Genomic DNA, 72089 nt, shown 5'->3' with positions numbered 1-72089 from the left:
CAGACAGAGGCCCTCAGGACAAATGAGGGAAAGTTGAAATAAAAAATGCTTTGTTGTTTTCAGCAGGTAGTTTCTGTCCTCCTTTGCACTTCATGAGATGAACCGCTAGAGTACAACTGCAGAACGACACCAGAAAACCAGGCTCACAGTCTAACCTAAAATGCCACCTTGAATATCCAGGTGGTCATCAGTCAGGTGTTGGCACATGCAGGGACCTATATTTCTTGCAGACAAAGCTTTAGTTATTCAGAAGAGGGACATAAGGAACCTATGCAAAGTTGGGATTAGATCACAGTGTCATTCTTACTCATTGCATCAAGGGCAGAAATTTCTCATTGATACAACAGCAGGACATCATGATCATGTTTGAGGTAGATGGCAAAAAGATCAGGAATTAAACACTTTCAAATTTCATCAAATGTTAATTAAGATAAAGGATATGAAGGTCTTGTCTTCAAAACTATACATGCCAAGAAATAAACCCCCTGAAAATTATGAAAACAACACACCCCTGCATGATATAGCATTGTTAACTCAAACTCCACAGAGGGAAAGGGACTGTCTAAGTACTGTCTAGGTACTAAGCAGCAATGGGGACACAGAAGATGTATTTTATTTAATAGTGTTGATAAATGAAACCAAATGCAGCTTCTTACCACTGGCACTGGGATGAGTCATTCTGAAACACAATATCTTAACAACTTCAAGTCAAACCTTAAGGAATCCAACAATGCTTTTAAACAATGGTCTGTTTATATCCCCATTTAGTTAGTCATTTTGTTCTGACTTACTCATGGACAGTGTGGTACACGAAGTCTGGATAGAGTCCTATGAAAACACTATATTTTTGCTATAAAGGAAATTGAAGAATGTATAGATTTGTAAGGTCGTCTCTGTCAATACCATGTTTCTCTCAAGTGGTTCTATGCTGGCTCCTATTATCTGTGAAGGCTAAAATAGTTACTGAAGTCAAGTGCTTGCATTTGAATATGTTGAAGCAAGAATATAATTGTGCACTGAAGTCATGCACAATGGCCAACATGTTACATAATCTCCATCTTCTCCACTTTTATTCTTAAAGAAAATAATTAAAAAAATAAAATAGGACAATGTGGAAATTTTTTTCCCCTAATAAAATGGGTGTAACATGATTCTCTCAAATGAAAACAAGATGATTTCACAAAAAATAAAAAGACCATTTGTTTGCTCATAGATTGTTACAAATTAATGTCTTCCCCATCCTATATAGTTTTGAGTTTTTCCATTGTGTGAACACTACTGGTCACATCGGCTGGATTATTCCTTCCAGAGTAATGCTGAAATTTTGCCAAAATTGCCTTCATATTCTTATGAAGCTGACAAGATTTGGTTTTTGTTTGTTCATACAAAGTCTGTTCATCAGGGTCCAATCCATTAATGATATTGGTTCATCGTCAAGGAATAACAGCTTTTCCTCAGAGATTATACACCTTCCTTTCTGGAGTGTCATCAGCAATTTCTTATAGGCCATAACAATTTGTTAGGAAAACAAAATACAAAAATACAAAAGCAAAATTAATCTTTCTCATTGGATAAAGGCTTTAGGTATTCATAATATAACCACCATATAGGTCTTCGAAAGTACAAACCAATACAGATTTGTTAGCCTTTCACTGGGTAATTTTAAAAGGAATGAAGAGAATGACAAACCTACAGTTTTCAAGGATTTTGCTGATTTTGCTGATTCTACCTGACAAATATATAAAAATAAACTACTGTTTATTAGTAAAGCAGATGAATGATATGCTGATATGATCTTAGGAAAAAGTAGTAGTTTGTGATGTCAAAATCTCAATAATAAAAGGAAGAATGCTGGGTTTCCTCTATGAACTATTAAATTAAGTAAAAATTACAGAGAAGCAACACATATCCCTCCTGGGTTTGGTAAATTATTAAAGACTTAATTTAAAATGTGGAACCTGTAGATGGTAGAAATTATTTGCAAAAGTTATTTTCATTACAGAGGGGTGGCAAAGGATTGCAGTTGCTGATGTCATGTCTGACCCTCTCTATGGAGGTTCCTGGATGTTTACTTGTATTTACAGCAAAGTATCAGTGACTTAGATTTTGCTCTTAGCCTAGGAAAATGTCTTTGTCACAGGTAAAGACAATACATTTAAACAGAGATTGTACAATATGATGGAATAAATGCCTTTTATTTTTATTTTTTTAAGAGGAGGATATTTAACAAATATACCCCAGCTGAAAAAGAGCACGTTACATGTTGGATTTCACTTTTGCTAAAAAAAAGATAGATCTCTGAAATCTTCCTTTGTTCTCAGTCTATAGTTTCCTTAGTCTATTTATTTTAATGCCTTTTATGGCACAGTTAAAAACATATTTTTTTATTTGAAGGAAAAATTAATTTCTGCATGTCCTGGGTTACATGTATTTACCGTAATCCATTATCACATTTACATCCCACAATATTGTAGACAATCAATCACCAAATATCTCCAACTCTTCAAGCAGTAGAATCTCAGATACATATGAGGGATGTCTTCTCATCAAGGCACTGGTCTTAATAATGAAAACATGACACGACAAGGAAAGGAGTGGAAATGAAAAGACAGATGCTGATGGGGAGATTTTGTCACACAGTCATATTATAATTCTAACTATTCAGTATAAAACAGACAACAAGGATGATTGCTATTGTTTAACTGATTAGCCATTCTCTCCCTTTTATTCCCAAAAGGCACCCTGCCCAGCTCTACTTAGTAAATATTGACACCTGTAAACCAAGCTGGCTGATGCCTTCGGCTCTTCATCTCTCTTCCCATCTGTTGCCTGGGAATTTTAAGTGAAGTATTTTGGGACACTTGCTGTCTTTTTGCTGAAAACTGTTAAAAAAAAAAAAAATCACTACCCAAAAGCTAATCCTAGAGCCACATGGCACTAGAGAGGCCTGTAGCAACTAAAGGGAAAACATAACATATGTAAAATGCATATCCCACTGGCCTCTTCTGACTACTCTTCTTTAGTTAACAGCATGCCAGGGTAATCTGCTTAGTTACCAAGTGGAGCTTTCTTCCCTTTTCCCCATGAGATCACCCTGACCACGATCAAAGTCCAAACACATTCTCGGCTAACTCTATTGTTCCCAAGAGTGGGATTAATGACTAATTATGTCAGGTCACTCATCCAGATGGCCTCTCAGATGTTCCTTTGTCATTGCCTGACCTTCCATATGCCCCTTTGACCTTGAGGTTTATTTCCATGGCAACATGAAGCCTCAGTTTCCTTGCTGAGATTGCCAAAAAGTGGCCAAAAGGGGGAATATGGAATAATCTACTCACACTTTGTATTCTGCTTCCATCTCATGCCTTGTTAAATCCAATGAATAGATAAAAAATGCTATCTGATCCCAGCTGAGTGATGACCATGGTCATGATTCTATGTTACATGCTATGTTTTTTAAATTAGCAGACAGCTTTATACATGGAAACGTGCATTTAATTTGAAGAACATCAATCGCCATAATGTGATCTTTTTATCTCATTAATGTTAAGCAAGGGTAATAGAATGGAATTACAAAATATCACTGTGAAAGGAATACAATTCAGAGAATTATAGATATCCCCCATTAAAGCCCTAGAGATGTTTAGATAAGTCTACTTGTTCAGTCTCGTAAATTAAAGATTCTTTTACCTTTTCTGAGGTTTAAAATTTAGCCTTGGATGTTGATCTTATTCTGAAGAAGGATTTTAATGTGGTTAATGCAGTGAAGAATTTTTCTAAAACAACCAAATAACTAAGTAAAAATATAAAAGGCCAGTGGCTGATGAACTCAAATAAAAATGTTGAATGGTGGTTCCAGGAGTAGAACTGTATTTTCTTTTTAGCATTTAAAAATTAATATTCAACAAGATATGATTTACTACGCTGTGCTGTCTAATGTAGCAAAATTGGTTCACTCTCTTACTAACCAGCCATGGAATGAAATTATAATCTTCTCCTTTATTCTAATCTCCTTAAATGTTGTTCATTAATTGGTTAAAAACAATTGTATGTGGAAGAATGAACGTGAGGTTTCCCGCTTACTGTCCTAAAACAGCATCTTAAGGGAACAGTGTCACTATTATGTCATATCCCTAATTTTCATCTCAGATTCTGTTTTGGTTTTGTTGGCTTTTTTTAAAAAGAGCCACTTATGTGAAATAAATGGGACATGGAATACAGCAGTCAATTTGAAGATTCATACCAGCCATATTTTTTTCCTAGTTTTGAAGGGTGTCAATGCATGTTACTTTATAAATTGCTTTGCAAACGCATTCTAAAGACATTGGTTCATCTCAGTGCAAAGTCTTTTAAGACTCAGAAACACCTACAAAGCTAAACAGAACATAATACAGTGCCCTCAAACTGCTTATTTGCTCTTCATTTTTAGTCTTCTACAACACGCACCGAAAGTATCTCAGGGAAAGTTTCTTCATGTGTGTGTGTCTATATAAAAATCTATAAAGACTAGACTGAAATAATAGTATGGCTTTTAAAGATAAATACAGACAGTTCAAAAACAAAGGTGACATTTTAATGCCCCTAGCTCTGCCCTCTGTATACATGTGTTATCAGCCAGCCTTCATGCAGGTTATAATTTAAGTTTTATAGTGGTGTGACTCCAGTGTAGGGCCACAGTTCTCCACTTTCCAACCTTAGCATTCTAACTGTTTTTAACTGAGTTTCTAAATGTTTCTAAGGAGAAATAAGAAAAAATTTCCATGAAAGAAATTGCATTATATGCTACAATTCTCTAAGTATCAGTAGCATTCTCTGTTCAGAAAAAAAAACAACTTTAGTGAAGCACAGAGGTATAGTTCATTCAGTAGGCAAGAAGCCTATTCTTAAAATTCATAATACTATGAATAATTTACCTCAGGGTAATGTTCCACAAATACAGATTAGAAATGAAATACTACTTGATTGTTGTATTTACAAATACACAGACCCTCTAAAAACACTAAAGCTTGTTCATTGACATGCTTATACATAAATAAGGCAGGTAGCACAGTGATAGTACATTGTACAATACAAAGAATAAGTTTTCAGAAAAGAACTTTTTTAAATACTACAAACACTACTAAATCAATGCACATATTTACATACCTTGAAAGGCATTGGATAAGCAAATAAGTAAATACAGTCATACATTTTAAAAAGACAGTAACATGGGATTGTTTTGAAGGCACTTCATAGTCCTGCCTAGGTGTTCTCAGAAGACAACTTTGACTTGAGAAGGAAAAAAACCCCGTGTTTTCTAAAATAGCCTTTCATCATGAGTATGAAAGCTATTTTCACATCCAAGCGAGTTTTGATTTGTACACATTGTATTGATTTTTCACAAAAGGGACAGGGTGTTGAAAGGCCCGTAAAAATGATTAGTGTATAAAACTTTTGTTCGTACAAATGCAGGCTCCACCAAGGACCACTGGAAAGTTTGCAAGATGACTAATATGTTCGAAAAAATTATTCAATCAATTCATCTACTGGGAATAATGAGAACAGTTCAATGATTGTATACAGTGGTATTCAATATTTTGAAACAAAGAGTTAACATGAATGAAATGTTAGAAAGAAAGCAACTGATTGTTTATTATTCAGAAACAAATTCTTTAGAAGGGACATGCTTAGAGAAACGCCTTAGAAAAGATATGCGGGCACAATACAGAGAGAAATCCATATGACAGACGGGAGGGACAATTCCATCTTTATAACATAATTAGTTACTTAAAAAGTAATGGTAGTGGTCAGTCATTAATGCTTTGAAAGTGTCTATTTCATCAAAGTTTAATGGTGAGTGTTTTATCATGCTCCAAGAAGTGATTAAGTAGAATTCAATATGTCTTTTTTAGGTCTGGCAGGATTGTCATGTGGTTAAGGATAGATCTGGATATTCTTCATTGCTTTTCCATTTAGCTGAGGTAAGTCTTTGAAAAAATTTCACAGATGTTCAGTGTCTGTTTTCCTGCATAAGAAATTGAGCTATTAGATGTGAAGTAAGATGACTTTAAGTAGTGACTCTAAGGTACACTGAAAAATAGTGTTTTATTGCAATTTTAATATTGTAATTTTCCTAAGACATTCTAATATTCCTATGAATTAAGGACATTTTGGGGTGTGCAATGACTGTAGGACTTTGCTTTCCATTATTAAACAACTATTGCTTTCACAATCATAACTAGTTTTGAAGTATGCACCATGCCATGTAGAAAGAAAGAAATAGAGGTCTGAATGAAAGGCTTATGTATGCAACTGCACATCTAGGTTCATCAAGAAAACCTTGACATAATGTTCACCAAAATGGAGGGTAACCACATCACCAACAAAATACTTTCTAAATGTTAAGTGGGAAAACATTTCCTATAAATTTGCAAAGCAACCAAACTTTTGCCTTAGCACAATGTAATGCCAACAGAAAAAAAGTCAAAGGAAAGTTGTTTTTTCTCAAAAAATCTGTATGTGATTTTGAACATTAACTATGCATTAGAATGACCAAAGCATGATTATTCCAGACTGTCAATGCATTAAGGCATATTTTCCAGGTATTTGATCAAAGGGAAGCAGGAGTTTAAGTGAGCTGTTTTGAAGTGTATAGAGTTGGTAAATCTCTGCAATGTTTTTTCTGCAGTTAACAGCATTGGAAAGCTGTTTGGCATGTTGATATATGTGCAAGAATATTCTGCACACTTTGATGTTTACTAATTCCATTAAATTTATTTTTTAATGAAGTACTAATAAGAGTAAGGAATACCACTGACTCTCAGAAATACCCATGCTATAGTACTTGTACTTTTGCAGATGTGCATCCCTTAGACTTTGTATATAGAATAATAGAATAATTTAAAGACTTTTAAGATCATCAAGTCTAACTGTTAACCCAGCACTGCCAAGTCTACCTCTGTATCACATCCCTGAATGCCACACTTACACATCTTTTGCACATTTCCAGGAATGGTGATTTCAGTAAAGAAATATTCCCTAATATCTAATCTAAACCTCCCCTGATACAATTTGAAGCCCTTTCCTCTCATCCTGTTGCTTGCTACTTGGAAGCAGAGACTGACCTCCACCACACTACAACCTCCTATCAGGTAGTTGTAAAGAGCAATAAGGTCCCATGGAGCCTCCTTTCTCCAGGCTAGACAAACTCAGCTCCCTCAGCTGCTTGCCCAGCTCTATTTGCCCTTCTCTGGACATGCTCCCATGCCTCAATGTCTTTCTTTAAGTGAGGGGTCCAAAACTGAACAGAGGATTTGAGGTGCAGCCTCATCAGTGCTGAGTACAGAGAGACAATCACTCCCTGCTCCTGCTGGCCATATTATTTCTATTACAAATAGGATGCCATTGGCTTTCTTCACCATCTGGGCATACTGCTGGCTCATGTTCAGCACCCCCATATCCTTTTCCTCTGGGCAGCTTTCAAACCACTCTTCCCCAAGCCTGTAGTGCTGCATGGGGTTGTTGGTTCCCAAGGGCAGGACCTGACACTTCACCTTGTTAAGCCTCAAATAATTGATATCAGCCCATTGATCCACTCTGTTCACAGCCCTCTGCAGAGCCTTCCTACTCTGAAGTAGATCAACAATCCCACCCAACTTGTTGTCACCTGAAAACTGACTGAGGGAGTACTTGATCTCCTTTCCCCAATAAGTGATAAAGATATTAAACAGAACTGGCCCCAGTACTGAATCCTGGGGAACACCACATCTGCCAACTGGATGTATCTCCATTTCATTTCTTTGGGCTCAGCCATCCAGCCAGTTTTTTACCCAGTGAACATTACATCCATCCAAGCCATGAGCAGCCAGTTTCTCCAGAAGATTGTTGTAGGAAACAATGTCAAAGACTTGACTAAAGTGTAGATAGACAACATACAAAGCCTTTCCCTCATCCACTCAGTGGGTCACCTTGTCGTGGAAGGAGATCAGGTCAGTCAAGCAGGACCTGCCTTTAATAAACCCATGCTGGCTGGGCACAGATACCTTCATTGAAGTGTTTTGTGATGAGCGAGGGAGAAAAGAAAGACTGTTCTGTTCAACATGTTCATAAAGGACTTGGAGGCAGGACTGGAAGGGATACTAAGCAAGTTTGCAGATGACACAGAACTGTGAGGAGCTGTTGACTCCCTTGAAGGCAAGAAGGCCCTGCAGAGAGACCTCAACAAGTTAGAGGACTGGGCAATCACCAACCACATGAAGTTCAACAAGAGAAAGCGCCGGATTGTGCACCTGGGATGGGGCAACCCTGGATGTTTGTACAGACTGGGAATGAGATACTGGAAAGCAGTGCCATGGAAAGAGGCCTGGGGGTCCTGGTTCAACAACAAGCAAGTTGAAGATGAGTCAGCAGTGCCCTGGCAGCCAGGAGGGCTAACTGTGTCCTGGGGGGCATCAGGCAAAGCATCACCAGCCAGTCAAGGGAGGGGATTGTCCCGCTCTTCTCTGCACTGGTGCAGCCTCACCTTGAATATTGTGTGCAGTTTTGGGCACCACAATATAAGAAAGATATTAAGCTGTTAGAGAGTGTCCAAAGGCGGGCAATGAAGATGGTGAAGGACCTTGAGGGGAAGTTGTATAAGGAGCAGCTGAAGTCACTTGGTCTGTTCAGCCTGGAGGAGATTGAGGGGAGACCTCACTGCAGTCTATGACTTCCTCATGAGGGAAAGCAGAGGGACAGGTGTCAATCTCCTCTCTCTGGTGACCAGTGACAAGACTCAAGAGAATGGCCTGAAGTTGTGTCAGATTTAGGTTGGCTATTAGAAAAAGGTTTTTCACCCAAGGAATGGTTGGGCACTGGAACATGCTTCTCAGAGAAGTGGTCACAGCATCAAGCCTGACAGAGTTCAAGAAGCTTTGGATGATACTCTCAGGCACATGGTGTGTATCTTGGGTCCTGTGCAGGGGCAGGAGCTGGATTCGATGATCCTTGTGGGTCCATTCTAACTCAGCACATTCTGTGATTCTGTGAAAAATGCCAGCTCATCACTGCTGCACACAGAATACCATTTCTCTAACTCTGGGTATGTATATAGTCAGTTTTACAAGTGTTTTTGGAAGTTGCACACATAATATTATAGAGAGTAAAGAAAATAAATAAAACATGTTCTATGCTAACAGCTATTTATTTTTTCCCTTTTCCTACCCACAACATATGCAAAATATTTTTATAGAAGTATTTTTAATATTGTATAGCTATGACTAATTATTTGGGTAATATAACAACAATACAATAATTATCTTTACAACTCGAGGTCCTGACCCAAAAAGATGTTTTAGTGTATAGGAAAAGATTGTAAACCATTTTGATTGGAGACACTGAAAAATATCGAGAGGACCTATGCTGTGAGCTGGGACTGAGAAGAACAATGTTCCAGATCCTGCAGTGGTGAAATCATGTTTTTATTTAGGATGAAAGAAAACAGAATGTATCTTGACAACAATAGCACCTAGAGTACTCACCTGGGCTATGAGAGTCTCAGGTGGTTCTTTCCTGTGAGCTGGACCACTGGTAAGTTAGAAATCCCTGAGCAAGAGCTCTAACCAAAGCTACAGGAAAGGCAATACAATAAAAGATTGTCTTAATAGCTCAAATGATTCACAAAGGGGTCAATCACATGAGAAATGTATTTGCCAAAAACCATTTGGATTTTTTTACTGAAAAAAACCCCCACACATAGAAGTCCAATCCCAGTTGCCCATTCAAACCCCTTAGCCTGGTTAACTTCATCCTTTTGTCTTGTAGAGGGGTTTCCTTTTTTCTGAGGGTCCTCTGTAGGGAAGGACCCAAGCAACAGGGGTGCCCCTCCTCCTTACATAGTTTGTCAGGGAAAACTGGATGCTGCTGTTGAAGCTGCTCCTCCAAGCCTACCTGTTTGAACTATGCTGTTGAGCAAGGAAGGGTCCCAGGCAGAGCATACCTCTCAAAACAGCAGTTAGCATACTGCCAGATCAGATATACCTTGTCTGCAGAGAAGCCTGTGTTGCTTTCATGTGGGAAGGAAAAGGTGTGGAAATGGACTCTGTCACATGACTCTGTCATGTCCCTTTTTCAGGAAGTAAATATATCAACCACACAAGTAAGCTACCAACTTGTAAATGAACTACCCATTCTTCTTCAGTCTCAGCATTGCTGAGTCTCAGTGCCAACAGTTAACTTTTCTAAGTGTAAATCAATCCTTAATGTGAATGAAACGATGAAATGGTCTCATCAAAGAACCAGGATAAAACAGTTATAAAACTAGGCTTAGGAATAGGTCTGATTAAAGCATAGGTACTTTATGCCTAGCCTACAGATTAAATTCCTGATTTCATATGGTTATAGCTCAATCTCAATTTTTATTTCAAAAGAAATTTCACTCCATGCGTTTTTAAAGGAAGGGTTGAAATTCAAGCCATCTATAACCAACTCAGGGATGCCTGTCTGGGTTTTGAAGCAATCCTAGGAAAAAATTCCATGAGAAGCAAACTATCTCCTGCAGCTCAGTAAGATTTTACTCTCAAGACTGCTTTCTTCTGTAGCCTAGAAAGTAATACCATTTCAGTGAGGAATGACATGATGTCAGGTGAAGAAAAGAAGAAGGCTGTGAACCTTGTCATCTAAGATGTTGAGAGAAACATGAACCTTTTCTTTCCCATCAGAAGAGGACAGAACTGCTTCTACAGTTTCCCAGGACACAATAGCTGTTTCTGCTCTTAGAATGAAGAAGATATGCCCATCTTGAGACAAGCATTTATTATCATTCTAGATACAGACCAAGGCCATGATGCTAGAGTGAAGTTATGAGCTTGAAAAGCATGTGCTTGGAACTCTATGGTTTTATCTGTCCAGTTGTCTCAGGCATAATAGATCATGCTTCAAAGGCTGTCACTGTGAAAGTAAATGTATAAACCAGTCACAAGGTTTCAATTCAATTTCTCTTTTAACTTATCCATTTAGTGGCATCAGTGAAATAGCCTAGCAGTATTTTACTAATCTTCCCAGCCTCTCAAACTCTGCTCTCAGCCTGGCCTACAGTTAAGAAATTGTCAAACTTATTTTTTTCTCTCTCTCCCTCTCTTTCTCACATAACAGCTCTCCCCTCTCAGACTCACCAACCAGCATGGAATAGGGGGTAATACTTTTTCACTAAAGATTTCATCAGATGACTCTCACTAGAGAAGTTGGGGTTATTCTAGGAAGAAATATCTCCAGCAGTTGTTCCTAGCAGTATTAACTTACAGCTTCACAAGAGCAGCTAATAGTTTTATGGAACTTTGCTAAGACATAGAATTTTCTTTAACGGCTCAATTTAAGCATTTGATGAACCTGTGGATGAGTTACAAAAACTTAGGTATTAAATGGGATTTTATTGTTTAGTAAAGAAGCATTATTCTCCACTGAAGACATAATGATTAACTACACTTTATGGCTTTGTTTTATATTGCAGTTTGTGACATAACTGTATTGGTCTACAGTTGGCAATGATTTATAAGTCGTTAAAAATGCTCTCAATCCACTCTTGGCAAACCTTATCTCAGTCAGGAGCTACAATTTTTCTTTCCCCTGTTATTGTTTGAAGAGAACCTGTTGCCTGTGAAAACTAGGAGAGAGAATTTTCTAGAGAGAAAAAAAGGTTAATATTTCTTTTGAGATGCTAGGATATGTTTCAAGCTGCATAAAGTGAACAGCATTACCAACTCTCAGACTTCTTAATCTTTAATAACCTGTGGAAAACTCAAAATCTGAGAAGTAATTTGCTTAATCAAGTGTAGTAATCAGGAAGACTGATTACAGACACACACACACAGAGTAATTTAAAGGCTATATAGTTCTTTCCTAACAAAAATACTTTGAAGGTGTTTTAGACCCTAAATTTAGGTTAGAAGATAGATAAACTACAAGCTAGATGTTACCACTTTCCTTCCTCATACCATAGGTGATAACAATATGTATATCTTTTTTGACCTAAGGAACAAAAACCAAATGATGTTAAAATGACAGATGGTTTAGTGTCTTAATACTGTTTTGAAATTATGGTTTATTACTAAATTAACTTCTTTGCTACCCTCAGCTTCCAACTGGGGTCCAAAATTGTAGAGCAAAATTTTGGATGTACTTGGTTAGGGATGTGGATAACAAAATCTCTCCTTTGAGTAATATCTTTATCGAGACATAACATAATATATGTGCTGAAATTATGCTAAGTGACCTGATAACCCAAAGACCCATTAACTGAGATGTTCTGTCACAGACAATTTTATTGTATTGTCTTTGGTCTATACATTTTCAAGGTAAATAAGTAAGACCAGTAGCTGAAATAAGATGTATCTAATTTTTAATTCCCCCAAACCTGCTTTAAAATAATGACTATAGATATTTTTTTCAAATCCCAACATGTCTCTTCGAAAAAGAAATGGATGACTTTGAAGTTGTTTGTAAAGTTGCTGGTTGCTGTGAAAACATTCACTTTCAGATGGTCAGTTTGGAATTCTAAAATGGGAAAGAAAAGAAAGAAGTGAAATGAATTGCACATGGTTCGAACCCATTATTTTCAGAGACCTGTTTCATCATCTGACATCTACGGGAAGCTCCTTCTGTAAAATCAAAGTAACAAAAACATAAGACACAGAGTGAAGTAAAATAGACAAATACCCTCCTTTTATCTGCATGTGCAGAACCACAAAGAATCAGTCCACACTGATGCTGCAGGTAGCTGGCTTGGCTGCATCCACTAGCCTGGGAAGTCAGAAACAACTGACAAGTACCCATCAAAACCCCGAGCTGCTCCATCGGCGATCATGTTTCCCATTGTATGTGTGTGTGCATTGATTGACAGCGCTTCCTCTTCCAACAAGCAGGACCCTGAGGGTAGCAGCCTGGCAGCTTGTTTTGTCAGCTGTGGCTGGCTGCTGTCAGCCTGGGCAGGGACCCTGTCACCTGCAGGGAGCCTGGGCCAGGGCTTGCCCCTCGCTGGAGGCTGTGGCTGGTGTGCCCCTTGGCCCCTGAGCCCTGGTAGAGCCCCTCAACCCCCCCCCAATAATATCTCGCTGCCATCATTTCAGCCTCCCCTTGGAAGGGAGGAAAGGTAGAGGGAAGGGAAAGGGCAACTGCAAAGCCTTGGAGATCTGAATTTGCAGCTAAAACGCTTGTTCAGATAAAGATGAAATCTAGGATTCAAAACTGCTTATTTCTTTGAAACCTTGTGTGCTTACCTGGCTTACTCCTGCTATGTGTCAGGGATAATGCCTATAAAGAACAGATATTAAAACACAGTTGGTGTTTTGCACTACAAAATGGAAAGAGGAGAATTGACTAGAAAGTCAAAGGAAATGTTTGTGAGGGTTACAATTATTTTTCTTAATTTTCCATTTAACTATGAGGACTAAATTCAGAAAACAAGGTTATTCCCTTGTTTCAAAACCCACAGTGATCTTGATTTTAAATATACTTATCTGCTCTTTACAGAAATCTAAAAGGTACAGTGCGTGTGCTAAAAACCCAAGCAATGTAACTTCAAGCAACAGATGCTTTATTCCAGTCTCATGGCAGATAAATGTAATCAACACAGAGTCTTCAAAAAGCATGAGAGTTCTGTTTTTACGATATCTTATATATTACTTCTAAATTTCATACAGAATTTTCAGATTTAGATTTAAGTATTTACACAGTCCTATCTGCAACTTAGGTGTCTTTAAGCAATTCCTTCAGCGGCACGGCACAGATTTGTAAGGCTCTGCTGGCCCCCAGGAGCCACCTTTCTGCTCACTCTCCTCTCTACTACTTCCCAGCTCTCTTATCCCATAATTGCCACCCTTAATTGCCCACTGAAATGCTGACATTCATTCTCCTGCTTCCTTCTCAGTGACAGGGTTAAAACGGTCTGAAAATTTTGGAAGAATGCAAAATACCTGTGTGCCTATTTTAAGCACATTGATTGAATGCTAGCTAATGGAGGGAAAGATTTTCTTTCTGAAATAATGCAGCATCACTCAAACTACTTTTCGGCCTTTTACTGTATAAATAACCTTTTGCACTTCAAGGGTCATTAGATCACGATAGTTTGTAATACAATTACAGTCAGCACTCTGCTCTTATGGGCTGCCTGGTAATTTGCTTGTTAATATATTAGCACAAAGCATTGATCAAGTAGCTAATCCAATCACACGCTTGTTATTGATCTCTTATTGAGCGTCCTGCCAGTGATCACTTTTTGCTCAGGCCTGGTCAATAGCAAATGCCAAATAGGCTCTCCCACACCTAATGAGCTTATGAAATAAACCAAACATTTTCCTTTGCCCTTAAGGCTAGGATCAATTGTGAGCTTTTAGACCAGAATTCAGATGATTTTTTCATCAGCTTTTCCCTTTTCGTTCTGCAAGCATGCAGGTTTGCATTAAGACCTCTATCTAAGACTTTCATTCTAATTTGAGGACATCTGAAAAGCAGCTGCCATGTCTGAAATACTCGAACAGCTGTAAACAATAAATCACGCGGGTGAGGAATTCTGGGCTGCATGTTGGCATGTGGTCTGTCAAGTCAAAAAAATAGAGACATACAAAAGATCAAGAGGTTAGAGGTACCTGAAGTCTACAATAAAATGAACTTATCCCATATTTCATCCCAGAGAGTTGTATTCTGGTAGAAGGCCTATCCAGCATTCTTTTACAGAACCATCATAACTTCATATGTCAGGATGATGGGAGCCTTGAGGGTACTGCAATGAATTAGATGTGAGCCTTTTTATAGTGCTGCTATTGCATTAGGCAATTCCAGTATCAACTAATGGAATTTCACACTACAAACACAGATTCTTGCTGGTGAAAAGCACACCCAAATTATGCAGGAAGAAACAATATTTCAGTTACATGCATAAGTGCCAAATACTAGTTCTTTAACTTGTAACAGTTCCCAATTTCTTACCATGCAGTACACAAATGTGACTGTAATGGATTTACAGTTACTCAGGAAAGAAAAGAGTGAGAGAGAAGGGAGGAAAGAGATTTTTTGGAAGAGTTAACGTTGACTTATCATTAGAATTCTGTAACTTTAATCAGATGTCTTTTCAGCTAAAACAGCTTATTAAGTCTCTGAGGAAAGTTCTTTGGAAAGAACATTTTCCATTTACTCAGAGGTCTTAAAGCAAAACAATAGTGTTGTAATAGTAGATTCTATTAGATCATAAAAAAAGAATGCAAGATCCTTAGATCTTAAATATCCTTGCTTCAGCTATTACTATTAGCACTATTTTATATAGCTAGGTTGCATTTTCACTTTAATCACTTTTATTCCGTGATCTTGTTTTCATTATTTTGCTTAATATTTTCCTCATTACTGTACCAGATTTAAATTACAGAGAGATACAATCTGAATATAAACCAGGTACAGATTTAAAATATTTAAAAGCATTTGTAACATATAAGCATGCAATTTAAAACCATTACCAATCTGATTACTTGCCTGGGGGAAAAAAATAGGTCAGCTAGAAACATTGACAATATATTTTCAGATTTTTTTCCTTTAAATTACTCATAATTATGCATTACAAAAATATTTGTTCAGCAGACTTTTTTGATGTCAAATGAAAATTAGTGCATCTTTTGACTCTGTACTTTGCAAGTTTCCATTACTTTTTCCTGTGCAATCCTCTTAAAAAACAGCTGTACAAACCTCTGCTGATGAGGCTGGACCTTAAGTGAGAGGACTTTCCTTTACATGATAAGATCTTGCTCTTGCCATTAGTAAGTCTTACATGGTCAGACAACACTGACAAATACTTTACTTTTGTGGTTTGCTTCTATTTTTCACCCTCTTGTTGTCTCACTGTCTAAACTTAGTCTCAGGCTTTCTTTTGGAGTGATCCAGATAATTCCTCCAGAATCAAGCTTCAGATGGTTCCTGGGATGATTTAACCCTGACATAATTTCTGAAAAGACTGTGAGAAGACGGAACTGAGTATGGGCAGCATCCACATTCAACCCGGATAAGGCTTACCTTCTCAAACACTTTCCTGAGACTTTATGATGCAAAAAACCCCATAGGTCTTGTCTTTCTTATGGTATTTTTGTCAAAAAAGTCACACATCCCCAAAATAACCATGGTAGCACTGCAGTACACTTAGAGTACAGTGTTGACCATGTGCTTGGTATGTTATCCACTCTGCTCAAGAAAAGAGTAGCTAAGCACAGATAGGAGTCACCTTACATCTTTTGGTTTGGAGGCAAGAGATTCTTCCCTGGGTCTGGAAAGAAGGGATTCCTCTTGTAGTGGATGTCCTTGGCTGCACAGGCAGTGTTATCCAACTGATTTACATCTTTCTTATGCAACCTTAAACTAAGCGAAACTCCCATAAGTCAATTGACTTAGAGCAGTATATGTGCTTTTTGAACTGCGTGTAAGAATTATTTGGATGAATCTAGTCAGTAGCCTGCAAAACTGAGGATTTAAGTCTTTATGACAAAGTTCCTAAACATATCACATTTGTGAACAAACGCAAATTGCAACTCTTCCTTCAGCTAAATCACTTAATGATCAGCTGCCTGCACAACTGATTACATGTATACAGATACTTAGATTTTGCTAGAAGCTAGAGGTAGCTGTGAAAGGCAGAGAGATATGACAAAAACTGTGAGCATACATCCTATTAATGTACTCAAATACATCCAGAGGAGGGCAACAAAGCTGGTGACAGAGCTGGAAAGTGTGTGAGGAGCAGCTGAGGACTTCAGGTTGTTCTGGTTTGGAGAAAAGGAGGCTGATCTCCATGGCTTCCTGAGAAGGGGAAGTGGAGAGGGAGGTGCTGAGCTCTTCTCCCTGGGATTCAGTGATAGGATGTGCAGGAATGGTTCAAAGTTGTGCTAAGGAAGGTTTAGGTTGGACATTAGGAAGCATTTCTGTACCAGGAGGGTGGTAAAATGCTGGAACAGGCTTCCTAGAGAGGTGGTCAATGTCCTGATCCTGTCAGTATTTAAGAGGCATTTTGACAATGCCCTTTAACAATATGCTTTGACATATTTAGCCCCAAATTGCTCTGACAGTTGAACTACATGATTGCTGTAGGTGCCTTCCAACTGAAACATTCTATTCTATTCTATTCTACTTAAAAATTAATTGAAAAAATGGTCTCTGATATACGGTTGGACTACTTGGTTAGTTGTTTAAATGGTCATTTCAACTTTTTTTGAAATGTAAACTTTTACTTTTTTTTTTTTAATAATTTAATATACCTCTGAAAGAAAGAGGCAATGCCCAAATCCTGTATGACATCATGTCCTTGCATTATTGTACTCTCAAATCTGTAAGTATTTATGTTTTCAGAACATTTATTCTTTAGATAACTTTGTGGTGTAATCAGAGCTTTTGACCTGCAAAAAAAGATTCCACTTCCCTTGAAATGTCATGGTTTAGGAACAGTATTCTCCAATTTAGTATTCCTGTTAAAACCATGCCACTGCTTATTCCCCCTCCCCCTCCAATTGGAGGCACAAAAGGCAAAGATCACAGGTTGAGAGAACAATTTACTGGAAACAGCAATAAGACAAGAAAAAAAACCAGTAACAGCAACAGTATTAATAACAAAAATGTAAGACACTTTTTATTTATATGGACACTATGTAAGATACTATTTATTTACATGGAAAGCCCACAACAACAAACAAACACTGATCAACTCTCCCCCACCACATTTTCTTGGTCAGAACCCCTTTGCCCCAGAAGAGAGAGAGTCCCTTCCCCCTGCCCCTAGAAATGACGTGAGGTGGTGTGGAATAACATCCAGGCCTTAGCTGCGCCCTCTCTTGACTTCTGCAAAAGATTAAACCTGTCCTGGTCAAAACCAGGGCAGGGGAAAATGGGAGGAATTTCATAGTCTGGAGATAGGAGAGTTTCTATGTCCTAATTCCAGGTCTTTCTCAAAATCTTAAAAGAAATATTTCTTTCCAAGTTTTCCTTTTCTCCAAAACTTTGCTGATTGACCACAAGAATATCTTGATCAACAACTATCAATTTCTTACACCACATTTTCCTGCTTTACAGCTCTCTGAAAGAAGGATCAAAAAGTGGGATATGACCATTAATATTTTTCACTTTGAGATTAAGGTCTAGTAGGCATCTGGCAAAAATACTGTGAATTAACTGTCAGAATGTACATATGGCAGTAGTAGCACTCCGTCTTTTCCTCTTTACTCAGACAGTCGTGTCCTAAAGAGTTACTGGAACAAGTCATATGAAATCCTTGCTAAGGCATTGGGAAAGAAAAATTTCATTGTTTTTCTTTTTTTTTTTTCCAAATTATGTTTTGTAACTCCATGCTTAGCAGTGTAGTTTGGGGAGTGTTTTATGCTCTCATGAGCTCTTCTCTGCCTCTTGGGGAAAGAATTTTATAGATGCATACATTTCATACTGCAACTCTTTATGGAAACTATACAGGCATGTATAACAAATAACAGCCAGCTTCCTGAAACTGGGGAAAAAACCAAAAATTGGTTTGGTTTTGTCTTGTTTTGACCTATGCTGAACAACTACTTTGCTCTCTAGCTAGGTCTGTACATTTAGGTGCACTTCACTAAGCCGTACATGATGTGTAATTACACATTTTAAGTTAGAGAAGATGAATAATCTCCAAGAAAGAGACTGAATTGATAGAAGTAAAGTTCCAACATTTGAGGATGGTGTTTTGCCTATGGATTTACCAAATGCACTCCTTTAACATTTCCTGTCTGGGAGGCACCATCTCCTTCAAAGTACTGAAAGCTTTTTAGGGAAAATAAGAGTCATTCTAAGATAACTGAAATAAATGTTTAGCATAATATATTTAATATATTATCATGATTTGAATTTGCATTTTTCTTGGTTATTTCTTCAGCATTGATGCAAGAAAGTACCTTACCTCTAGGAATGCAGAGGCCAATTGGCTACACATTACAAGGCAAAGCATTGTGAAAAAATGCAGATAATCAGTATGTTAGCATTTTCACAGTGGAATGACACTGGTAATGAGACTGGAATGACAAATTTAATTAAATAATATAAATATTATGTTAGAAGCATAAGCATAAGTAGAAATATTTATTTTTCTCATTCATCCATGAAAATTGACAACAATGTTAAGCTTGGTCAAACATAAAAAGGCATGCATGTGTAGCAAGAAGCTATGAAAATGTCCTTTTTCCACAAACCATTTAGATGAGTGTTTTTCTAAAGCAGTGTATAAGAAAGAAATTCTCAGCTTTGATTTGAGTAACCACCAACATTTGGTATAGAATTCTGCATGCAATCACTGTCTAGTTCTTTATAGTGTTTCAAGAACAAAAAAAAAAATCACAAAACCATACTCAGCTCTGTTCTCTTGTGAAACAAAGGCATTAAACAGACTATCAGACTTGTACTCCAGGGAAAACTGATGTCTCTAGAATATCAAGGAGTTTCAGAGAAACGATGATTCCAAACACAAAGTCTTCCTTTCATGTGATCTGGTAGTAGTAAAAATTAATTACGCAAACATGTTAATATGAAACACTGTAATATTGTTTTACACTTTCTGCTTTTGAAATGCATATTTAAAAACATTTTGTGTAAAAAAGAACTTCCTAAAAACAATTCTATGTACTAACAGTTTAAAATGACCATTTAAATAGCTAAGAAAATCCCTATCCTTTTAATAACATGAAAGAAATCAGTAAAATGTGTAGAACTACTCTACTGTGTTTCTTATTCACTATATTTTAAAAGCATTAATGTCCTTCAAAATAACTTCTAAATATTATCTTGAAAGTACAGATATCAGAAAGTTTACAAAATAGCATGCTGTTTTAAAACTATCATTCAAACACACTAAAGCAGATACCAGAGCTCTTTAATTAATGGAGTCAGCAGAATGCAGAGAATGAGTGGGATACCTTCAGAAAACAGATTAACTACATTTCACTAAAAAAATCCAAAATATCCACATTAGACACTCAACTTAGATTTTAAGGCATAGAAAAAGATGGGCTTCAGACTTGCTAGGATGACTTAGCTGCTAGTGTGGTGCTTAGTCCAAGAAAAAAAGCTCAAGAAAGCCTGAAGGTGTATAAAGCAATTTCACCACTTTCTTAATAGCTGTGATGCAGAAGACGTCTTAAAGAACCTCTGATGTGCCTTCCTTCACCTTTGCTTCTGGACCTCTGCAGAAGTACTCTGCTCTCAAAATCTAGACCTATATTTTTTATATGGAACTAATTTTAGCTTAAGTGGAATTTATATTTTATTCAATTACTCCCCACAGAAACAGTACTCAACACACAAGCCAGGACTTCTGGCTATTCTGAATATCCTAAACATACCACCAATAGCTACAAATCTTGTCCCTCCTGCCTTGTTCTGCTTCTAACTCCATGACTTATGCACTCCATAGTGGCCAGTATCAATCAGATGAGGGGAAGGTATCTCTGAACTACTGTCTGGATTGAGTGCCACACATACAAGTGTAAAAAATTTTTATATTCTCAGGCTATGAAAGGAACCAACACTTGGTTTCTCTCTTCCTAGGCAGTTACTCAAACCACTAGGTCATTATACAAAAACAGAGCTACACTTTAACGCTCTCCTTTTCTTGTTTAACCGTGTTCCCTTTGCTTTTAGCCTTTTGTAACTAATGGAGTTTGTGCTCTCTGTGCTAGACTCGGTGTTAATAGCACAGAATCTAACATTTCTCAGGGCTAAGGTATTCATGTGATCTGCTTTCCAGGTGGATCATGATGAAATTGAGGGGAATTTGGTCACCCAGTTGTTCAAGTCAAAGCATTTATGCACACATATGAGACGTGAACTTAAGACATCTAGCAAACTTTCAAGACCACCAGCAAGATATCTAGAAGGCTATATGTGCCTCTGGAGGTATATAATGCTGGGAATAATCTCTCTAAGTCACTTCAATGGTTCAGATGCCAACACTACACAAAAGCCCCAGTCTAAGTTGATTTTGCAAGTTCTATCTCACTTTTTAGGTGTGTTTAAAGCCTGATCTGCAAGTTTTTATTTGGATCAGAAGATATCATCTTTTTTCATGTTGAAAAATTGTTGATTCTGTAACTAAATCTATTCTCATCAGCGAAGTTAGCCTTGGAGAAAGCTGACATCTGACATCCATTAAAAGGGTGAATGGCTGCCTCTATCCAAAGGGTTTTGTTCACTCCTAATCAGGCAAACTCCCATAAAAGTCAATGGGAGCAACCAAGCCAAAACTTCAGAATTCATTCTGCACTAAACTGTAATTTTTTAAAATATTTTTATTTTATTAAAAAAAGAAGAAAATAAAAACAAGCGTGGCTCTAATGTGACCTCAAATTTTCCTATAGATTTTATAAAACAATCCCTTATTTCTACTTGCAGATTCATCTGACATACCAACCATTAGATTATTGCAATACAAGGGCTAAATACATTTCAAGTTGCTGCTTCTCTTTAAGTGAAATATGTAAACATGCATATCTTTTTGATGACTTTGAGTTACAACTTGAAAGATGTCAGACTTAAACTGTAGTAAAGCATTAATAAGCCATCTGAAAAATTAATTTCAGAATTATAGGTGTGCATATTCTGTCTCCATAATATAGATCTTCTATATAGTAAAGTGTGTATTTTCTAAATTAAAACCACTTGTGATTATATATACAAGGGAGGTTGTAATCACACACTGCCGCATAAATTTATGCCTCTACTTGATTAAGATTAATAACAACTTAAGAAGTAGAAGGAGCATCAGAAAAGCTCTGTCAGTCATTGGCACAGGAGAGCTATTATGTTTCTTTGGATATCTACTTATTATTCTAAAATTAGGATACAGATACAGAAGCTGGCCACCTGGAATACCAGAAGACATTTAACTGCAGTACCATACATCTCTCTCTGGAGCTAATGTTGCTGGTATTTCCCATGTCTCAGCTTCATGGTCATCTCATACAGGGCAGTCCCATGGGTTTTCTTCCTCTTATGCATGCCCATATTTATTCCGTCTTGGGAAAATATGCAGTATATTAAATAAATCACAGTTACAGTGAAAAATAGACCTCTCTTCCCCTAATATAGCAGCAAAACAATAATTCCTGCCAAAAAGAAAAGGATGCAGGGGAATCCCCAAACAATCTCTTTGGTCATTAGTCCTACTTAAGAACGACTAATCAGAAAACCCAGAGACTTTAAACCATGTTCATTTTATGCACTGAACCACTCAGAAATCGAAATTCCAGAGTCAAACCTTCCACTGAAACAGCCTTGCATTAAAATTCCTTTCCAAGTTCTACCAACACAGCATCATCTGAATCAAAATCTGTCAGGATCTGGAAATACAGAGAACAAAATGTATATTTTCCAAAGTAAATTCATGACTGATAAAGGCTACAAATCTCTGCTCTAATGTGCTCATTGAAAGAATTTCTGTTTAGGGAATTCTCACCACAGTCTGCAGCACTTGAATGTCTAGTCACCCATGAAGCAGAAACTCCAGAATTGCACGTTAGTGTAGGTTTGTCTCATAGAGTTCTCTGCACGAAGATTAATATCTAATATTTTCAAAGATGTCTTGGCAGGAACAGATGTGCATTAAGATTCCAGCAACATTTTCTGAATGTGGTTCCAGATGGCAGAAAAGCAGAGCTTCTTCTGCACACTGATATGTTAGCAGCTCCACAGACAGCATCCACTGTATTGATTGCCTTTGACACACTCACAGTGAATCTTTTATTTGAGAAGCAGATATTCTTCAGTGAATCCCTGAAATAAGCAATAACAAATACTGCATGTTCTTGGTTTCCTGCTGGAGTGGTAATGGGCACAAACTCAGTGTGTTATTGTTGCCATATGTCTCCACAGTCATATTGATTTAATTGGTTGTCATAAAAAATCTGACAAGAAGGAAGCTAGTTCATAGCTGGGTATGGGCCAGAGAGTATTAGTGAATGGACTACTGAGATCTCTCAAGAGCCTCTTTGTCTTCTACCAATGTCATTGAACTGGTTTTCTTGTTCATAATCTAGAAACAATCCATTTTATGGATGGAAATGCAGGCCATTTACTTTCAGATCCAATTTGTCTCACAGAATGTCAGAAAATCTTATATAGTAAGGAAACTATCTGTATAAAAGTACATAAATTCCCTGAAACAGAAGATGTTTTCACTGAGGGCAGCAGATGGACTGCCTCATCATTTGTCTCCATATCACCCATCCATAAATCTGTGCTGTATTTAAACTACTTCAGTCTTTCCCTAACATCAAAAGACAACCACAAGCAAGAACATCCATATTACATAATAGAATACTTAGCACTTGCATGAGAAATATCATACAGGAAGCTAAGTGCGCTCTTACATATCTGTGGTTTACTGCAGGGTAGCATTACTACCCACATTTTATGCAAAGGGAAGGAAAACAGAGATGCTTGAGAGATGATGTGCCTTGACTATGGTGTGAAGTAAAATCAGGAGTGGATCACAGGGCTCAACTTTCGAGCTATGGGCCTTACTAAGAAAACTGCCTCTTAGCACTTTTTCCAGCACCCTCAGATCTGAAGTGTTTTGAAAATGTGTTCCCTGTTTGGAAGAAGGAAAATAAATTACAGTTACCTCCCCTCCATTTGAAAATACAACAGCAAATGCACTTATTTGCATGTTCATCCATGAGGAAGTTAAGCGCCCAACCCCTGTGAACCACCTGAGCTGCCTCTGTGTTCAGTGTCTTTTCTAGCAGTTCTTTTCACTATAAGATAAATATATTTAATAAGAAGAAAGAATCATCCTTATGCATTGAGAAGAATATATAAGCATCACCTAAAAATGGAGTTTGAATAATCTTGAAGAAGTCCGGTGTATCAACTTAATAAACTACAGTTTTATGAATGCTTTCCCATGCACCAGAAATGCAGTACATTCAAAGCAGTCTTGTTTTAGTGAAAATACAACTTTAAAGTTTCAAAAGGCAATATTATATTTAACAGATTACATTAACCTATAAAAAGGAGGGACATGAAATTAAAGACAAAGGTCTCCTTAATTTTCATTATCAAAGTTCCCTAATGATTATTTATTTCGAAACTGAACATAAAAGTGATGTAAAAATGCTACACTAAAGAATATGCTGTGGTGTTTGTTTTTTCCTATAGTAAAGGCTTCACCATCAAGACTCACTACCCAAAATATTTACTGACTTTCTTTTTTCTCAGAGGTCTATCGGTGTAGAAAATTTGTAAATCTAGACATTTTTGCCCACAAAATGATACTATGCAATAATCAGCTTTGACAAGCTCATCAGAAAGAAATCAATTCTTAATTTTCATGGCCTAGTAACCAGTCAGCTAGTTATAAATTTATTTAAATATAAAAATGAGCATCAGCATACTCCTGAGAGATGGTTACTGAAAACAGCATAGCACCATGGCAAGAACTATGTAGCAATGGAACATTTCCCTGCTGCAATTAAGTTGATACCCATTAGCTAAGGACAACGTGTCCAAGCCATGAAATTGATTGAACAGATTCTGACAGTAACTGACTCCTATTTCAAAATGCTCAAGTGAACAATCCTATGTTCAAATACAACATTATTAAGTTGAAGAGACTAGCTGATTTTGGCTATTATGGCATAAACCTTGAGAAGAATCCATGCCCCTAATAAATTTAGTCAGTTTTCACCATCAAACTTGAGATTAAGTGACTTGCTCTAAGGACCATGTTTGATGTGATATAGGAAAAGCAAGGCAGTTGGATCACACTCTGGTGAATTACACCTGTGCAATCCTACTTACTGCTGTTGGTTTGTTTCAGATGAAAGCTGGTACAAAGCTGTGTGTGGAACATTTGCATGTTAAATGCCTGATGGGTTTTAAATTCTTAAGACCTCACCACGCTCTAACACAAAAATCAATTGCATTAAAGCAATACTAAGCAGTTTATTGCCACCACAAAAACCAATTTCAGATAAGCCTTTCACAAGGGAAAATCAGGTTCTTCAATAAATTATTTTTCATGAATCCAGATAAAGAACTTCAGACCCCAGCTATTTTATCCAATAATCAACATAGTGCATGCAACTTTTGTGGCCTCTGCAGAAACAGAATATCTCAATATTTGTTAAAGTTAAAATAGAAATTTGAGACATTCAAGCAGGAAAAATCTAAAATGTTGTCTCACCTTGAAGATAACACATGAAATGCTGGGATTGGACATGCACAAGTACAGAGCACCTCCAAAGAAGTAATTATTTACTTTCAACCAAGTGGATAATAGCAGATTCTGGTCTTTCCTCTTCTCTATAGATGTTTACCTATATGATCTCATACGCACTCAATCAGACTTTTCTGATTTACCTGCTATTAAACATGTGAAGTTCAGGACCTACAGGAAACTTTAGGGATTCAAGTCCTTTACTGAATAACAGCGAGATGATAAAAAATCAGCAAATAGCCACTTCCTAATGCACCCCATGCCTAAAGTACCTTGTATGATCCATTTAAAAATTTGAGCTGATCAGAATTTTCCTTTTGAAACCCAGTAAACATTCAACATACCAAGGCACTTGGGGAATTTAGCATCCTTTAAGCTCACATGTATTACAGGGGGATGATTCAAATCTGACTGTGCCTGGTGCTTAGTGGTAGAGGGTAGTACAAGAATAAGGTCCCAAACTTAGTGGGAGATAAGCAATCTTATGGGATACTATTGGCTATAACACGTCTAAGGCAGTGGCTGCCAGTGACTGCTAACCTTATGAATAAAGATTAATGTCAGTTATTTCCAGACTCATGAGTGATCTCAGATCCTGCTGAGTTCCTCTAAGCCTTGGGATGTCCCATGCAAGGCAGGAGTTGCCTCATTAGAGATTTTTCTGTGTTTTCCCTCTATGACTCAGTTTCTTATTAGTTATGCCCACTACTGAGCTGAAGAACTATGAAGTTCAGAGCTGGCCAGCTGTAGTTAAAACTCTTCCATACTAAAAAAAAGCCAACTCAATTAATGTGTTACATGAACACAAACAGAAGATGAACTAAAGTTAATTATTTAAACAGATACGACCAAATAAAATATTACCTTTTCAATATCACCACATTTCTTTTACAGCTTATATTTTATCCTTTCCATAAACAAAGGAAATTCATATGGCCAGAAAAAAGGAAAAAAAAATTAGCATTTAGCCTTACAGAGAAAAGCAATTAACCCTCTACAGGACTTAGTTTGCTCCAGTGGAGTAATCTTTCAGTTGTGTTCTCTAATTTTCCTTTTCAGCAGTGTTGCTTTGTACTGACCAGACTGACAGTACTGCTCATCTGCACTGCTTTTTGCATTGCTGTTCTGCAAAATAACACCAGAAACTGTGCTCATTTAAAGAAATATATGCATACTTAAATTCTTAATATATTTTGTCTCTCTCAGATTTTGCTCCGGTTCCTACATTTTCCTTTACTTTTCTCCTTTAAAAGAGGAGAAATCATGCCAGCAATCAAGTAAAATGCCCAGAAGTCATATTTTGCATTGTGGAGGTAAATCCAAAAGGACACAATAAAGAATTTTTGCAGTGTCTGGATTGGTTTCAAAACAATCTTTGTGAAAGGAAGAAGTGACTGACAAATGTCAAGGGCCTTTACAATTTACCAGGACTCGTTATTTGATTTTGATTAATACTCCACAATTTTCCCAGCATTTCATTAGCATTAAATCTTACAAAAGTAGGTAAGTGCCATATCCAGCTTCACAATGCATAAGTAATTAGTAGTGCACAGCAAGAAAGCATACCACTCTAAGAGAAGAAGCTACGTGGGGTATCATCACTCTATATCAGAAACAATCAGCACTCTTTGCAGTCTCACACCAATGCACCCGTAGTGCCAGCAGCCACAGAGATAGGAGAGCTAAGAAAAAGTTTTGGAAAGTGGTCCATAGGCAAAAGATCACAGTTGCTCTCTGAAGATTTCACTGTTTCTCTGCCTAGAGAGAATCTCACCTCTGGTCAGGGTGAGCCAGAGCAGGACTAGGCAGAAGCCTTGCCAGGCTTGTTTACCCACATAACCAGGAGTCCAGAGTATATGGTCTCCACTTTCCATTTTACAGGTAGCATGCAGTCTGGAAGCCTCACTTCAGTAGAGAAAGATACATCTGACTAAAAGCCATGAAAGGTCACTTCTGCTTCCTATATTATAACCATTTTGAGAATTTAATTTGGAAAAATGCAAGCCCTTTAAAAATACAATGGTCAGGATTGTATATGTTCAGAAAGTGCTACAGGGCTCTTTAGTTAGCATCAGTGGTTAGTTCTTTATTTCAACTGGAAGATGGCAGCTCCAACAGTAAAGGGCTCACTCACTTAATGATGAACCATTGATTCAGTGAGATACAAAGCTTAAGTGCCACCTGCTGAACGACTAGAATCACTTCCTGATCCTCCTACACCCTTCTCTTTTGTCCAGCATCCAGCCATTGATCCTGTTTACTGCTAATTAGGAATCAAATTCAAGAGCCATAAAATACATCAGTCCAGAGAGTTAAGTTAGAATTAAGTTAAAGAACTTAAAATTTATTTGATTTGGTCTATTGGTTTTGGGTTTTTTTTCAACATTCACATACTTCTTTCTTCCAAGTATCACAAATACATACTTCAAATCGTCCCACAGATAAGAACTTATATCTCTGGTACACAAAAAGGATTCCTATTTTAACTCTTTGTGCCAATGTTAGTCTGCAGGTACACTGAAATTTAGATATATTGTCTGCAATTGTCAAATTCAGAAGTAATTAGCAAATATCTCAAGTATTTTGACAAATGAGTCAGACAAATGTAAGTAAGGGGCAACAGTGGACAAAGAAAGTAGAAGTTGTGCTTGTCAGCATGAGGGATTTCACTGCAGGAGAGCTACTGTGGCTTTCATTATTTCAATGGTCAATGGAGGTTGCTATAGAAACTACATAGTTAGCAAGCCATGTAAGCAAAAGAAATATGATAAAAACAAAACTAAACCAGTAAAAGGTTAAAAAACCCAAGGATCTGTCCAACAGCTTAAAATAATTTGTTGGTTTTATCTTACAGTGATATCACGGTTGACAAGATTCCTATAACGATATCATATACTTACATATCACTTTTATAGAAGTCCAATCATGTATCATAACACAACATAATAAAAACCAGCATCAAACAAAAACCCTTTCAATATCAATTTAAAAATGAAACAACATTTCAATATATAAAAAATAGTATTTGGCTTCACAATATATTTACCCTTCATAATACTAATAGGTAATTATAATGTCTTGTATGACATATTTTTTTTGCTTACATGAGAAATAATATTTTAATATTTAAAGTAGCTTTTATATGTACCAGGAAGTACTTGCAAATAGTTAACTACATGAAGTATGCATGTGTTCATCATCACCTGTGTAACAGGTTGGCTCCTATTCATTCAGTTCGTGTCACAGTTTATATGAAAGTATGTGTATGACAGGATCATATATCATTCTGAGATTATACAGAATCCATGGGCAGTATTCTGTGAATATATGTTTTGTTGATTTTTCCACAGCCACATTGTCCTTTAAATTGATTTCTGTTGTATACCCTTTCATTAATAATACAACATGATTTTTTCCTTTTAGAAGTAAATACAATAAATATAAACAGAAAAAGAACCAACAAATCCTCTTATTTCATTTCCTAGTCCTGTGATCAGGGTTGAGTGGCAGAACCCTGAGCTTTTAATTCCAACTGCTGCCTGGCTGGGTTTTGGGTTTTTTTTAATAGAAGAGTCCACACCGTTAATCACCAAAAGAGATGCATTAAATAGGCAAAAACCAAGACAATGAGAAAATCTGATACATCAAAATGAGAATTGTGCCAAGTAACCAAAAACAACACAAGCATTGGTGTCTTCAGACAAAGAAAAGCAACTTGAGGGACATAGCAAAACCACAAAACATTTGCCCTCTATTCAACTGCAGCTTGTTCATCTAGCCATCACAAATAAATCTTTCATTATCACATTGCTTTCCAGGTCTATGGAGAAAAAAATGCCAACATACAGAAATGATTGCTTGCATGTCCACTGAAAGCTTTGGCACTTTTAACTCCAAAGTCTCTTGAGAAATATTGATAGGCTCTTTCCACTAGGTCACATTAGAAAAAAAAGAATACCAAGTATTTCGTGAATGTTTGCACAGGCACTGTACGAAAACACACAAGGATGATTAAACTGAAAGAGAGCATTTAAAACTTTTTTTTATTAGAGAAAGTAAAAAAACCAGGAAATAACAATTTAAATAGGACACTTCTGGTTTGCATTTGTCCATGATTTGGTCTGTTTGGTCACTTTAGCTGGACTATTAAAAGTAATTCTTGGACAAGGCACTGAATCTTCAAGGGTCTCATTCCCTTATCATCCCAGAAGGCTTAGATTAATGTCTGCTGTGGGACTGTGACAGGAACATGGTCTTTTCTTGTTAGTGCTGCTCCTGGAAAAAAGAGAACTCTTCACATACTTTCCCCTTGTCGTGTCTCTCAACCCTGTCACACAATTTGAAAGGATATTAGAGCAGACAGAGAGTGCAGAGTTGAAATCAAACATAAGTCCTCATTCCACGAAAGCTTTGCATATCACAGCTTCTGTGTTATGAAATGGTCAACTGTTTGCCCCTGAGTCCTCATCCATTACATACACATAAAAAAGACCATCTTACAGTCAGAGCTGTGCAAACTGTTGGATGCTGCCTCAATCTGGCAGGAGGGAAGAAGTTCACTGCCCAAGCCCACTAGCTTAATATACTCCAGGGACCCAGGCTCAGCCAAGGCAGCTGAAGGACGGACATAAACCAATTTGTTCCTTTGCAGAAGAAAACACCCGAGGCTGTTGTTGGTTGTGCCTAAACTTTGGATTAGGCATCTCTCAGGTAGAGAGAGCTTAGAGATATACCTGTGGTTGGGGTAGAGGATACTGCTGTGGATGGTGATGAACATCGCTTGTCAAGACAGAAGTTCCTTAGGAATAGAGTGGATATGACAGTATTTCTGTAAATAGAAATTATCTGTATGTTTTTTAAGAACCTTTTCTTGGTGTTAAAACTTTTTTACAGATAAACAACCTAAGGCACAAATATCTGGATCCATCCTACTCAGTTCATATTCTTCAGTGAGGACCCTCACTCAGGATTGCAGAGTAGCCACTAGAGGAATAGGATCATCCTGGAGACAGTTGGCACATTTCACATCTAGATCATGTGGGGACATTCTGGCAAAATAGCTTAATTCAGTAGCCCAAAGCCTCCCACCAAGTTAATGTCAAACCACAGAGCAGAACACTGTCCTTAACTGTTGGTGGTGGTGTCAGTCAGCCATGAGGACAAGCAGTTTCAAAATATAGAGCATTCAAGAGTGAACAGGGAAAAAAAAATAAGGGAGAAGTGAAGCTAATTTTATGTGACCACATTGTCTGCCTCTGTCCCAGTAGACTTACTCAGAGCTGGAATATTCTATATTATTTAATTTTGACTGTTTTTGTTGGCACAGCTTTAGCCAGTGCCCCATAGGTGCAAGCAATCCCCTGGCACATTCAGGAAGAGACACAAGCTGTGGCCTGCACCCAAGAGACTGAACAGGGATTTTTGGGCTGTGTGGTGTAGACGAGGTTAGCTTTGTGGACATGAGTTTGTTCCACATTCCATATAAAGGAAGTTCATTGTCAGGCAATCTTTTCCTCATAGTTTTATTGACCTTCAGGGGTTTTTTTATCATAATTTCCTAAGGCATGATTTTTTATTTTCTTCTAGACCACAACAGAAAATGGGCACATATCAATTATGAACGGGATCTGACAGGACCTAACTAGACTTTTTGCCCCATTTTGATGCAGATCAGTTTAATTTCTTTCATATGGGTTCCATGGTATTTTTTATCAAATTATTTTAACCAGAACATAATGTGGTACTGAGTCCTTACATTGTAATGATGTCAATACATTTAACTGCATCAGCCAACATTGATTATGTCAACGTGTTTTAATTTGTTATTTGACTATGCTTAATATAAGGTTTTCCATGCCTTGAACAGAAGACTAGCCAGCTTGAATACTCAAAATGCACTGTTTATCTTTTTTCTTATTGGGACAAAATATCTATGTTTCTTACAAATCAAAAGTAGTGACCGAGAAATTAATGAGTCAACTTTCATTTATGGCAGAGGTAGATTTTCCAGTCTTGTTGATTCAAATTGTCTTATTATATTAGATTTGGTTTAACATTCTTGCAAATTGATAGTAGATCCTCCATTGTATTTTATACCTGTTCTACCCTTATCCCTTACTGGAACTGTGTGAACAGCAGGATTTTCTTTTTTCTCTGTTACTTTGTGAGTATTAATTCTTAAATATCTGATAGTTTCCCTTGCCTATTATCATTCACTGATGACATTTATTGTGGATGAAACATTCATATATCCTTATATGCATAAACATGTTTCTATGGCTTGTCTACATGTACATTATGCACGACATTCCCATATCTTTTCCGAAATGGGATGACCTTCTAATCACAGAAAATATTTTGGTTTGTTTCAGAATTGCAACTCATTTCTCCGGAAAGCACTGGTCAACAGTTCCCAATTAAAAAGTTTATGCTGGTCCTGATGTAATGGATATGTAAAGCAAAATAACGAAAACATTTATGAGAGCAGAGAGTTGCAATTTTGAAGATCATCCATTTTCAGTGCTTAACTTGCAACACCGGGGCTTGAATTCCAGTAGTACTTATTGCAGGCAATTTACAGCAACTTCAAGAGCAGTTGTAGTAGTAGTAGTACACTTTTTAAGTATTAAAACGTTCACATAAGAAACCACAGGGGTAGTCTAATGTGTTGCATATTTATCATATATTAAACATTAATTGTTTGGATTTTAAGAAATGGAACCACAGAAGTATGTTTAACTTATTTCCACTTCTAGCAAGGCAGGCTCAAAATAATGCAGATAGCATTCAGGTGGTTTAGTAACACAGTGCCATGGTTCCTAGATGATGTTAGCATAATGAACATATCTTAGACAGCAAAAATCTCTTTAGGCATCACCCACTTAAACAGCTGCCATGAGAAGAAGTTGTATTCAGCACAGATAAGTGTCCATAGGAGGTGTTGTGAAAATATCAGGCCATTCGGCTCTTTCCAAGGCTCAGTGACTGAACCTTCATGCCAGTCAGACTTAATGTCCCCTGTGAAAGGGACATTTCCACGGAGCTCTGACTCCATCAATACATTACACGCTCAAATCTTATTATTTTAACAAGGCTTCTTACTGTGCCTGTTCCAAATGGGCATTAAGTCCGAACATCAGAGCAAATAGTTGGGGCAATGAACTTCATCACTGCAAACACCTGATGACTACTTTCACCAGCCCTTTCTTTTCTCTTTCTCTTGCAGGCTGCCCATTATTTTTGTACTCCTGGCAGCAATTAGCTGTCATCAGGCTCTCTGTCTCAGCCACCCTTTCTGCTAAGAGACTAATCCCCCTCAACACAGTCCATTCTTCTAGCTGTTGCCATTCTTTGTTGGTTATACCGTGTGCACAAATTAATTAGGGCTCGATTTAAGGGCTGACTCAGCCAGTTCACAGCACAAATGAGTGCAGCTGTTTCTCTGCCTGAGAGTTTCAGCTTCTTGTTGGGGGCTTTTTTTCCCCCCCCTCTGGTCTAGATATATATTCTCTTTGTGTGTGTATGTGTGTGTGCGTACAAATTAAACATGAGATTTTTGGCAGATGCAATTGCCAAGGGAGGTTGACAATACAGATCTGTTTAGCCCATCTGCCCCTAAGGATTCAACTGAATTTCTTGCAGAGCTATAGGGTTAGGACTACTGAGTTTCCAGTGTCACAGGGTGGCTTCCCTACCTCAGACATGCTGGCATTCTGATCCTGGGAGGTCCTTGCCCCCAAAAAAGAGAAACATCTGGAATCACAGGGGCAGCTTGTCTGCTGAGCTCAGCAACAAGGATCCCTGTAGCTACAGCTCCGCCCCACTGTTAGGGGACATAGAAGGCACTTAACAATTGCTGTCTTTCCTATAGGATTGCAAGTGCATTTGATATTATATGTACAGTACAGTCCTCTACATTTTACACATAAATATTTTTCAGGTGTAGTTCAGACTGAAATATATCCTCAGAAAGATAAGCATCATGATGTTTTAATTTAATTTCATGAATATTTCTGAAATAAAAGGCTATTTTACTTAAGTAACCGCGTTATGTTTATATCCTCTTACATTTGCTTGAATTTTAAAATCCTGAGTGATGATTCAACACCAGACCAATAAAGCACCTCGAGTGATTGGGAAAAGTACATTCTGAACATGCATATATTATTCTTCACTGAAAGAATTTAGTCTTTGATCATGAAACTGGAGTGTTTGATTCTATTCTCACTGAAGTCAAATGAGAGTGTTGCTGTTGGATGGATGCCTGTAAAATATAGGATATACCTGTTGATGAGACTTCAACTGAAATTGTTTACTACTTTGGGCTTTGTTTCGCTGCTGCTGGGCTTTAAAGGTGATGACAATGTATAAATGCTGCTATAAGTACCTAGTGTTTGAACAAAAAATATTCCAATTGACTCCATGAACTTTGGCATTCCCTGTGGTCAACTGAGATCTTATTTTATTGGGATATATCGTTATTTTAGAATCCAATTGCATAAATATTGCTGAAAAATAATCAAGCACAGGTGCAAACCTCAGACCCTCTAGAATTTTCCACAAGCTAGAACAACTAGTTTATATTTTATATCTATGTGTGTATGTATATATACATACATACCTATACATATACACATCTGTTTCTTTTACTTTCAGAAGATTTGTATACTCATGGGGGTAAGCATTGTCCCTGACTACAGTGTACATGGCATTCAACAAAAACTTCAGGATGGGGTCAGACCCTCCACACCACCACAGTCCAAACAGGTAACTTGGCATTAGGAATCAGAAGACTTATGCACTTAGAATGAAAGAGCTACTGCAGTTATTTATCACACTAGGTTAATCAGCTCCTCCCCAGAACACACTGTCATTTTAATAATGAAGTTCTGTACTCACATTTACTGAAGCAAAAGTCTTCAGTCTCTTCTTATTTTAAACAGAGAGAAAATAAATATATATTGTTTAGTCTGTTCTATTTTCCTTTTTTGTAAAAAGGTTGATACCGACTTGTCATCAGTTCAGACGTGAACTACTACCTTGAATGTCGAATACAAATATTACATAAATTATATGTTTGAGTCACTCATGGAATAGATATGAAGTTATTAGACATACAGTATGTAAACACTGAATTGACCTTCGAAGGAAAGTTATTTAAATCAGTAGTGTGAAAACAAGACTTAAAAAAGACAAAATTCAGAAGAGAAATCCGATTCATAATTTCCTGGAACAAACATGTAAATTTAAATTCAGCTGTACTGAAAAAAAAAAAAACCAAGGCAAATATTTACGTGATCAGAATCTCACCCAGCCCAGTCCCAACACCTGTATACATGAATAACTTTACACACTTTAGCAATGAGAGTGTTTCGAATGGCATTGCTCAGGTAAGAAATGTACTGCATTTGCAGAGTCTGTCCATTACCACATAATTGTTATGCACTGTAAGAAAAGCCTTCCAGTCTAAAGAAAATAATTTGACAATCTGAAATAAACATTTTTAAATATAAAAATAAAAATTACCTTTACCTGTAGATTGGCTATTAATAGCCACTGATTTTTAGCTCGTACCTCATTAAGAGCTTCTGTACCAATGAAACCTCTTTCTAGATTGACAGGTGGCTGATTTAACAAAAAAAAAATCTTATTTTGAAGGTTTTTTATCATGAAAAACCCTCTCAAGCAGCCCAGTGTATTGTGATTTCCCTGGTTCTTTTTCTTCTGAGCTGTTCAATTACTTGGAAATCTCTCTCTGATGGACTGAAGCAGCTTGAGTGAACGCCTGAGCGCACAACCAATTAGGCTCATTTGAAGTTGCAGAATTGCCTTCTTTGGTGTTAAAACCCCATGTCAAACACTGGGTCTAAGATCATTTGTAGTACAAAATGAGATTGACAGCGCAGCTGTACCAGGGGGCATGCCTGCTGGACGACTTAATTGTGGGGACTGAAGGGCCATCATGAACTGGCGTGTGGAGATTGTATCACCACTGCTGCATTACAAATGCTCTTTATTAACAGTGATCTGTAATCAATGAGCTCAGGCTTTTTGCCAGAGCTCCAAAATCAGATAGGCAGCTCTCCTCACAAGGAATAGGCGGAATCACCGGAGCAGGGTGTTGAGCTGAGAACAGGAGCAGGGATGCGCTTCTTGGCACCTCGGTGGTGTGGTGAAGCTGCAGGGAGGGAAGCACACACCCAAGGGCACACCGCTGTCCTCTGTTCACATCATTGTATGCATCAACTGGGTTGGGCATGTATAAATATACAGGCAATTGCGTTTATATTGGTTTAGATGAAACACGGTTACTTCCACAAAGTGATATTTTAGTAATCGAAGAGACTACACCAACTCACACTAGTCTGAATAAACAGTTTTGATCATGGCATGATGTCTGTAACTTAATGGTAATCCCCTAATGCAAATGACCCAAAGGAAATACAATAGCTTTAGTTTCAGCAAATTAATGAAAAATGAAACAAACCAAACCAAACCAGTATTTTTAACCTTTTGAGTAGAAAAACTTCAGGTTTTGTTAATAAGACATGTTTCTTTTGAAAAGAGTAATTGCTTTTCACTGACATTTCCAAGTTAAAAATTTTGTTTATTCCTCCATTATTAAAATCAACATCCTCTTTCTGTAATGAACGGGGTTGTTTTTCTGGAAAGAAATCAATTTATCTGCATAAATATTCAAAGATTATTATGAGACAGATGTAAAACCAAGGTCAAAGTCAACTCTAAAGTTAACCAAAATCAGGAACAGGTGATTGCAATTACCCATCCAATGCCTTTTCTATGAGGATAACTTCACTGCTTGTTTTTCAAAGGCATTTTTACTCTTGTCTATGTCACTGTCTGAAAGAATCCCAGAGAGGAAAGTAAGAAATTTGAGTGAACAACACAGGAACAGCTCAACTAGTGGGCAAATCACATGCAAATGAGCTCTAATATAATAAAACAGAGCCTCAAGTTTGTGCTCCTCAACTATACGAGCAATTCATTTTCAGATGCATAATCTAAACTTCTGGCTTCTCGTATGAGTCAGAGTGACAGAATTTATTTTTAATTACAAGCTTCTTTTCCCATTTGTTTTGTTTGTTTTGTTGGTTGGTTGTTTTTACCACAACATGTTGTTACCTGTTCAAGTGTTTATTACAAATATATTTTTTCTGAAGGATTTACTTTGCTATTGCCAGTAATTCCCACATGTTTCTAAAGTCTGTTCAAATAATACAGGCTCACATTGTGTCATTCTGCATCAACTGCAACATAAGCAGCGGGCAGCTGAAATCAAACCATTTTAGGAAAGATTTAGGAAATAAATACCTGCGCAGGCAATCATGTTTTAAGTTATCTTTAGGAACTTTCTTTTACCACAACACATACAGAAAACTTTACAATAAACTTGACATTGTTTAAAACTGCAGATTGTCTCACTGCTACCTCATGGTTCCCACACGACTCTACCCATCTAATCACTCTTTCCTTATTACTAGAGGCTGTGTTTTGAGATAGGAATTGTATTTCTGTTCTCTGTACAATGTCTAACTCAACACCATCATTGTCTATGAGTAGTGCCTCAGGAAACTACAGGGAAATCTCTTACTGCTACTGTTACCAGAAATTACAAGAAAAATCCAAGCACTCTTGTGGTTTAATGTTGGAAACAAAATGTCAATGTACTCTATGGTTTATGCAGTGTTTATTTATCTATTGCTAGACCTTGTAAAATGTTCCTTCTGAGCCAGCAATTCCTGATAGTAAGATAGTGAAAGGTGAGGAACATGGATATATAAAGAAGAGTTTTAGTAAATCAAGATACTAAAAAAATACAAAAAGCACAATCCTTTTTTAAGTAAATGAGTTCTTATGCAGTGAATCCATCAGCTACACCTGACCATCACACTCCATATTTGCTAGTAGTTTTGCAGAGCTGTTTAGACAAGTTCACTCTGACAGAAACAAGTGTCTAAACTTATATTCTACCATAGTGTAAGGAAATAACTAATCAGTAACATGTGACTGAAATTAAATGGCTATGTATTTGCTCATACTAATGCTGTTGCAACTAAACTAATACCTCACCCAGTCGATAAATACATGAAATGTCAGTTCCTTCCCCCCCACCACTTATGGTTTCTACATATTCACTTAACATCATCTTTACCACATATCTCAGAGCATGGCCTTACATAAGCTAAGTGCTGAGCCACTGAAATCTGGTTCTATTATCTTGCTGTTACTTTTTCAGTTCCACAGTCTCTGATTCTTGTCTGGTTCGCTATTTCTTACAAAGCTTTACTACCAGCAAAAATCAGAAATATAATATATTTTTACTGTGAAAAGGACTGGATGATTCAACCCAGTCACAATTATTCTGCAAATTTGCAAGCTATCGGCAGCCTGTGAAAATTTTCTCCAACTCTGCTGGTGAGTAGGTCCTTGCCATGCTATCAGCATCAAGTAGAACTCCGGTTTCAAATATGAATATATGGAGATTTCACAATGCTGGAAGAAGACTACAGCCTCCCTGAATAAGTGGTTGTCCTACATTTTGAAACTAAGAACTAGATTTTCATAAAAATCATACATGTAGACTTTTTTGTCATGCTTTGTTGAAGTCACAGCAATTTCCTCTTCTCCTACTCACTGCTGTGAAAGCTGTGACCACAAATTTACTAAAAATATATCTTGCTCTTTAAATCTGTTCAAATTCTCTCATGATTATTGCCTTTAAATAACGCCACAGATACAAAAAGAATTAGTGTTGATGCTTCCAAATTTTCATGCTCATTTGTATGTTATATATTTTTGTATAGAGAAATCAAATTGTTCATGCCCATGGAAATACCATACACCATACTTATCTGGATTTCTATTTAGGGAAGTCAGAGATTTTTCCGTAAGCCACATTTTCTTAGAAAACAGAAAGAAAATTAAAACAGAATGCATGAATGTATTGGCATTGCTAATAAATAATCTGTGACTTTATGCCTGGTTACCAAAAGAAAGTTTCATGAAAACAGAAGTTAAAGGACAGAACACTGTCACTGGTATTCTCAAGAAAAAATCTTTTAAAAAGGGGTAAATTATTACAAGGTAACAAGAATATATAACACCATGCTACCAATAATTGTATCTGGAATATATAAACATATTTTTGAGACTTTAAAACATTTGCTAATCTTTAGATGGATACGAGACTTCCTAAAAGAGGACTTATTTACCTAGCAGCCATGGGTATTTTGTACCTTTCTCTCTGGTGGCACTACTAAAAGATTGTGTTTAATTCTATCATTTAGAGAAAGAATAACAAGCTTCAATCTAGTTTTGAAATATTTATTGCATTTCTTATCTCTGCCATCTTTTTTTAGTTATCAGACTGTAAGGAATGTCTTAAATAAAAATATTCTGCTTCCGAATTTACATATAAAAGTTCTTAAAATGCAATATAAAAATAATACAATATTACTTTTTAATTTTGTTGCAAGGCTCTTTTTCCCTAATAAAGCTGACAGACTCAAATAACAATTGATTTGTAGCAATATAGCCAGATTGGGATTCATGTTCTATAATCTAAGATTCCTCATTTTAGTAGTTCAAGTCACTGTGGTCTCCTTTAAGATCAATAGAGGAAAGCATGTAACTTCAGAAAACCGTTCATGTGGACTATCTTAATACAGCCACTTTGAGATGAAATTAATTGCTTGTTTCTCTCATTGACTATACATGATCCCTAGAGAAACTAACCTGAATTTAAACAACTAACTTTTAACATCTAAATTAGGGAAGATGAATCTTTTCCCCATCTGTAAAATTGCTTAATTTACAAGCAAGCCAGAAAATTAGCTGCTATAGCTGCATGCAACAATATCCAGCTTGCTATGGTGACCCTGAAAGCTTTTACCTTTTTAGGTTTGCTGCAGTCATTGTAAGTCATTAGTATGTCCCTGATTTTCCACTATTAATTTCTTTTCTCATTGATTACCCTTTTCCATACGTAAGGAAATGTTGACCTGCTTCTTGGGATAAGATTTGACATTAACAACAATTATTGCATCTTTTTGTGACCAAGCAGGATTTAAAACAAGAAAATCTTTGCTCATTTATGGTTTAGCAACTCTTTTTTCAGAAGCCAACCTGCTAATCATATAAAAAAAAAAATATAAAATGAAGAATGCCACCCCAGAATAACTAAGATCCTAAAAGCAGTAGAATCACCAGGAAGAAAATATGCAGAAACTGAACAGGCTACAGATAACCTTCAAAGTGCCATTGTCTGAGTCTGTTTTGTTCATTTTATAGTTCTATTACCAAGCCTATGTATAGATATTTGCAATGACAAAAGACCCAAAAAATAGTTAGGGAGTCAGAATGACTTCATGACGTATCAAAACTTCTATGATATATTTATTTCATGCACTGCTCTTCTGTTTCTTGACAAACTTTCTAGTCATGCATAAATGCTCTGTTTCAAATTCCAAATGCTTCAAAGAGATTTTTCAGTGTCATTACAAACTATCATAGAATATAACGGTAGCACACAAACTGCTACTATAGTTAGGAAGCATCCCAACAATTATTCTGCAGTGCCAATGAGTCCTACCTTGTTACTAATATCAGCGGGTGTTTCCACAGAAGACAGCCAACTTTTCCTGGGATGGCTGAGAAGCAGTTCATGGATTGCTCAGCAAGGTATTTAGGCATTCGTTCTGATGATGAGATACAAGATAAGCTTCTAAAGAAATGCTAAGGATGTTTCTTCTCCCTGTGATTCTTTCAGGGTTTTTTCCCCCAGAGAAAAGAGCAATCATTTTGTTCAAACATTTTGTTCAAAATCCACAAAAAAACAAAGCCACAAAGAAAACCCCAACAAAACAAGGGGAAAAAAAAAAATCTCTGTAACAGCTTTATCTTTCGCATGTTTTAATAAATTTCCTACGCAGATGATTGGTAAGTTAAATTCAACTTAGTCAACCACAAAATGATCAATGATTAAAAGAACTGCTTTATTTAGAAGCAAAAGAAATATTTCTGGCAAGTCATACAGCTTTTCTAGGCAATTAAATCTGACATGCAACCTTGGTTGTTCTTTACATCACTTAAAATATAGCCTAAATGCATTCAAGAAAATTGTAACTGCTTTTTCTAGGACAAAATAAAAAAAACATTCATGCATATTAAGCATCCTTTTTTTATTATTTCCCAGCAACAAAACCTTGAGGCTCCAAAACCCTAGTCAGATAAGTGAAAAGCTTCACACACTAGTAAATACCTCAAAAATTACTGTTAAACATCGCACAGTCATACATGAAAAAATCAGTTTTCAACCAGATGTTCTTTCCTTGCCTAAATCAGAGCAAGAATCCAAAAAACTAGGTTGAGAAGTTCAAGAAGCATTTCATGTGCAGAGGCTGATGAATGGAAAAGCAGAACATGCTAGGTAGGAGAAATGAGGGGGGACAGCAAGTAAGCAGAAAACCCTCCTCATTTGAAATAGCTGGGATACCCTAACTTAAAGCCTTGCAGCTGTGAAAAGTCCCATGAGGCTTTACTGATCTCAAGAGCTCAGTCTCAGTCTCGAAGGAGAGATATATTTCCAGTGTTTTCTGTCCTGAATTATACTGTCACAGCTGCACTGACAGTGCCACAGGAATATTTTTTTCTAACAATAAAATCATAAGCAGAGAGATCTTCTTTGTTACAGTTGAAGCGTTTTCGTTTGAATGTTCCTCCAGCTAGGCAAAAGTTATTTCAGAATTTCATATCATCTTGCAATGCAAGTATTAAACCTTATGAAAGCACCCCTCCTGACTTTTCTACACTGCCCCACTTCCGCCAAAAAAATCAAACCAGATGACAGTTCAGTTTATTTGTTATTAGGAGGAATGGGAAGAGTCTAATGTTCTATACATTCTCAGACCATTATTTCTCTGCCAGCTTGAGTTTCATAATTTAATTCAATTCCAGTAGGGCAGAGCACAGCAATACATTTCATAAAACAGTAAACTATGCAAACATGACATCGAAGTTATAATGCAGTATTCATATGCATGCTGAGTTGTCACTTTTATAACACAGCATTTTCACCAGAGGGACACTTAATTAAAAACAGATTCTTTGTATCTGGTATCAAACTAGTACCAACAATTAATTCATTCTAATGCTATTTTTCTATCAGGAGCTAGCCTTTAATTGTGTTGAAAAATGCAGCATGCACATTTGATTTGAATTAAAAAACCCATACTAAGGCTCAGCAAGAAGCAAAAAGTGGATAACCATTTTGGAACAGTGAAAAAAGATCCCAATCATGTACAAACTACAGGAAACCATTGCTGAAGAGAGAGGAGGCTGTCAACATTATACAAATATAGAAGATGGACAGGTGTAAAAGTAATCTCTTAACATTATTTCCTCTAAGTTATTTAATGTTAACAGTATCCTTACCTAACACAATACCCAAAAAAAGATGCTCCCTGCCTCTTATCTCTGACTCAGATACACAGGGGATTGGACCCCGTAGAAAATGCTAAGGCTAGAAATGTTGGGTCTGAGGATTTTCTTTTCTTAGATTCACTTCTGTGCATTTAAAGAGAAACAGTGTTTTAGCGGGCTTTTTAATGAGGTAATGGGTTCATAAATAAAGGGGCTAAAAATGATCCATATATTGCAGGAAACATGGGAAACTAGACAGAAAAATATATATGGCTGCTGGTGGTGAAAAGACTGGAATGACTTAAGTAGGGACTGGATATTTTGAGGTAAGAAGTTAAGTTCAGAAAATCTTTTCACAGAAAAGCTCAGTAAGATTTTGACAAACACTTTTTTGCAGTGGGTTTCTGTGAACATCTGCTGCCAGATATAATTCAGACTTCCAGAAGCAGATGACTGCCCAAACATGAGCCAGAGCTTTTTACCTGAGAAAGACTCTTCCTTAGTACCAGTGCCTCCTGCTTCAATGCCTTACATCACATCCCTGGGGCACCACATGGTGCAAAAAATATTGGCCCCAGACTTGGGGAACTGCCCTTCCAGAACCTGAGCATGGTCAAACCTGTGTTATATTTCTTTATGAAGGTCCTGAAGATGTTTTAAATCATCTTTACTGTACCTCCCTTGTCTGTACACAGCTCTCATTTGAGTCAAAGAAAAACTAACAACCTAGTTGGCCTCATTAGCTTTTCCCACAATCAGTGTTATGGTGATCTCTCGTGAGTCTGTGGCATGGCAGATATTCCGTCTCTTTCCAGCTCTCTTCTGTGAACTGGTACTTTCTTCCACTGTTTCGTGTTTAGGCTTTTCTTGCTTTACGACATGTTATTCTTACTGCTTCTTAAATACGTTTTTGTTCCTACTTTGAACTGATTGGAAAATTACTTCATCTTTTTCTTACAAAAAGCAGAATAGGCTCATGGATCCAATGATTTTCCTATATCTAACCTCTCAAATAATGTTTTTATCTGAAAAAGCATGAGCTTTCAGCTGTGCTTTTGACCACCACCACAAAGAATATCAGGTTAAAAGTCTGATATGAAAATCTGTAGCTTAGACTAATATACAGCCTGTGAATCACTGTATTACTCGGCCCTTATTCAGCAAGTGGCTTGTTCTTCATCTCAAGAGTTAGCAGTACTGCAATCAAGTTAAAAACTATAATGCTAATTTACCAGGAGGAACAAAGTGTGGTGGGTTGACCCTGGTTGAATGCCAGGTACCCACCAAGCCACTCTGTCACTCACTTCTACAGGACAGAGGAGAGAAAATCTAAACAGACGTTCATGGGTCAAGATAAAGACAGGAAGAGATCACTCACCGGCTACCATCACAGCCAAAGCAGACTCATCTTGGGTAAATTAATTGAATTTATTATCAAAGAAATTACAGTAGGTAAATGAGAAGTAAAACCAAATCTTAAAAAACATCTTCCCCCACCCCTTCCTTCTTTTCAGGCTTATTCATTAGTCTCTACCTCCTAACTCAGGGGGATGGGGAATGGAGGCTGTGATCAGTTCATGATGTGTTGTCCCTGTCGCTCCTTCCTCCTCAGGAGGAGGACTCCTCACACTCTTCCCCTGCTCCAGCATGGGGTCCCTCCCACAGGAGACAGTCTTCCACTTCTCCAACATGAGTCCTTCCCACAGGTTCTTCATGAACTGCTCCAGTGTGGGTTCCTTCCATGGGGTGAAGTCCTTCAGGAAGGGACTGCTCTAGAGTGGGTCCCCTGTGGGGTCACAAGTCCTGCCAGCAAGCCAGCTCCAGCTTTCCACTGGGTCACAGACTCTTTTGGGCATCCGTCTGCTCTGGTATGGGATATTCCATGGGCTGTAGGTGGATCTCTGCTCCTCCACGGACTTCCGTGGGCCACAGGGCGGCAGCCTAACTCACCATGGTCTGCACCCAGGGCTGCGGGGGAATCTGTGCTCCAGCACCTGGACCACCTCCTCCCCCTCCTTCACTGTCTGTGGTGTCTTCAGGGCTGTTTCTCTCATATGTTCTCACTCCTCTCTTCTCTGGCTGCAATTACTTCCACCCTTCTTAAATGCGCTATTCCAGAGGGCTACCACTATCACTGGTGAGTTCAGCCTTGGCCAGTGGCAGGTCCATCTTGAAGTTGGTTGGTATTGGCTCTGTTGGACATGGGGGAAGCTTCTGACAACTGCTCACAGCAGCCCTCTTGTAGTCACCCCACTTCCAAATCTTTGCCACACAAACCCGATACCCTTCATAGACAGAGTGAAGGCAGAATTTAGGTACCTGTGTAAAATAGGTACTGAATCTACTTGCCCCTTTCTTGACCATCTCATCTAGGCATGTAGTTGCCTGGCACTCAGGCTTTTGAGAAGAAAGTTACTTTGCTAAGCAGCAAACATTCAGTTTTACTGACCATGGTGTAAATCTGTTGGTGTGACACTAAATCTAAGCTTGGTTTGTTTTCAAGGTCTGTTGTGATAATGCCCAAAATAAAAAGGGTGAGTTCAGCAGGAAGAACAGGAGCTCATGGTGCTACCACACTCTTTAGTTAGTGGTATTTTAAATGCTACAGGTGTGAGTGAAGCTTTTTGCAGCAGTCACAAATGGCCCTCACACTGGGCCACAACAGCTGTCTCTTTTGGGCATTATGAATTTGCAATTTGTGAAGGATATAAAGAGAATACATCGACCTAAAGGGTGTGAATTTTGCTCCCATGATTGAAGTGGTGTCAGTCTACTTAAGTGTGAACATTACCAAATGTATAAACATACATCTGAGGAAATAAAATATTATGTCCTTTAAACCAGAAAGTTAGTCGTTTTCTAATACTGAATCATAGACTTAGTGATATCTCAATTTTTGTTTTATTGATTTTATTAAAGATGGAAATAAGCAGTTGCAGCCTCTCCATTCACTGATTATACAGGGAGCCTGGATACATGTGTCCAATGTCCTGTAAAGATAGATGAGGTTAATCTAACTCTTGATTTGTGAGATTTAAGCATAACACTGCTAATAGCTGCCACATGCGAGTTCAGGCTATTAACTAGAACTTACTAGAAAATAAGCATTTTTCTGGCCTAAAGAAGAAAATAAGGGTAGAGCTACATCAAGGTTATTGGTGTTTTCTTTCCCATCACAAACCTTTTTGGTTTCAAATCAACCTTTCTTTCAAATAATTTTTTTATATTAAATGTGAAGAAGATATATAACACCAACAGTAATATTTTTATAGACATGGTTTACTTGAGCAGTTATTTTAGTTTCATTTTCATATATTTTTATTTTTGGGCTACCCAAAGCAGTTTATTTATGCCCATGGTAAGTTCTGACCAATGCATTTGGGTAAAAAGTCATCTCAGAAGAGCATTTGTTGAACAGTCAAAGAAAACATTTTTTTTTCTCACAGAGCTCTAGTAAACACTGGTGGCTAACCAAAAGGAAAACAGTTCTGCAGAGGACTAAGGGATCTAACTGTGGGCTTCTTGGTACAAGACAGCCATGAACTTACTGGAGGTGAAAAGAGATAATGAAGAAATGGATCATATGTCATATGAGAAAAGGCTGAGAGAGATGGGGTTTTTCAGCCTGGAGTATAGAAGGCTCAGGTGTATAGATAAATGTGTGCGAATACCTGACTGGAGGCAGGAGATGAGAGACAGAGCCAGACTCTTCCCAGAGTAGCCCAGTGTGCTGGTTTGAAAGTAAATGAGGGGGAGAAATGAACCCAACTTGAGAGATTACAAGTCAGAGTGACAACTTACTAAAAAAAATTGCAATAAATATAATAAGGGAAAACTGGTTTTAAACCCCAAAGACAGATGTATAACCCAGCACCTTGGGACAAGAACAGAACAGTGTTTGTTAGCCCCCATACTGAGCACCACGAGGCCCACCTGGGTGCAAAGTAAAAGGAAAGGAAAACCTGTTGGTCCGAATGATGGTGGCAGTTCTCTTGAGGTAATGATTGCAGTCCTGTTGAGAGTGGCAGTCGCAGTCCTGTTGAAGTTCTGGTCCTCCGCTGGATCCGACAAGTGGTACGAAAAGCCCCAAAACCTGAAGATTATATACACTCAGGTTCAGATGGGAATGTCCAGCACCTCCCCCAGGGAGTTTCACAATGGGTGATTTAACTCTATGAGTCACTGGATATTTTTGGAGTCTTTGATCCTCTGGGCTGTTGCAGCTGCCTGTTATGCCAGTCCAGCATGGCCCATTAGCAGACATGACCTCTCAGGCTGGGTATGAAAGTGGTAATGCCTGTCCAGAAGCATTAGTGTGAAGACAAAGAAACACTCCTCACAGAGGTCTTTAATGCCCAGCTTGTAGCCTGTGGTGTCAGGTGTGCCCTGGGCAACTGCTGCAAATGTAGAGAGAATATATGTAAATCTAATTTATTTTTGTTATCCAGAGAACTTAATACAAAAAGGTTAAATTTATTTCAAGGGAAGGTAGAGTCTATGTAGACAAACATGCACAAAAGAGCATAAGAAAGTAATTAGGTAATGCTCTGATTTGACGTGCAAGTAAGTATAAATTAATACTGACTTGAGCCTCCTAATCATGTTCACACTGATTCAAATGAAAATGCGTATTTTCTATTACAATGATTTTACCACTGATTTAATGGTATTTCTCTCCAGCTAGAGTGATTATTAGTCACAGAAGTGCTGTAATGCTGTGACCCTTTCAAGCTTTTGCTATGAAACAGTTGTTATTGCATTTCTGATGTCCAAACAGCTGCAGTTGGATTCACATAATTTAACAATTACCTTGCAACAGAATATACATATGTAACTTAGAGTTTTCTTATGATGTCCATTTTCAGAAATATAACAGAGAGTACTTAATCTATTGATTGGAGTAAGCAGTTAACTGGTTTAGAAACATTCCTCTCCACAGATTTGGCAGGAGCTTTTACAATAGTATTCAACAAGACAAAACAAACAAAGATAAATCATTAAAATACTAACTGCCATTCTTAAACATTTTATACCTTTCATCCAATCGTAACACTGATAATATATAGCCTTTTTAGCCACTAGCACACTTGTAGCAAGTGTGGGTAGAGTCCTTCCCAATTTTTCGTTCACGAAGCCTAGCCATGAATATATCTTTGAACAGATGATACTGTATAACTGGTTTTTGACATTGAATTCCTATCAAGTGGTTAAAGGATTTCCTGTCCTCGCATTTTTACATTATTCTTGTTGATTTATGTTGTTTTGTATACCATGCTTTTTGCACAACACTGTACCCATGCTAGCACCTCACTATTATGTACCTTTTCTATATATATTGGTACTAAAACATAGAATCGTAGAATCATTGAATATCCTGAGTTGGAAGAGACCCACAAGGATCATCAAATTCCTACTCCTACCATGTCCAGGATAGTGCCAAGAGTCACACCATGTGCCTGAGAGCATTGATCAAATGCTTCTTGAATTCGGAGGGGCTTAGTGCTGTGACCACTTCCCTGGGAAGTCTGTTCCAGTGCCTGACCACACTCTGGGTGAAGAATCTTTTCCTAATATCCAACCTAAACCTCCCCTGACACAACTTCCAGCCATTCCCTCAAGTTCTGTCACTTGTCACCAGAGAGAGGAGGTTGGTTGTTGCCTGCCCCTCTGCTTCCCCTCATGAGGAAGTCGTACCTTGAGGTCTCCCCTCAAGTCTCCTCTTCTCCAGGCTGAACAGACCAAGTGATCTCATACAGCTTCCCCTCAAGGCCCTTTACTATCCTTGTTGCCCCCCTTTGGACACTCTCTAATGGTTTAGTGTCCTTATATTGCAGTCGGCAAAACTATATACCATATTCAAGGTGAGGCTGCACCAGTGCAGAGCAGAGTGGGACAATCACCTCCCTTGACTGGCTGGTGATGCTGTGCCTGATGTCCCCCAGGACACGGTTGACTCTTCTGGCTGCCAGGGCACTGCTGACTCATATTCAACTTGCTATTGACCAGAACTCCCAGTTGTCTTTCTGTGGCACTGCTTTCCAGCATCTCATTCCCCAGTCTGTACATATATCCACTCTCAGGTAGAGAATCTACCACTTATCTTTGCTAAACTTCATAGGGTTGATAGTTGCCCAGCCCTCTAATTTGTCTGGGTCTCTCTGCAGGGCCTCTCTGCCCTCAAGGGAGAGATGACTAAAACAAGTGGCAACAAGTTGTAAGTGGGCTGAAGACACCAGTCCATGAGTTATTATATTGCTTAGCACACGCTGGAAACTGAATACCAGTAGTGAAGAAACTGCAGTCAAACCACTGCCACGGCATGTCCCTGTGTTCACAGTGAAAAGAGGTTTTGCAGGTTCCTGTAGACTTCCTTAGAAAAGTTTGCATGGGTAGCTCTGCAACATCCAGCACAATGATGGATTGTGGAGGCAGAGTTGTGCTCTGAAGTGACATAAATGTATGTCACAAAAATTCTACGTCCAGGTGCAGCTACTCTGGCACTTATGCTGTTCATAGATCTTCAGTTTATTTAATACTTAGCAAATAATAATATTTAAATTTCTTGGACATAATGAAGATAGGTCATCTTTTCCTTTCTTTTTTTTTGTGTATAAAAACATATTTAGGGAAGTTGGTCAACTGCCAGTTCAAGAGAAATACTAAATGTGAGAAGTACTTTAGATATACATTAGCTAGATAAATTAGATAGCTTGAAAGCTCCTTTCCTCACTATAGGATAATCAAGCAACTTGGTCAACCTCCAATTCAAGATATTTATTTGACTTGCTTCAAGTTACGAAGGGATATACAATACCCCACAGCATTTGGAAATACAGAACTGAAACAGCCAAACCTGAAGGAAAAATACACTTGTGACTGCCAGCAGCCAGGAGCCATCCATCACTGATGCAGAACCCCAGAATCCTGACAGCCTGCATTGATTTGGTTTGATATTTGTAGTCAGATCTTGCTCCTGAAAGCAGTGAAACAGTCCTCTGTGACACTACAGTTATGGTAACAGAACAAATGACTTCATCCTCCAGACACTAATTGGGCTTGCCAAAAGCTGGAAATACCCTTAAAAATTTATTTTTTTAAGCCATGTAAATTGTTTAAAATTCACTTAGACAAATATATGCAGAGCTATACTTTTTGAGTTTTGCATAATTCATCACAAGGTTTCCCACAATTTTTGTCTTAATTCTACACTGAGGCATTTGAGAATAGGCCGCTAAAGGACTGCAAACAGCCTGTTTTTCACACACAGGGCTGTAAAAAACATGACCCTGAAAGAGTAGTTGGTGCTAGTCTTTAGTTTGCTCATTTGTGTTTCCTGTCTGTTGGCTTTGCCAAACTTTACTTTCCATGTCACAACACATATAATACCTAGAAAGCCTTTCAAGCTTTAAATCATGTTGGTTTGTGGATTTTATTAACTTCGTTCTAGATTAAATTTTATAATTTATAATGAAAGATGTGTCTAATTGTAGGTTCACTAAGCTATATTTTGTCTCTTTCAGTATCCTGATATGATCAGAAGAGGGTCAGAAGAATGTCCTGGCCCTTGTTCCCTCTCTTCCTGAGAGGGAGACTTAGAAACACAGCATCTCTCCATCTTCCCTGGGAAGGAGCCACAACGTTACACCACCTTCTTGGAGCTGAACATGTGAGCAACTGAGTGGACAATCTGCTCCACTGAATTCATCTGCTCCATAGTCCAGAGACATGCAGCCAGTGTTCCACTGAAAACATCTTCTTAAGGGGAAATACCGAGTTTGAGACTAAACTCAGTCCAAGTGTTACAGGGCTTGCTCTAGGTAATGTTTAATTTTGTTCTTTTGGTCAGACAGAGTCATAATATTTCACAGTACCTTCATAACAACTTTTCATGGTTTTTCAATAGATATTTTCTGCTTTTAGACCTCAGCTGAATTATGTAGATGTAGGTTTTGTAACTCAAAAGGGCCTGACATGTGGGTGAATAAGGGGGCTAATAATTTTTACTGTAAAGAAGAAAAATATGTATATTTTCTCATGCTTAGTAGAGTGTAATAGATATCCTAGATGATAAAGGCTCACAGTTGTAGAGTAGTTAAAGTAGGGCTGGTCAGTTTAAATGAATTAAAACCCTTTTAATTCCTCAGAGGCCTCTCAATTTCTCTTCAGATTTAAACTGTAGTCACAGCCTCCTGTTAACTAATACGCATGCTGTGGATTTTCCATCCTATTCATCACAAATTCCTGCAGTAGTGGGAATGGGGGAGAGAGGGAGGAAAGACCAGCTCAGTTATAAATCACCAAGAAATGACTGACAAATACCAACGCAGACCTTTGCGCAGCACTGTGCTGGAGATGGCACATTGCCAGGCAGGCTGCAGATACACATAGTATTATCACTGAGCAATTTTAGGGAAATGATATGTTTATTTTGAAGTAAGAGGAGGGTGTATTTTAATGGAGTTCTTGCCATCTCACTTGTCAAACAATGAAAAGCTATTAGAACTTCCTTTTCCTGTTTTATTTCCTATGCAAATATGGGAAAAATTAGAGAAAAAAAAATCAATATCATACACTGTGAAAAATAAAAAAGGTAATTAAGTTTATTTAGTTTGTTCGAAGTGTTTTCTGCATTTAATGTTTCTTCTCCAGGCTTTGGTCATATTTTAATATTTCTGTATGCAATATATTTGACTTCTGGAGTATTTTATATTTCTGACGCAAGCATTTTTCCTCGCGGTAAAAATGAAATTTCCAAATCACTTTCATCTAATTAATTATATATGTTATATGTTTACTTAATAAGGTCTCTGTAAATTTGATCATTTCTATGATTTATGTACAAATCTGTCTGATCACAGTTTGGTACTTGCCATATAGCTACAATTATGCAACTTGAGACTTAAATTATAATTCTTCAAGTCTGTGTTATTTTTTGGTGATAGTTACAAGAGGACAGGTTGATCACACTTTAACATAAACACTAATATATGCAGTCAGTGTGTGCACTTTGTATTTATTTACTTAATGGGTCACTATAATATATAAAATCTGAATAGAAGAGGAAAGAATTCAAGAAAAATCCAACAAAAAATCTGGCTCTGCAAATTGCTCTCCTAAGATACACATGTAATATTATGGATCAGAGGATATGCAGCTCACATCTATGCACTGTCAAAAAAGTGCATATCATACATATTACACTTGTAGAAAAATATTTATCTTGCTTTTTCCTGTGAGTCAGTATCAATTTTTTAAAATCACTAAAAGAGTGGTCAATTTTTTGGAAGACAAGTGTCATATTATTCAATCAGTTTTATTTATGCTAATAGCATAAAAATGAATGAATGAAAAAGAATACAGAACTATTTTCAGGGTTCAAAAAAATAAAGAAAGGAAGCATTCAAATCACAATCCCTTTCATCTCTTGCAGCTTACTGATCACAGACAGAAGGGAAAAATGTGGAACATATTCCAGATTTCCTACTTGACTTGTTGTTTCAGTGCCAAGAGGGAAACAAGTAAAATATTATGTAAAATATTGAACATTATGAGCCAAATATTCTTCAGGGGGTCTGGAGGAAAGACAGCCAAAAGAAAATGCTTTTAAATAGGGGTAATGATATTAACTTCCTTTCTAAAACACTTTGGAATACATAGCTCAAAAGCGACAAGTATATTTAACAATCAATAACCCACTCACCATTCTTGCAAAACTGACTATTCAGCACAAATCACAAACAGAAAAGCTAATTTCAATCAAATTTTAAAAAAATTAAAATCACTGAGTTTCAGAGGTGATGAAAGTGAAGTGTTAATTGCTAAGCAGATTACTTAGTGTTCCTTCTCTTCATAAATATGGCTCTTGAAGTTACACAAGCATACACGTACTCTCACTAATGTTCATAATAAGCCAAGCATGGGGATCTTGGCTGGCAAGTTTAGTTATGGCAATGCCACCTTATTAGTTTTCCTTGTCCCTGTGAATAGCCATTGGACAAGGATCAAGAACAATGACTGCGATGAAAATGTCTTGCATTTTAACAGTGAATATCAAATATAAGAACTGACATATAAGAACTCAGCAAGCAAAGCAAACTTCAAGACTACTTACATGTTGGTTAGGGGTTTTTGTTGTTGTTGTTTATATCATACAAATCAAATTCAAAATAGGCATTGTGACCCCATTTTACGTGATGTCAGGGAAATCTACAGGTTCAAGAAAAGAGAGGAAAAGGATATATCAGGGTGTTTGTTTTCCAAAGGAAATGAACAATCCACAACTGCAATTCTGCATGTCTGTCATCCCTGGTTGATTACTTGTAGCATCCAGCAGAGATGATCAGAAAGGTATTTTAATGAAAACAGGTTAGCAAATTTGAGGTTTTATTTAAGGAGAAAAACCTGATATCACCCATGGAGATGATCAAGAGCAGAAGTGGATAAATCAGTGTTCAGATTTTGGGAAGACCAGTAAATAGATCCAATAAAACCCACATTGGGTAAGTGGCTGTGAAGAAGGATACAGAAAGGTTGGACTGGATCCTGTAGAGACCTTTATAAAGTTTGTAAGACAGGTATGATCTCCTCAACAGAAGGAACAAGGAAAATTACTTTTCATTCTCAGGTCAGCATCGATTATTTGGACCTAAGAGGAGGAGTGGCAGAAGAAAAGAATGACATTTCTGCAAAACAGGTCAGAAGAAAACAGTGATCAAGAAATTAAACACCATCCTCCAATATCATTTAAGATACAGTGACTTTGCCATCTCCATGAATATCCAGACAAACCCCCTTTTGTTTTTTCCTTTTAGTCAGGAACAGAGATGGGCAGATTTATCAGACTTTGAAACTGAGTTTGGGTTTAAACCATACATATAGTCCAATAGATATCTATCACACTGTAGTGTGTTGACCCTGGCTGGATGCCAGGTACTCAGTACAGCTGCTCTCTCGCTCCCCTCTGCAACTGGACAGAGGACAGAAAAAAAAACCAGCGAAGGATTCATGAGTTGAGATAAGAGCTGGGAGAGGTCACTTATCACCATCATGGGCAAAGCAGACTTGAAGTGGGGATATTAATTGAATTTATTGCTAACAGGGTCAGAGCAAAAGAGTGAGAAGTAAAATAATCTTTAAAACACCTTCCCCCCACCCTTCCCACCTTTCATGTTCTCCCTTCTCCCCCCCCAGCAGTGCAAGGGGACAGGGAATGGGGATTACAGTCAGTTGTTTCTGCCACCGCTCAGGGAGAGGAGTCCTTCCCCTGCTCCCATAGGGTCCCTCCCACAGGAGATGGTCCTTCATGGACCTCTCTGGTGTGAGTCCATCCCACAGGCAACAGCTCTTTGTGAAACTGCTGTCCTGTGGGTCACTTCTCCATGGGGTGCAATCCTTCACAAATGAGATGTACCAGTGTGGGTCCCCCACAGGGACCACAAGTCCTACCTGGGAAAAGCCTGCTCCAGCGTGGGCTTCCCTCTCCACGGGCTGCAGGTCCCTGGAAGGACCCTGCTCCATCCTGAGCCTCCCACAGGGTCACAGCCTCCTTCATGCACCCACCTACTCCAGCATGGGCTCCTCCATGGGCTGCGGGTGCGTCTCTGCGCCCTGATGGTCCTCCATGGGCTGCAGGGGCACAGCTGCTCCACCATGGTCTGCACCACGGGCTGCAGGGGCCTCAGCTCTGGTGTCTGGAGCACCTTCTCCCCCTCCTTCTCCACTAACCTTGGTGTCTGCATCATTGTTCACATGTTCTCACTTTGCTCTTCCTGGCTGGAATTTTCCTCTGTGCAACAACCTTTGGTTCTTAAATATGTTGTCACATAGGTGTTACTATTGCTCCTGACTGTCTCGGCCTTGGCCAGAGGCAGGAAGCCCATCCTGGGGCCAGCTGGCATTGGCTCCATGGAACAGAGGAAGCTTCTAGCAGCTTCTAACAGAAGCCACCCCCGTAGCCCCCCTCACTACCAAAACCCAGCCACAGAAACCCACTACACACACAAAACTGCTGAAGAGCTGCACCCAGCCTGGACGGAGCCAAAATTTTAATACGTATTACCATAATCTTGGCAAGTAAAGGTTCACTCATTCTAAGGACTATCAAATTCTTTGGGTATTTTGACTGTGTATATTCAAATTGACAACTTAGAAAAATGAGAGCAGCATAGCTGTAACCATGACACAGCAGAGCCAGACATAATGCATGCAGGCAACATGAGAGCTCCCCATGTGTTTCTACCAAGGTCTCCCAGGTTGAGCAGAGCAGACCGAGTTGCAAGTAGATATTGTGAAATGGAAAATCCCTTGGCAATCAAGATCAGGTCAGCAATGCACTGTCACTTGTTGACAAAAAAATGAGCTCTCATTTTAAATCAGAGCTCTTACAACTGAAGTCTGTGCAACACATGATATGTTTTTTCACCCAGGCTAGCCCAGAAGGAAGAGCCTTAAAGATTTATTTCACTTTATGTTTCATTTCCATTCCACAAATTTTATCACAGACGGTTGCTGTTTGTCTTTGCATCAGTGTAGGGACCTAAGTCAGCAGAATTTTATTCATGATTTTCTATTATTTAAGATTGTTAGGGAACTGAGAAAACTGTACCTTAATAATTTATCAAGTGAGCAATTTCTACTTAGGATAAAAAACATTTCCAAAAAAATGACCTGATCATCTCTGTGGTTTATTGACTAGTTTAAAGAGATGAGAGAAAACAAATTTAAAAGAAGACTGAGTAACATCAGATAGCTTAATTTTTCACATTGAAAAAAGATTAATTCAGACACATCATTTTGTCAAGATGCTTCCATAAAAAAATGTTTGAAAATCACTGTTCTGAATTAATCTATAGTCATATTTCTGGACACATTATTTACAGAATAAAAATCTCACGTATTTAACATGGAGGAACTCATTGAACCCTAAGGACTCATCACTTTATGGAAATTTCATTTTCTAATTTTTTTTTTTGTTTCTAAAAATGGCATTATAATTCAGCATGTCAAAAATGCATACATGTGAAAAAAAGAATTGGACAAAGAAATGGAAGGTGGTACTTTTTACTATATTACTTCTTTTTAAAAAAAAATTTAGATTTTTAAATTGTATTTTAAAAACCATTCTTTCATGCATACAGTAGTGAATATGACCACTTGAAAATAGTTTTTTTCAACAAAGTGACATGATAGGTAGGTAAGTAGGTAGGTAGGTAGGCAGGTAGGTAGAAGATTTATAGATAGATAGATAGATAGATAGATAGATAATCTTCTGCTTTTATGTGACTAGATTTTTTTCCAAAGAACTGCAAAAACATTCTTAAGATAAAAGACAAGTATATATTTTAGCAAAGGAAGGACAATGAGGAGGTATGCAAAAACAGTATGACCCAGTAAAGTAGGATATCATTACTCATTTCCTTCAGAGTTCCTACAGCACACATATGTAATCATAACTCGTTAATTTTTGGGGATTTGTAGTTCTAACTTCAGAAGTGCTTACTAGTTGCCTGTTTTCTAATATGCCAATTCATTCTACTTTAAGCAGGTGAGCACCATGATTTCATGTACAATGTCTTAGGATGCTTCATAACCCAACCAAATTTTTTGATGCACTGGGAAGAAATTATTTTCTCTTTGGGTGCCACTTGTTCATTTGAACTATAATTACAGTCTCAAAAACCTAAAGTGTCCATACAAATACAAAAAAAAAGAAAAAAGTGTTTACAATAATTTGTGATTCAATTGCATGGAACCAAACGCAGCACCAGAAATGTAGCAGCAAGATTTATCAAGGAGCCTGGAAAGTCCTAGAGACTTGCAAAGAAAATGAATAAATAGGGAATAACAACAAAATAGACCCTCATGACCCCGTGTCCTAGCTGCACTTGAGTTGATGTTCAGAAAGCACTACACAGTTGTGTATTTTCTACTGGTTCAACCAATTCAGGTAAGCAGCTGACAAAGGTTTCCATAATGGAAAAAGTTGTAATAGTCCAGCCTTCATGGTACAGAAAAATTGACCAAGCCAGCCAACTGCGACCCAGTGACATCTCACCACAGAAGCACAAAGCAGCTACAGAAGAGTGAAAAAGGGGTATTTCTGGACTATATATGGTGATCATAGTTGATGGACTGAGGATCTTAGAAGCTTTTTCCAACATAAATAATTCTATGATTATATGATCTATTTGCCATTAATAGCAAGCATCCCTCAGAAAGTGTGGACAATCTCTGGATTTTTTACTAATTTTAGAGTGACACAGTGAACAGTCTTTATATGAAGCCTTATTACAGAACATGACAATGGAAACATATGCAAAATCAGTAGATGTTTCCAGTGTCTTTAATTCCTTTCTCTACTTTAATATTGCCTCAATGAAACATGGAATATTTTCTTAGAAATATCTCATAAATATGAAGACAGAAAAAAAGATCCCATACAGGTAACCCTACTGACTTACTGATTGTTTTTCTTGCCACCTAGTTCATGTTTATGTAACTAATGTTTCTGTCCTGTATTTGTACAGGGACAACTGTTGGAGGTTTTTTCCTTCAGCAAATCAAAAACTTTTGTTTTAATCAAAAAAAATGGCAATGTGTCACACAGCAGGTAATAATTCAGCATGAGGAGAAATCAGATATATGCAATTATGTGGGTAGCATTAAATATTTGCTCTGAGTGGACTTTTTAAAAAATTTTATCCCTGTTTTTCATTAGTTTCATTCTCATCTTCTGTTGAACTTCCAGTCAAAAAAGCCAGAAGAGACTGATGCACTGAAGAAGGGCCAATATCTCACTCTGGTTTCTTTCTCCTAGACTTCATGTAGAAATTTGAGAGAACTTCGGAGCCAGCTTTGCTCAAATGATGGAAAGACTGACAGCAGCTCCTTTCCTTGTAAAAACCCTCAGCCAGCATGAAGCCTACTTAATACAATAAACAACACAGTGTGAACTATTTTTGCAGGTGAGGTGTCCTGCTGGTGGCCCACCCATAAATCAAGGACATTGCCTAACAGCAAGGGAAGCAGCCAGAGCTAAAAGAAGGGGAAATGAAGTGTTGCACATAACCCCCTACTGATTGAAGGTCACAGACTCATTGAGACTGACAATTTATTATAATTTATTAGTGCTGCATTTCTTCTTTAAACCAGCAGGAGCATCAGAATACAAGCATATGAGTTCTGAAAACCTGAGAAAGAATAAAAGGTCTTTAGACAATGTGCAGTGTGTGTATGAAGCAAAGAGAAATAAGGTAAACATAGTGAATTCAGTCAATTTGCTTTTGACAGATCTAAAGTTTGAATAATGGGTGAAAAGCAGTATTTATAAACATCTTGAGATGGAATAAAATATGTCAGAAATTATTAATTGAGAGGTCATCGATAGAAATGTGCAAAAATTTTACTTTTTCCAATGCCTGGTACTTAATATTTAGACCTGATATGAAAGACCTCCTGGAACTGTTACTGAAAAGAAGTAATTAAAAGAAGCCAATATTTTGATTTTATTAAGAAAGAGATTAATGTGAAGTCAGCAAAAACCCATGGTTTTGAAAGATTGGACCCAACTTTGTACTCTTTCCTTTAGAAAGGACATGAAGCCCACCAATGCCTGAACTCCTCTGTTCATGTTAAAAGATTTCAGCTGATGCCAGCTTGCTTAGCTCGACAGAAACTGTTCATCTGCCATGTAAAGAGACAACCCACGAGCTACAGAACATGGGTGCTGTTTATTTAACATAAGAGTGGGGAAATATGCACTGGCTTATATATATATATTTTAAAAAAAATGTTCCTAACAAAGGGAAAACAATTTTCCTACCTTTCTTAGATTTTTCCCACATTTAGATAATACATTAGCTAGTGCATACTGTTGCTTGTGACATTTAAAAGTAGGAATTTCCGTATTTCTGACCCAAAAATTGTGATTTTAGGAGTTAAGGTAGACTTTCTGTAGTCAAAGAATCATTCAAAAAAAATAACAAAACTAGCCAAGTGAAAATTCACTAGCTTCACATGGCTAGAGTGATAAATCCTAAAGATTTCTTGGGAATTAAATATAAAAGTCATGTGTTGGAGAACATCTTTTTAATCAGTTATACCATTTAAAAAACTCCTAAACCAGAACAATACAGTGCTCCTCAGGAAAAGGAATGATCAAAAGAACAAATGCCTTTGGCAGATATAAATCACCCCACTTAATGCATTACTGGAGGGTTCATATATTCAGGCAATGAGGACAGTTTAAAAATACAGTTTGACCATGTGATACAATCTCTCATAATTTGGAGGGCAAGATACCAGCTTCTTATCCTTGACTGCGGATCCCGAAATCAGCTCGTTCCCCCTCCCCCAAAGATTCAAATGACCCTCTGTTGTAACCTCAATTTCTTTGATAGTAAACTACCACTTTCTGTCTTTCAGATTTGTCTCACTGAAATTTGGATATAACAACTATTTCCCTGATACATTCTTACTTCACAATGCTCTTTTACCCTGTTTGTTTTCCCACTTGAAATGATCAGTTCTGAACTTGGAAATGCCTTTTTCCACAGCACATGGGTGAAAGCATGCTCCTTTAAGAAGCAGGTACAGATGGCAAGTCCATCAGCTAAGTTCAAATTGGAGGTCAAGAGAGGAAAAGGAAATTACCCATAGTACTCATCTCAGACTCTGCCCTCTTGTACTGTCTCCTCTGACTGCTCTGACTGCTGGCAAATTTAGCTCATCATTCTCCCAACCAGCACCCAGCTTAGAAAATGACAGTGGGAAATCAATATATCCACACATTTGACCTTATCACCTTTAAACCAGTATCTTACAAATCACTCAGGATAAACAGTCATGATCACAGGGTTAGCTAAAGGCAGAATCAACTATACCTAAACCATTCCTGGCAAAGTTTGTCTAATGTTTTCTTAAAACTTCTAGCAACTGACCCTCTTCCACTGTGTAATTATCCTTACTGATAGAAAATCTTTTCTCCTGTCTAATCTAAATTTTCCTAGTTCCATTTTAGCGTGCTATTTTTCAGTGGATCAACATTCTGGAAATCTCACCTTAACAAGAGCCTTTTAAATATTTGAAGACTTACACCTACTCTTTAGTTTTCTATTCCTTCTACCCCACCACCCTAATTCTTTCTTTAAAGCCATATATTCTGGTTTCTGATCAACCTTTTTGCTCTGTTTTGCTCTCCCCTTCTTTTGGTCCACAAACTTCTGCAAATATGGTGCCTCTAATTGGATGCAGTAATGCTTCAGCTGAAGCCAGTATTCAACAGAGCAGCTGTTTTACATATAATACTCATGTTTATACATCCTGATAGAGTGTTTGCTTTTTTAAAAATATTTTTGACAGAATTTAAACATGGAGAATACATACTAAGTTTGGGGTCTCTTCTAGTTCCTAGGCTCTTTTCTACAGAACTATCAGCCAGGTGGTAATTCATCTTCATTAAACAACGCAAAACCAGGGAATCCTTCCCTTCTGTGTCAGAGGATTCTGATGTGAGAAAATACTGGGTTGGTTTGACAATTCATGTTAGTTGTTATATAACAGATTTTTGTCTTCAATGTGTGTACACGTGGTGCGTTTGATTATTTGTTCCCTTGTTTCTCTGGGACTCCAGTTATATCAGCTCTTCAGTAACTCCTTCTTCTAGCAAAAAGAAGACAAAATTATATTTCTTGCCAGCCTTAGGCCAAAACTGATGTGTGCATTACATGGGCATGCCTCTTCAGGAAAAAAAATCATATGGATAGAAGATGGTTACCTCTCTCTCATGACTAAAAACAAAAGGAGATCTTTTCTGAAACAGGTCTAGGTGGTCTAGGAACTCAAGTTCTAATTATATCTCTGGGCTCAGCAGTAAGTCCTTGTTCAAGTAACCCCACTGATTTAAACCAGTTGTGACCTAGAACTGAAGGAAGAGGCCCAGAGCTGTTTTATGTGCAAATAATACAGTCTGCAGCGGGAGTTCAAAACCAAAATAATTTACTCAGAGGTGTTTCCAAACAAAAATATATTAAGCTGTTTCTGATGAATTGCAAGAAGTTTTAACATGTAGATATCCAAAAGGATGCTTTTTGATTACTTCTACATTTTAGGCTATGCTACCTCATAGCAGTAGCCAGTGCCCAGGGAACAACATCAAACCCAACACACGGCATACATGGTGCAGAAAACAAAGAAAACTTGTTTCACAGCTCAGCTAATAAGCACCTGCAGTTACTGAGCACACTGATTTCACAGTGTGTATATGTGAACCTGTGTTCATCCTGCTCAGCTTTAATTCATTTGAACAGATACATTCGGACTAGGCATGCATACTCTTAACTTTCTTCTGGAGTCAATTAAGAAAGGGCAAAAAATTATTCAAAGTCTCTAAGATCTGAATAACGTCCTGGAAGTATTAATCTCTGCCTTATAAATTAGTAGTCTTTATGCTCAAAATCCCTCTGGTTGGATAATATTGGTTTTTCTACTTCTTAGGCACCTTAACGTCAAAGTTATGTAAATAATGGGGTGAAAAATTTTCTGTGAATGGAAAAACAAAGGACTATTTAAAAAAAAAAAAAGATTACCCTACCAGCTAAATTTCTATCTTCATCAGAAATGTGCTTCATATTGGAAAAGAAAAGGCTGTCATTTAGATCCCTGGTTCTAATAGTTACTGCATTCCTTATGTGATGCACAGCCTGTGACACTGAGCTGGGCCAATAGAGCTGGTTACTTATAGATTTCCTTCTAGAATGACCAGTAAAGTTACAGAGCTTTGCCCCAAGTAATCCTCCAAACAAATGCTGCTCTGTCATCTGTTCAGGAATGTTATGACAGCAGAACATTTTGGAGGCTTAAAAAGCATCATTTACACTATTGTTATTAGAGTGGTAATGTTTTTGAATACACGGGGAGTTTCTTTTTACAATATCATCATAATAAAAGCTTGGCTCTTCACAAGAAAATCTATCTCATGCTGAAGTACCAAGGTATTTTTAAAGGACTAAAATAATGAGATTGATTGTCTTTGATTTCTCTTTTTCTAATCAGTTCACAGAGATTCTACAGGCAGATATCTCATCAAGAGTCAAAGTCAGGAAGACTTCACCGTTGCTGTAAGGATTAAAAAATTCCCAGTTGACCCAGACCTGCTTTTGAGCACTTCCGATTACTTTATTTTGCATTGTTTTCCCGATGCTAACTTTTTTTTTTCTTTAGGACTTATTTCCATTATTTCAACATATGCATTCATTGTTTGAAACAGCTACAAGTATCTTCACTCCCCTCGTACCTAACTACTGTTCTGAAGGTGCCATTAAGTCATGTACATGGCGTAATTTGTAACAGGAGAGATAATTCTCTAGTGCAGCCCGGACCACTCACCAGTATTTAATACCTAGTGAACTCTAAGAATAAACTTTTGAAGTATTACATATTGGTCTGATTTTTTTTCTTCCACTAATTCAGGGATGAGCATAGTCAGCACATTACTGAGTGATTTTGAGAATAACTCTAACCAGAATTTTTTTCCAGTAAAATATATTAAACTTTAAAGTCTTGCACAGCCACTGGAAATGGAAATATCTGCATTTTTGACTGGCCTCTGCTCAGAAAAGGGCAATTATGACTAAATTACCCATATTCACTAGAGTATTGGTAAAGAGCTAAACTTACAAACCCACAAATATGGAGATATTTCCAAACAAATTCAACCTCTCTGAAAATGTCACTCAGAAATATGAAGAAGCCTGTTCAACTCCATGTGTGAAAACCCAACCACCAAACATTCTGCACAATAAACTTAGTTTTCACTCATACAAGAGCAAACAAAGCCTGTACTGTAATGGCTTTTGATCCTATAATCCACACCAGAGCTAAGGGGTGAGCCAGCAATTTGCAGAGCTTTCTCCCTGAGCCTTGTTGGCACTTTTCTGCTATTCAAGTACACACTGTCCCGGTGGCTGATCCAAATTACAGATATGGTAGAAAGTAAAGGAGCTTACAGAACATTCTCTGAAAACTTCAATTGCCAACATTTTTTTACCATTTTTTTAACTTTTTTTTCCTCCCAAGGAAAATTTCTCATCTTACACCTAAAATTGTCATGCGATTCAGCACAGCACAACATTGTGCCTGCCAAGAAGTCAGCATAGAATTGGAATAGCTGTCAAAACCCCCACTTTTTTCACATGGTTTTTTACTTTACTTCACAAAAAATATTTTTTCTTCTGTTACTGTTTCCAGTTCCCAAAATCTCAGAATCTATATTATAACATAAGTCGAAAGAAAGCAATAAATTGCAATCAACTTATGAGCTACTGTGAAGATCTATTTTGGGGTATTTCACTGTAATATTCATTAAAAACTTGAGTAGTGTTTGATTTTCATATTTTACTGAGATTAAGTTCTCTGCAATGAGAAAGTACCTCTTATGGAAATTTTGGTTATCAGAGACGTCATTTTGTTCTGGTTTATTTTCTGTCTGTATTACCAAAGAAATCCCTGAAAAGTTAATTTACATTTGGAACAAGAAGAATGTCTTGTGCTAAATGCCAGAGGGGAAGCACGATCAGTAAGAGAGGACTAGAAAAACTTCTTATTTGGCTTACCCAGAACTACTGTGGAGGGAGAAAACATTAAAAATCATGGGAAATCAGAAAAAAAAAAGGCTGAAATAACCTAGATTAGTTAGCAATCAATTGCATTGCATTAAAAGGTCAAGACAGAGCTACCTGCAGACCAGGCTAAATCTACTCAGGACTAGGCAGCAGAGAACTCAGATCTCTGCTCTATCACGGAGTTCCCACATAAAGCAAATAACTTTTCAGCTTTTGATCTTAGTTCCTCATTAGTGGGAGAGAGAACAGCCCCTGCTGTCTGTGCCATTTATGGTCTCATATATTCTTTCTCTGCTGCATATTTTTTATTCCCCATAAGAAGTTAGCCACTAATCAAGCATACATGGAAACTCTTCAAAATACATCAGGGTTTTACAATAACCAGTTGGACAGCACCACTAGGAGTATAATCCTCCTTTAGAAATGTAGAAATTTTAACTGAGTTAAATGGGAGGTCCTGTATCCTGATCCAGCTGTGGCACAAAAGTGCACGAAGATCCTTTAAAGTGTGCAAAAAAGGGTTAATGGGAGAAAATACATCTTTTTAGGAAGCACTCTTTCATCCCTATACAGCATCCTAAAATTTGATCTTAGCCTCTTTTGTTTAATTCTTTTTCTTTTTGTTCAAATAAACAAAAACCTTTTAATATTGTAGGAGAGTTTTGCAAGTAAGAGTATTTTGTAGCTGTTAATTTCAGAAATAAATTATACATTGTATAATCATGTAAACATGTTTGATTGTTTCTCTTTTTTCATCCTTTTAAATTATTTAAACAATCACTTCTCTTATAATAAGCATGTGAACTCGTGCTGTCTTTCAGTGCACCTGAATGAAGAGCTTGCCTCTGGAGTCTTTGCCTGTGTCAGACATAGAGAGCATAAAGTGTTCAAACAGTTTCACATATATGTGAACACTTTGCCCCTCAGTGAGTGAGAGAATTAATTACATTAATAAGCCTTCTGCACAGTTTTGAAAATCAAATAAGAGTGTCTTCAGGTATTTATTAGAAAGAGCACTCCTCCAGCAATTTCTGCCACCACTGAGCAGGAGACAAGACATGATGACATCCTATAGGTTTGAGGAGTATGTTATCATTATTCTAGATAAAGCATCCTGTTATTCTCACAAATGACAGGGAAAAAAACAGGCAAAATCCCTGTGATAGAAGGGTACTACAGTCCTCTAGCACCTGCAGAAGGTGGTGGAAAAGAGGGATACTCTCTCCTGACCTGCTTGAAACCACGCAACAAAACAGCAACCAGTTTCACACTGTTAGGGCTCAGAGATGTGGAAAAAAGATCTTACTGACATGAGCATCCTAGGTAGTGGTTCTCCAGTTAACTGTATCTCCTCATCAACAGTTTTGGTCTGAACCAACACAATCCACTCTGTTCTTTCAGCCTGGCTCAGACACAGAAGAATTCACCCTCTAGTGCTAAAAAGGCAAAGAATAAAATAAAAACGTTACCTTTCTTAAGAACATCAGATGAAACACTATAAAACCAACATTTAGATAATCTTTTGTTGCTTTTAGAACAAGAAGGTGTAAATAAAGTACTATGGTAAATGTTCTGCAATCAATTAAAAATTATAAAAATATGTAACTAATTTTGCAGGCTAGATTTGCACTTTGGCAAATGGCAGCAACATGCATCAATAAATTGTTATTCCAATCAGGTCTTGTGTAATATTAATTGGTTACTTTTGTATAGCTTTGAATCAATAAACTAATTCAAATCAGCTGCACTAGCTTTCAAACTTTTATTTAGCCATTAACTTCTACTCAACAGTATCACAACTGATAGAGACAAGCCCCAGCTACAGAATGCTGAAGAAGTTTGGATATTAATACCACAGCTGAACTCCCTTAAAAAGACCCTGCCTTAGAATAATTAACATAATTTTGAACCTAAACTGCTGACAATTTTGTTTCTTCAGAGCTTGAAGCACATCAGGCTAATCCGCACTTAATGATCACAGAATCACAGAATGATTTGGGTTGGAAGGGACCTTAAAGATCAGCTCATTCCACCTCCACTGCCATGGGCTGGGATACCTTTCACTAGATCAGGTTACTCAGAGACCTGCCCAACTTGGCCTTGAGCACTTCCAGGGATGGGACATCCACAACTTCTCTGGGCAAATGATAGAGCAGAATAAAAATTTTTGAGCAGGAATGAGAGTCAGGTGCTTAGATATTCCTATGTTTGATCTTTTATAGCTACAGTTTCCTTAAAATAGGGTGAAATACAAAATCAAGTTGCTGGTTTAGACTGTTTTTTCCCACTACCAAAATGTTTTTATGCATACTGTAAAAATCGTTAACACAAGAATCAGTCCAGTTATACTTCTAGCTAAAATTTGCAAGAAAATACATATTTCATACTTTCTAGGGGAAAAAAAATCATATTCTGTTAACCACTGCTGTAATGAGTAACACATATTTTTATGTATTGAAGGTGTCTTATTTTAATATTTATGTCTTAAAAATATTTTATGCATTAAAAGTATCTCTGCTGAAAAAATCAGTCCTTTGTGTAATATTAAACCAGTAACAATAATTTAACATTTCATATTTTTTCATATTTTTCTTATGCTGTCAATCTGCCATTCCCATTGTTCCTTGGACACTATTCTTGTAATTGAAAATACCAAGAAGGGTTCCATAGCGGTACTGAACCCATTTGCCTCAAGTATATCGGCAACTGCTGGTGTTGTTCTTTTGTTTCTTTGCTAAAGCTCCCATATGTATCACTACTTATATCAGAGCCACTATTCAGTTAAGAGAGGAAGAGAAAATTCTCTACTACAGACTAGATCTGTTGTCTAAATATTTTAAAAGATAAGCAGTGTCAATATGATATGTGACACTTATAGGGTAGAGCTCATTTTCCCTTTAAATCTTTGCAAAGTTTACTATTTAACCTAGGAGAGATAGTTCATAGAATGATAGGATTTGTGCATGATCCCCACTTATACACGAGAAGACTTCTTGACATGCCAACACATATGGAGGCCAAACAGCAGTTGCCCAATGTTCAATTTATTGTCAGCTCTTGCACACTTACCTGCATCTTAAAGGGGCTCACAAGTCATAGCATGAGGTAAAAGAAGTTTTGATGCTTCCAATTCTACAGCCAATGAATTATTAAGGCTTGAACCACTGCTCAGAAAAGTTCTTTCCACAGTTTACCAGATCACTACCTGATGAAACTGCTCTTTGCTGTGCTACACTAACAGCTCAGACTGGCCCTAATGGGGCAAAGTTAGAAAGTTATACAAGTCTCCCCTTTATAAAACCTTGTGTGGGGGGATATGAGTATGTGGAGGAAAGGGAGGAAGGGTCATTCTGATTCTTACATACCCACATCTGTCTGCAAGGTGTGCAATTCCTCAGGGCAGAAGACCTGAACCTGGCAATTGGTAAAAGCTAAAGAAGCCACACTAACTGCTAGGAAAAAATAGCTAGCAAGAAAACAGATGGTTATAAATGTGAGGTTTCTCCCAGAATTTTTACTTAAGGCTTATTTTTTGTAGCAAAATGGAAAAATATGAATGCATACAGAAAAAGCCACAGATTTATTTTCTGATTTTGGTCACAGTATTCTTATAAAAATGAAAAACTTACAGATCTGGAAACAATCTTACTGCCACATAGCTAATTTCAGAAAAAGGAGTGTAGACTGTAAAATGAGCATGCAGTTTCCCACAAACATTTCCGTGTGCACGAATGTAAGATTTTATGGGAATTTTATTTACATGTGTGAAATTATGTGGTTACCTAGTGATGCAAATTTGCAGGCGTAAAATAAAATCACAACTTCTGCAAATAGACAGCAGTCACATGTAGACTGAAGCTCCAACTTAGCACAAAGCTTTTAAACCAGCTCAGGAATAAAAGGTATTGTAATTTTATTTTTTTTTAGATCAAGTTAGTGGAAAAAATATCTCAGTCCTCATTCACTGAGTTATTAAGTTTGACTTACTGACCATGAGCCATACAGGGTGTGGGATTCAGGTGAACTACTTAAATAATGTATTATTTCTCTATTGGTTTGTCTATCTTCATTCCAATATCCTTGTGCTGACATAAGGCAAACACAGCATGGCATGTGACAACTAAACTGAATGGGGGAAGGGAGAAAGAAGGAAGCATAAAACTGACATGATTAATAGAGCTGCCACACTTTGTTTACCAGAATGACTTTGATGAACATGTACTTTTTTCAAGACTGTTAGTTCACTGCCATTTGTCTGTTGATTCGCATTAAGGGTAAAATCAGGCCATCAAACTGTCTGGAAAAAAAAATCCCACCCTAGCAAGCTGGCTGAAGCAGCTTAAGATATTACAGGAATATTTAAATGCTCAGTGATCACTGCATGGTGCATTTGAGTTATCTTTGTATGCACTAATATAAGCTAAGAACAACAAGGGACACTTATTATTACTTTCTTTAAAATTCCCTGAATATTCCTCATTGATAAAAATGACAGGGTGAAATGAGTTTTTTTAATAAAGCAGAAAATATCATGTTCCAGTAACTAAAAATGTTAACAGTAAATTTGAACCAAGCATTTCATTCTAAGTACTCTAAACGAATTAATCTAAATTAAGATGCTTTTCCACTTAAAACCATACTGTTGTCTTTCTTTGATGTGAGCAACTAGCCAAATTTAACAGATTTGCAGCTTGCTGAAATCAGAGGAGACACTGATTTTGTCAAGGTACAGACAAGATAAAATCCTGATAAAATCCTTAGATAAAATCTTGTTTACTTATTGAGCATATCTGAAGTCCCAAAAGAGCTCAGATACAAGACAGTTGCCCACAGACATAAGCTGCTTTTTCAGACAACACTTGACTCAAAAGTTACATCTCAGATTTTCTCAAGTCATACTTCCAGAGCATCTTTGTTCTTTTTTTCTGTGTGTAGCCATCCTGTTTCTGGTACTTCTCTGCAATCCCTGATCCATCCATAACTTCTGCAGACACTCAGTTTATCTTGCTGCAGAGTTTTATGCATAGGCCTGGTTTCAGATGAAACTACAGACCAACCAGCTGGCTCCACAGAGAGATTTGTTTCTTCCACCTGAATATTCTTCCAAGAATATTTCTTCTAATCTTTTACATAGTAATGCATTACATGAATTTTTTTACTCTTTTAAAACGTCCCGCATAACTAAAGTTATACCAAGGCCTCAGGTTTACAAAATAGGGAGGTAAGGTTTTTTTAAAATTAATGGCTCACTAAGCTGAATTTGTAACTCCCACTGTCTCCCAAGAGACAGATGCTTGGGCTTTTCATGAAATCATTGACTAGGAGAAACGCAGTTAAGCGACTAAACTTTTTCAATTTTCTGTTTTCGACTTTTCTTCAACATCTCTCATAAAATCTGTGAACTTCACAGCGATCAAAATGGCCCTGTGCGGCCCACAGCTGTTGTCTCTCAAACTATGAATTTAACTGCCCAGAATAAGGCAACTCAATTGGAGAAGTTTTTGTCAGACTTTTGAAATATGAGACTTCCATTTCTTGTGATATTATTTCCACATTCTCTGTAAACGTGCAAGTGAAGAAAAAAAAATAAAGCTAAAACCCATAAACTATTTAAATAGAAATGAGAAAGAAAATCTTAATCAGTTATGTTAAAGACCAAAGCAGTCAGTGTCTCCAAAAAAGTTTAGAGATTGAAGTTCTCAATTTATGGCTTCAGGTTCACAGCTCTCTCAGGTGTTGTGTGCACTTGGACTCATGGAGCCTTAGTGAGACTTTTAGTTCCTGGGCACTGTGACACAGGGAAGACAGATATATAAGCAGTTCAGCAGAATAATTCTTTGTAAATAATAGTCTGAGAGCAAATTTTCATACTTGCCACCAAAATATGGGTCATGGAATATTTTTAATTTATTGTATTCATTCGGTTATTGCAATTAAATTCCAGATTCACATTGTATTTAAAAGATTTTTTTTGATCAATCTAGTACTGCACTTCTAGGAGACAAGTTTATTTAAATTCATAACATAATAAAGGACAGGGATTATTGTATGTAACATGCTACTTCTCCTCCGTATTGTACAAATCAACAAACTCAAGGCACTATCTTTCTTTAACAGAAAGATGGGGTTCATTTTATAATGTTTAATGCTTTATTTCTGGTAGTAAACAGGAAAATTGTCCATAACTTTATAGACAATAATTTTTAAAAACTGTTTTAAAAAAAGTTTGCTATACAGTGTGGTTGATCTGAAGTGGCACCTAATCTCCTACACAACCAAAGTTAACATGGATTAATACAAAACTAAGTACTCCAGTTCAAAATTTTACTGGACATCATTAACATTGAACAAAATTTTAAAACTGGTTTTTCTTCTTCAAGAAAAGGAATTTTGATGTGATATTGATTTGCCCTTTTTTAACCAAGTGCCGTTTGTTATGGGTATATATACACGTATATACATATATACACGTACATCTGAAACCAGGAAAAAGTATAAGCCTGTTCTCCAGCTAGTGTCCAAGTGTCAGATCACCATATCACAGTGATATCAACAGTTAGCTTTTTCTACTATACAACAATTGACAGTGGTATGCAAACCATTATTCTACAGAATTTTCACAAAAAGTCTATGAAAGCAGAAAGTCTAGGCATATTGACAGTGAATATTTGGGATAAAGGAAAAATCTGACAGCCATGGAAGAAATCTGACACTACAAACACATAGCTTGTAATGAGAAACCTATGCAGAAAATACTCTTTCAGAGAAAATTCAAAGTCCTCAAGGAGCATCACTTATTCAGAAGCAATTACAGACCTAAAAATCCAGGATGAATTTGAAGAGAAAAAAAAAAGACTCAACAGTCCCTCTTCATCCAGTTCTTCCTATCTTCATGGTATGAGATAAAATCCTTACAAATAACCAAATATTTTATATGAGCAGAAGCAAAGCAACTGTGAATTAAATACAGCAATGCAAAAATCTAGAAATCTAATATTTTAAAATGCAGTCCAACCCAATCCATATTTTAAAACAGGTTAGAAAAAGGTAAGCCATCAAATATAATTTGGATGAAAATAAATAATACATAATATTAAAGCTCAAAGTAATTCTGCATGGACACTTTTTAAAATATGGTATAAAAACGGTGTTACCAGGATCTGTTAAGAGAAGTCTTTTTAATTCTTTCTCTGCTTTTTAAAGTAAATCATAATGAGACTCTAAAAATAAGATTTAAAGCCATATGTAATGACCCTACAGACGTATCACAAGAAGGCAACTTGTCAGTGTAACATTTGGATTCCCTTCTTCTCAAACCATGTATTAAATGCAGTACTTTCTATCATTTAATCAGATACATTTTCTCACTGTAAATGATAATTCATATTATATCATACTCCAGATCTGAAACCAATCTCCTTATAATTTTTACTCATTAATTTTAATAAACTTAATATGATACTAGGTTTAAATCAGATCATTTTTTTTGTCAGAAGTGATATGAGTGTAATCACTGGTGGTATGTCAGTATGGCATACCAAGAACTTCATCTGTTTTTTAGTTTTTACAGCAGTGGTCAAGATATGTTTTGTGTCACTGTATGTTGATCCCACATGGAGTAAAGATCTGCTACTAGAGAGGTATGAATAAATCAACAGAAATTGTTTCTACTATTCAGTAATGTACTCTGTAAAAGACATAGTAAATAACTAGATAATATCAAACTGAGGAAGTAGGGGAAGCAAGCAAGGCTTTATTGTAGCTAATGATGTAATTGTTCTAATATTCCATGTCTCTCAAAAACTCTTGCAGCCAATGGTAGAGAAGCCCAAATGAAACACATCTGCAAAACAGAGACACTGCTAGCCACATCCTTCTCTAGGCAGCAGAACTATAGTAGTTTTATTGCTTACAAAGTCTTCCAGAAGAAGTAAGTCTGAATAAGTCCTCCACTTTAATATTTTGTTTGAAAGAAGAGGGTTGAGGGTGAAATAGGGAAACCATTTTCAAGATACAGTAATTAGAGGTGGGTGAGGAACACAAAAAACCTCTTACAGAATATTTATGCAAAGTTGTCATGCTCATTTTGTCTTCGCTTCTCCATCAGAACATATCTCAAGAAAAATTCTCTTTAAGTAACTTCAGGTAAGAGGAAGAAAATTGTTCAGCAGTCTTTTGGACTGTTTTTTGGGACAAAAAGAGGAACACAAACTGAGGATCAGGCATACAGACCATGTAGTGTGACGAACTTGTATCCAGTGTATCTAGTTACTAAAGTAATGCTCAATTTTTATGTAAACAATACAGCTAAATGTGTATAAATATAGTAGTCTTTCATCAAATTAAGATTAAACTATTTGTATTTTTTCCTGCACGGCAGAGTACTTCACCTAAAAATAGAAAAAGATAATCAAGGAAAATTGTTCACACTGAAAAGATAAATTACCCCACACTGTGTTAATTGGCGAGGTATTGTCTGACTTCCCTACACCTGAATAACAGCATTAAGAACTCGGACTTTTTTTCAAAAACTCCAGTTTAAAAAAAGATGTAAGTGCCATGATGTAGATTTGTTCCAGAAGATCTTATGCAGGCACTTTTACTTATGCAGTCCTATGTGTGAAACGATATTGCAGAAAGTGTCCAGGAGAAAATAAAAATATTTTGTTCTAAATACTTATGAACAGCACCTTTAACTCAGAGTGCGTGGGACCAACACCACAAGAAGATAATTTTTTCAATTCCTGGAATTACTGCAGCAAGTTTCTGATATTGCAAGATGAGTTATCGAAAACTGTTTATGTTACATATAATGGATTAGTAAATTGAAAAAAAGGACAATTCTCTCTTCTCAAATCTACCTCTGTTGAGTTCAGCTACAGTTTCAGTTGCTCAAGAAAGGACATCATTTTATTCTAAAAGTAAGAAAGGGGAAAAAAACCCCAGTTGTGTCTGCCTGATGATGAGACTCAAGTATTGTTGCAGTAAATTCCTTGGCAAGTTCCTCATAATCTGCTCTTAGCAAACTGATTTTTCTATCTCTAGTCAGCCACCAATTCTATGTTAATTTTAATTATTCTCAGAGTTTTTCCATCTTCATATCCAATTTAGAAAGTTCGTTGATTAGTGAAAGACCCCACTTTACTTCAGCAATATTTCCAACAAAAATATTCATATTTTTATTCATCAGGACATATAAAAAATTGCTTCTGTAATGCCACATCCTAAAAACTTCAATTTCCTTTTGTTAATATCACTCCTTTCCCAAGATTTTCACCTATTCCTGAATAAATCACAGCCCTTTAAAACACAGCACAAAAAGAAACTTGAGAATCTGTGAAAAATTAAATAGAAAACATTTTCCCCTTATCAATAAACTCTTTTATTTGTATATTGCATTTTATTTTTTTAAGTTACAAAAATTGTTGTGCAAGTTAACAAGTAGCACACAGAGTGCCTCTGTTTCTCTTCCATTAATTTTCTATTTTCATTTTTAAAGACTTACATCCAATATTCAAGCTAGCAAAAGATTTTGCATTCATCTTCACATTAATGCTTATGCTGTATTCAAATTGTAAGACATGTTGCTTTTAAGAATTCTAATAGCATGATGCATACTTCATACGTTACCTTTATTTTCCTCTTGCTCTTTCAACCTCATTTATAGTTTTGCATAATTTGTAATCTGCTCAGGAGGGTGAGATAATTGCCTGGGTAAAGTGGAAAATATTGAGGCAGGGCTTGAGCCTGAAAATCCTTTCTTGGGTAAGCAGTCCTTACTCAAATAAGTATTAACCAATGAATTCAAGAGAGTTTACATA

This window comes from Manacus vitellinus, unplaced genomic scaffold (genome assembly GCF_001715985.3).
Source record: "Manacus vitellinus isolate BGI_N305 unplaced genomic scaffold, ASM171598v3 scaffold_4_pilon, whole genome shotgun sequence".
Lineage (NCBI taxonomy): Eukaryota > Metazoa > Chordata > Aves > Passeriformes > Pipridae > Manacus > Manacus vitellinus.
This window is presented reverse-complemented; position numbering follows the sequence as displayed.